Source organism: Pipistrellus kuhlii, unplaced genomic scaffold (assembly GCF_014108245.1).
Source record: "Pipistrellus kuhlii isolate mPipKuh1 unplaced genomic scaffold, mPipKuh1.p scaffold_m20_p_9, whole genome shotgun sequence".
NCBI lineage: Eukaryota > Metazoa > Chordata > Mammalia > Chiroptera > Vespertilionidae > Pipistrellus > Pipistrellus kuhlii.
This window is the reverse complement of record NW_023425595.1, coordinates 16,096,480-16,168,568: the sequence shown is the minus strand read 5'-3', so window position 1 is coordinate 16,168,568 and position 72,089 is coordinate 16,096,480.

Below are 72,089 nucleotides of genomic sequence, written 5' to 3'. Positions count from 1 at the left end.
GGAAGAGTGATATGAGATGTTTGGATCAAGTCAGAAAGGATTCTGTGACACTTTTGGGCTGTTTAGATACTTTCGTTTTGAAAGCAGTAAATATGATTAAATATAATAGGAAGGTGAATCCCTTTTAAATTAGTGCTTTTATTTCCAACACCAGAAAGGAAACTAGATACCTTAAAATTTGCAGACTCTTTCTTCTTTCATTACACAGATTAGGCATCATTTACAGTAGAGAGAAGGTTAAAGCAATAGACTATGAATCAGTAAATGAACAATGGTATTCCTGCCAATCTTTTCTCTGGGTCTCTCCTTTCCTCCATGGTGAGCATCATACTTCCTTTCTGGTCTCCAGGTCAATGGTGAGAATCCCCAGCAGGCACTGGGGTTTTGAAAATTGCAATGACAACAACCGGGAAAGGAGCTGAGGAACTTCCCGGAGATTCTGAATTTGAACTCCAAGTAAAAAATCTTTAACCACCTACTTTCATGCATTCATAGCGGAACCAATGGAAAGCACTTCTAGAGAGAGCTCTATTGGCAGTGAGCATGATTTTTACCTTAAAACTCAGAGGGAGTAAGCCACAAAGCACTTTTATTATGTCATTTTATCTTCTTCGAAACTGATGTCAGGATTATTTTTCCCATTTGACAGATGAGGAAACTGTGACTCAGTGTGCTTTGCCCAAAGTCACAGAACTCATTTGTGGTAGGGGCTAGGTTGGAAGCCAGGTGCCCTGATCCAGAGTTTTCTAGTAATTTCTCACAATGATGAAAAACAGGTGACATGAACAAGAGTTGCAGGAACGGGGTGAAATGGTCTTTGGCATGAGGAAAACACATTTGAAACATTCACTCATTCATTCAATAAAGTATTTGAGTATCTACTCTGTGCTAGATTCTCTGACTAGTAATGAACAAAGCAGAGATGTCTCCTGCTAATACAGCATTTATAGTTACAAGGAAAGATAGGTAATACATATAGTGCTTGCCAGGATCTCTTTCTTTGAGAAATGGTCCATTATCCTCTCATAACAGAGCATAACGTTTCCTCAAGCAATGACTTTGTTGATTTCTCTGTCTATTCATTGGGCCCAGAGTGGGCACCTGGTCATTCAGTCACCCCTGGCTTCAGTGATTAGTTTAACTCCAGCCACAATAATGCCCAGAGGTTCTGCAGGGGCCAATGGGTAAGATACCCGTGTTCCTTTCTCAGGGGTCTTAGTCTGTAAAAAGGTATAATTCCAGAAGAGAGAGTTACCATGCTTTGCCATCCCATGGGGGGGGGGGGGGATTGCTTGAAATGAAACAAAAGTAGCACAGATTGAGGCAGAAGTCAGGCAATGAAGGAAGAGTTCTGGAAGCTTCATGTGAACTCCTGGCTGAGAGCTGCCTCTCAGGTTAGTTAGGGCCATAAATCCCCTTTTGTGGGTTTAGTTAGTTAGTACTGGACTTCTGTCCGATGGATACATGAAGAATTATGTAACTATAAATGGCAAGAAATACAAAGAAGGAAACAAACATGAGACCGTGAGAAAGAGCCTAATTGTTGGGATGTGGTTCATATGAGGATGTTAGAAAAGTGAGGCAATGTGAAAGAGGAATAGGCTAAGGTGGTGACAAAACCTCCTTGGTAGAAAGAACAACATGTGGGGAGGTCCAGGGGAGGAAGGAGCTGTGAGTATCTGAAGAGCTCTTAACTGGAATGGAATGCAACTGATTTAGCCACATTGGATATAGGTGCCAATGGCTAGAAGGTGCTGTAGGTCTGACAGAGCTTAAACAAAAAAATAACTTTCTAGCAGTAAGAAAATCAAGATTTCCCTGTCACTGGAAGATCCCAGAAGAAGCTATGGTCACAAGTAAAAGTGTATTTCTTTATTTTATTTTATTTTTTTAAATGTATTTTTTATTGATTTAAGAGAGGAAGGGAGAGGGAGAGAGAGAGAAACATCAATCATGATTCCCAACTGGGGATCGAGCCCACAACCTTGGGCATTTGCCTTTGACTGGAATTGAACCTGGAATTGGGACCCTTCAGTCTGCAGGCTAACACTCTATCTACTGAGCCAAACCAGTTTGGACTATTCTTTATTTTTAACAGGAGAATTCAGTTACTAAATGAGGGGTGGCTGGTTTCATTTGTTTCTTTATTTACTCAGTCAACAAATTATTGTAAGTTCTTGCAATGTGCCAGACATCATACCCTTGCATTCCATTACACAACATGCAGTCTCAGAATTGAATCAAAGATCTGACAGGCTATTGAGGGATACTGACGACTCACATGTCAATCCCATCACAGTATGGTGAGGGCTTTGTGGACACAGAAGGGAACAGCTAACTCACCTGGGAATGACTTCAAAGGAGGGTGCCTATCCTGTGAAAGTGTAATTCTAAATATCGGGTGAAAGTTCGTGTTGAACCTATGACTGGGATCCAAGACCATGATCCTATCATTGCTGTGAGAATCTTTCCCTAGGATAATACCAAATGAAGGAATCCCAGTGCTTACTAGAAGACACGGGCAAACAACCTGTCTTACAGAATGGTGCCCTAACAAATATAATGAAGTGAACGTGTTGTTCTTTGAGTATTTAGTACAGAGTTCATTTTTGGGAGAGGAACATGTTCCTGGGAAAATATCCTGAAAAGCTGTGAGGGAGACTATAAGGTACTTGGGAGCATAAGGGGCAACAGGAGGCTTTGCAGTAAAAGGAGATGTTTAAGCTTTTATGCAGAAAGCAATAAGAGAAACTTGTGCTTGGTTTAGTTTTGGTTCTGTTTTCTCAAAGGTTGAGACAAGGCAAGGATTATGAAAATCCAGGAAGAGAGCTGGACTTGTCAGTGGGTCCTGGTTGTATAAACAGAGACACAATGCCCTAACACAGGAGCCCAGAGGTGACAGTGGCATATAAGCCTGCAGGTATCTGCAGAAATCCAGAAAAGGTCTTGGAATTCTGTGGGGGCATGGAATGGGGTTTTGAGCCAATCTTATTTGTATATTGAGGGACAAGGAGGACTCGGCACCATGAGCTCTGGGTTATAATCACCTTATTCTATTGATAGACTAGTGGTTCCCAACCTTTTCTTGGCCGTGCCCCAAATCCTAAAATCCTGATGCCCCCCAACAATCCCATAACAGATAATTTTTATTATTCAAAAAGTGAACTCCTAACCACATGGAGGAATCCTAAAAGGCCATTAACTTGGTCTAAACAAGCTCCCAAAGAACATGGCATCCATGAAAGAGAAAAATAAAAGAACGAAAGGACAGTTGAAGTATTGGGGAAGAAATCACTAAGAAATTGTTAAAAAATAATAAAACCAAATGATATGAAAATATAGCAAATAAAGTTTCTAAACATACAATAGAGAACTGAAATACATAAATATATCACAGTATATATTTACATACTGCATATGAGGCCCCTAGAACCATAAGAAATGCAAAAAAATTCACTGTTAAAAACTCATTCTTGAATTGTCCCCCTTAAAAATAAAATTGCCCCCAAACCCTCATGGGGTGTGTGCCCCATGTTGGGAACCACTGTTCTAGAGGAGTATACTATAATAAATGCTATACTTTCTTTTGGGGGTACATAGACATGTTTTCCTTCTAGCCACCCCTACCCCAAGTGTGAGAGCCTTGAAAACAAGTTCTTGGTGGCTTCTCCAGTGTCTGGCACCTGACAAGGATGGGGCTAAATCAATGCTTGTTTGGGGGCCAACCCTTTCCCCTATAGGCAGAGGAGAGATGAATCAGCCTCAAACTACTAACAAGTTACAAGTTCCTAGATAGAGGCCTGCATGGGTTCTGGGAATTGTGATAATGAGGCTGTGGAGGGCCCCTGGGCTGAGCCAGCTGCTAAGGACACTGCCTTGCTCCAACCTCCTTGAGCTCTGATTGGAAATAGGGATATGGAAGCTCATTAGGGTGGAATGTTGTTGTTGTTTTTTTAAATTTTTTAAAAATAGCATCATCGTCTCTAATAGGCAGTGGGTCAGGGTCAGATCTCCCCTAACAGGAATGTGGGCCAGCAGGGCAGGGCTGGGGCAGATGTGATAGGGCACGAAGGGGCAGCTGCAGTCAGCTGCCATGAGTGACACTTCAGGTCACCCTCTCCCACCTCCAAGGGCTCTGTGCTTGGATGTCTTCATTAGGCCCCCAATGGTGCAATCAGCTCCTTGGGAAACACTGCCAAGCATTGCCCCCAGCCTTACAGGAAAGAGCAGATGTGCTCAGGGCTGGGCTTCGGAGGGGAAATGCAAGGCCGGCCTGGCACGGAGTGAGTGGCAGAGAAGGCCATCTCACCCACACAAGCCTGGCCCTGCCAACAGCTCTGGGCTTGTGCTTCCGGGACTACTGATGGGAATGCCGAGAATGGATGAGGGGAAGGCCCAGACTTCCTCCCCACACAGACGCTGCTTATTGGAAGGATGTTGGCGCAAACCACATTGCTGGCTGTCCCTCACTTCCCCTCAGCTCAATTAAGGCAGTAATCGGTATTTCTTAATTGCTGCTCCTGCTCCATCTCCTGCCCCTCCTCCTCCCTCTGTCCACTGCAGCGTAGTACCAGGAGACTTGTCTGTCCTCCGGGGCTGGCCTGGGAAGAAAAGGGAAGTGGCTTAAGGAGGCTTATAAAGGCTTCGATGCCTGGTAGGGAAAAGCCTTGCAGAAATAGTTCCGTAGCTGGAACATGACCTGGCTGGGCTCAGCCCCAAATCTAAGGTGACCCTCCAGCACCTAGCATGACACTTAGTCCAACATTTGGGTTTATCTCTTCCTGGGCGTGCTTTCCTACTTCTAGTTCCTCTAAATTTGCTTCTCATTTGACTGGTATATTATTTCACTGTAAGTGTCATTGTCTGTGGCAAACCTTCTCAGATCTTTGTGGAGCGTGAGTAGGTATAAATATCAAAAACAAAATTGAAGTTATTTGTGTGGCAATAACAATAACAACTGATAATGTGATGACAAGGGACTGGTGTGTGTGTGTGTGTAAGGCAGAGGGTTTTTTGATGCCTGGGAAGTGGTCAGCAGCTCTGCACAGCAATTGGACATGGAGTTATGTGGTGAGAAGGAGGTTAGAGAATAGAATGATTCTAAGACTCACTCAACTATTTGAACCATGGTCTCCAATAGAAAAACAAAATGTGAACCATAAACATGAGCCACTGTTTGATGTAAAATTCTCCAGTAGTACTTACTTTAAAAAGGAAAAGAGACTTTTTAAAAGTAAAAGGAAACAGGTGAAATTAATTTTAATTATATACGGGGTGTCCCCAAAAATGTATACACACTTTTAACAGCTGATACCTCAAATTTGAAAATGAAATGTATTTTAATAAACACTGACTTTAGAATTATTCAAAATGTGTATATACATTTGGGGGGGACACTCTAAATTTTATTTAATAATATATACACACATCATTACTTAAATATGTAATCAACAGGAAAAATTAAATTATTTCACATTTTTGGTACTATGTCTCCAAATTTTGGCACCGGTTTGACATTTATAGATTAGACATATTTTAAGTACTTAATAATCACATGTAGCTAGCACAGGCATGGGCAGTTTGGAAAAATTAGTGACTTTTAGAACATGTTGGCAAAAAATTACAGCACTAATTTGAGTCTTCATTCTGTACATATCTATGTCACTTATCTTTCCAAAATATAGCTAATTCATGTAACAAATCAGGAAGCATATATTTTATCCCATTTTTTAGATGAGAGAACCGAAGCTTAGAGAGATGAAATAATTTTCTTGCAAATTACCATGATAGGAGTAAGTCATAGAGCTGGGATCTGACACTTTCAGGTCTGTTTGATGCTACATTCCAGCCACCTCACATTTCCCAAGGACCTATAAGCTGCACAAGAAAGATTTGGTGTGGAGCATATTTGAGGAATGCTCTGTACAATGGCCCAGTCTTGGGGACCCATAGTATGAGTTACATGTTGAAGGCTCCCTGAAGTCCTCTGGTTAAGGGAGCCTGCTTTCCTTTATTTAACATAAAATTTCCCAAACATGTCACATGGAACTGTTTTATCATGCAACATCTACTGACATTCTAAGGAGCCAGTGTTTCCTAGAACTTGATTTGGAATATGCACTGTGCCAGAAATCTACCTTTTCAAACCAGACTCCCAGACACATAAGAGGGCACATCACAAATAATGTCTCAGGCATTCTAAGAAGGTACTGTCTGATGACTTCGATTTAAAATATTATTCCCTTTTGGCCACTTCAGCTTAAGATTAAAATCATGGAGTATGACCCACAAGACAGCCAGAATCCACACAATACATGAGCTAGAATAAGCAACTCTGTCTCTGTCTCACACGGTGATGGTTTATGTTCATCTTGTTAATTGGGACTCTGTAAGACCTTAGAACCAAACAGGAAGACTCTGATTCACACAGTGTGGTTTTAGCATAAAGTAAGTGAGATTACATTTCCATTTTTTTGCAAGTCATTGATTTGTATATGAGCAAACTGATGCTTAAATGGACTGAGTACTTACATGTACGAAACATGGCTCAAATACTTCACCAAAATTCAGTGGAGATAAGGAGCTATCATCAACATCATCATCATCATCATCATCATCATCATCACCACTATTTTAAGCTGAGAAAAACCAAGGCACAGAGAAATTCAGTTACATTTGAGAGGTCACTGAGCTGGAAAGCAGCAGAACTACGCTTTCAGGAAGTCTAACATGTAGCCCACATGCTTAACCATCATCCTTTCATACCCAATCAAAGAACACTTCAGAAAACCCAATTTTAAAACCCATTTGAGCAAATGGGATGGGTGAGTGTGTGTATGTGAAAGGATAGAGAAAGAGACAGAACAGAAAGCAGGCAAATTAGGATATAGTAGAGACTGGGTGAGAAGTAGGGATGGTCCAATAGAACTTTATAGAGATTTGCTGTCAAATAGTACTTTATAAAGAGTGTTCATATACATTATCTCACTTGATCATAGTTACTTATTTGAATTAGATACTAGTGCTGCTAACAAAGTGGCCGAGGGGGAGAGGAACTGTGGGCATCTAATGTCAATCCACAACCTTTCCACCACTGAACTGCCACTCCAGGAAATCAGTCACACGTTCCCTGCAGTCTCCTCTCATTGCCTTAAACCTTCTAGACACAGTCTAGAATGACAACTACATGTCCATGCTTCTAGTGCATCCCACAGCCCCTCCTTTGAGTTCTGAGTCCAGACACCACCCAGGCTTCCCTCCACAATCCTAAGGCCTCATTGAGACTGATCAACATAGTGTGGCAAGGAGCCAGCATTCTTATTTCCTGAGGTTGAATGGCCTGGGAGGCCTTGGGTATCTCAGCCCATTTCCCAGCACACAGCTGCCATGGCAGAGCCTGCATAAATGTTTCAGTATTAGCCTGGGAAACCACATGAGGGACCGTGTGGAGAACAGATATGCTCTCCTGTGTCAGTGTCAGGAAAGAGAAAAGCAAACAGAGGCCTGGGGGTGGGGAGGTGTCCTGGATGGGAACCTGTCTGGTAGGTGCTCTGGAGAGGCCCTGACCCAGGTAACAGTGGAAAACTCCAACCCCTTCCTGCTTCCTAGCTACCCTCAGAGACCCCAAAGGACTGGCTGGGGATCAGTGTAAGAAATTCATGCTGGAGGTAGGGTGGCCTTGGGGATGATGGTAGAGTTCTTCAACTCAGCCTTATCCCTCTGCTGGACGGTCACAAGAGAGTTTGTTCCTTTGCTGGAATCTGGGTGCCTTCCCAGCAAACCCTGGTCCTCTTTGTTTTCTTTGCTGGTTCCTTCCAGATGCGAGTAGACAAGGCCTGTTTTATATTTCTGTTGAACAAATTATTTACACCTTTTGAGTTTTCTCACACAGGCCAACACATCAAAACATGCCTGAGAGCTCTGGAGAATGTTCCAGTGGTCCCAGACCCTCTGGAAAAACACTCATTTGGACAGCTGCAGGAGTTGAGACCAAGGCCTTGCCTTTGAAACCCCTCAGTTGCAGGAGGAAACTTTCCAAAATGGCCCCCCAAAAGGGGAGGGAGAGAATGGAGGGTGAACCTCGTTTTGTGATAAAAATAGATTATCTTATTAGAAGCTAATGATGATGATGACCATGATGTTAATAGCTACCATTTATTGAATATTATTTGCCAAACACTTAACACATTCATCGAATAAATATTGCTTCTCATTATCTTATTTAACTCACAATAACCCTTTACGAGCTAAGTATTATTTTCTCCAGATGATAAAACTAAATGGTAGAGCACTTATGAAATTTGTCCAGCTTCCCTCAGCTGGTTTTTATAGTAGAGGTGGGACTTGATACAGATTTTTTTTTTTAATTCCAAAGCCCATATTCTTAACTATTCATTGATTTCTTCAAAAAATATTAATTGCATTCAATATGTGATAGGCAGTCTTCCATGAACTGGGATGTAGGAGTGAACAAAGCAGGCAGAGCTTTCACTCTAACAGAGAAAGACAAAACCCAGTGAACTAGTGGTTAGATGTTGATGTGCAGGAAGAAAATGATGCAGATGTTAGATGCTAACTGCAGGGGGAAAAAAACTAAGAAAGGTAAAAAGTATAGGGAATATTGGACTGGGGAAAAGAGAATTTGTTATTTTATATTGGGTGATAAGAAATATCATCCTTCATAAGGAGACACCTAAACAAAGACCTAATTTATGGGCATGAATCATTTAGGGGAGGAGAATTCCAGTTAGGGAAAACAGTGCAAAGGCCCTTAGATGAGAATATGCTTGGAGGAATAGCAAAGAGACCAGTGTGGTTAGAGTGAGGCAAAAAATGAGGAAATCTAGTCAGTGAAGAAGAAGAGCCCCAGATCAAGTAGGGTTTTGTAAGCTATTATATGGGGAGAATGAAATGAGAAGAAGGCAAAGGAGGGTTTTGAGCCCAGGAATGACTTGAGCTGGTGTATTTTAAAGACTGCTGTGGGTGAGTTAGTGTACAATCATATATTTCTTTTTCTTTTTTTATCCTTACCTAAAGACATGTTTGTTTGTTTTTTATTGATTTAAGAAAGAAGGTGGAGTCGGGGAGAGAGAGAGAGAAAAGGGAGCATGATGTGAGAGATAAACATTGACATGTTTCCTGCACATGCTCTGACTGGAGATCCAACTTGCAAATCTAGGTACTTGCCCTGACCAGGAATCGAACCTGAAACCTTTTGGTATATAGGGTGACGTTCCAACCAGAGGAGCCACACTGGTCAGGGCCATTCATATATTTCTTAATTTTGTCTGCTGATGGGGCCCAAGAGCAATACAATTTCCATACTAACTAGTACATCTAGCACCCAGATCTTGGCTTCTAAACACTATTTTCCAATGGATGAAACCAGGGCTCTTTAGAGAAGTTGTTATTTCCAGGGCTAGGGTGTTATTTCCATGAACTATCTTGTAGTGCCAGACATAAAGAAAGCCCCTGAAAAAAATTGGGGGATAGGGGGGAAGGCATATTGAAAGAGGATGGGAGTCAATTTGAAGGTCAAACTTAGGACAAATTGAGCAGTAAAATAAATAAGAGTAGAAATTAGCGTAAATCCACAGAGTAAAATGAAAATAGTAATACAAATACATAGTTTAATAAATAAATAAATGGGTGAGAAGGAATAGAATAATTCAAATTCATAAATGAAGAATGAAAGAAATACAAAATCACCATTAGAATACGACAATAATAGTTGCTATGAGCAAGTTCCACCAGTGAGTGCTAAAATTGGGTGAAATTTTGAACAGAAAGGAATATGAGTACAGTTTCAAATGTTCTCTCCAAAATATTAACTAATTACATAGAAAACAACTTTATAGCAGATAAACCCAAAAAACACCACTTGAAAATAAGCGGTTAATGTTAATGTTACCAATAAGAGGTTAATATTAGGTAGGCTGAATATGATGCCATGGAAAGAACACATCATAACCTCTATGGTATGCTTGCTAAATCGATTAATTTCAATCTCATCATGAGAAAACAGCAGACAAAACCCAGGCCATAGACATTCTACTGGAATAACTGACCAAAAGTTCCTAAAAGTCAAGGAAAACTGAGAAATTGTCACAGATTGGAGGAGACTAAAGAGATAACAACTTTGTGCACTGTCAAAGGAAAAACAATGAGGAAAAATGCTGACATTTCAATATATACGATAGCTAATTGTGTTAATGTCTTGGTGTTGATCATTGTACTTTGCTGTGTAAGGTGTCAACTTTAGGAGAAGTTGGGTAAAGAATATATGTGAACTCTCTGTACTAGATGTAAAATTTTTCTGAGAGTCAGTATTTCAAATGAAAACATCTATAATAATAAAAGCGGTAATATGCTAATTAGACCAAATGACCTTCTGGACTAAGCGGGCTGCAGCTGTGGGATCCAGGCAGCCGCTGGGGCTGCCAGGGAGGGATCCAGGCAGCTGCTATGACTGCAAAAGCCTACTCTTGCACTAATTTCATGCACCGGGCCAACTGTCAGCAGCCTGCAGCTTAATACCTGAAATCCCGTCTCTAGTCACCCTCATAGGGTACCCCAGGGACATTTCAAGGTCCCCACCACCATTGCTGCTGACTCAGCTTTCAGCTGCCCTCATCTACCACCATGGAAATGATCTGTCTCTGGAGAAGCTATCGCCTTCGCCCTGGCCACTGCCTACCCCGCAGCCTGACCCTCAGCCCTCACCATGAGGCTCTGTTTTCCACCCCTGGAAAACCTGTTACCTATGCTTCCAGCCATGGCCCCTGCGCTTCCACCCATGCTTCCTGTTCCTCCAGTTGTGGTGGTGGTGGTGGGCAAAGGGAGGGCACCTTCCAAGTGCGCCAGAATTACCATGTCAGCTGGGAGGCCTCTATCAACTGCCAGATCCACTTGGCACTGCACGCCTCCTACATGTATCTGTCCATTGCCTTCTATTTCGACCGCCAGGACCAGGCCTTGAAGCACTTCGCTACCTTGTTGTGGCAATCGAGGGAGTGGGAGCAAGCCCAGACATGGATGAGGCTGCAGGACCAAAGAGGGGGTCATAAACGCCCGTGAGATATCAGAACGCCTGGCTACAACCAGTGGGAGAGCGGCCTGGAAAGCGCCTTACACTGGCAAGGATGGTGAAGCAGAGCCTGCTCCATCTGCACCAGCTGGCCACCAACAAGAACGATGCCCACCTGTGCGATTCTGGGCGCATCATGATCTATGCTAGGAGGTGAAGTTCAACTACAACTTGGGAATCAGTATCAGCAAACTGCACAAGCTGGGAGCCTCTCTTTGGCAAGCTCACCCTGGGTGCCAGCACCAGAACTGAGCCTGGATTGCCTTCCTGATAGCCATGGGGTGACTTCCCCTGGTCATCATGCTGAGCATGCATATTGCCCTATCGCCCTTGCAAAACGTTCACTTTTTATGTTTAAGTTTTATCATTTCTTTGAATAAAGTTCTTAAATTAAAACATACACACAAACAAAACTATGGAGCTAAATAGACTTATTGTGGTGATCATTTCACAATATATACATGTATTGTGAATACAATGTAAAATCATTGTATACCTGAAATTAACATAATGTTATATGTTAATTGTATATCAGTTTAAAAGAATAGGTAAAAGAATAATAATAATTTAAAAAAACCACCTTAAACTAAAGATTCTTGGACTGAGAATATACTGTATGGGTGCAAGGACAGAAGTCAGAAAACCAGTTAGAAGACTGTAATGGAAATCATTGTGGTGAGAGCAATAGTTTGGGTTAGGGTGTAGCAGGGGAGGAGGTGAAAAGTGGCTGAATTCTTAAATTTTTTTTGCCAGGCCAGCATAGCTCAGTGGTTGAGTATGGACCTATGAACCAGCAGGCCATGGTTAGATTCCAGTCAAGGGCACATGTTTGGGTTGTGGACTCCATCCCCAGTAGGAGGCGTGCAGGAGGCAGCCAATCAATGATTCTCTCTCATCATTGATGTTTTTCCCTCTCTCTCCCTCTCCCTTCCTCTTTGAAATCAATAATAAAAATATATATATACAAAAAATAAAAATAGAAATTTCTTGACAGGAGAGATGACAATATTTGCTGGTAGAATGATTTTAGGAGAATAAAAAGAAACTCAGGTTGACTAAAAGGTATTTGACCCAAGCCATTAAACTTCCAACAAAATACATTTTTTAAAGTGCTTTATTTTATATTATTTCAATTAACCTTCACAAAAGTAATACGAGGTAAATACTCTACTCCCCTCCCCCTCCCTTTAAATAGTAATAATAACACAAGTAATGTTTCCAAATATTAACACTGGACAGGTCCCACGTAAAATTTTATGTCATCCTCACCTGTGACATTATTCTTTTGCAATATATATGAAAAAACGGAGACCCAGAGAAGCTAAGGAGCCTTCCCACGGCCCCCTGGCTGGTGGGTCATTTTGCTAGGACTTGGCCCCACTGACCGGCTGCCCTGGAGCGCCTGCGTGTGCAGAGGAGCAAATGGAAACATCGCAGGCTGCAGCATAGCCAGGATCCACGCAGTTCCAATATGGCAAAACTATAACTCCACCCCGGCTCTGATTTTAAAGCGCAAGCTCTTCCCCAGCGTGCTCTGCGGCTGGATCCTGGATGTCGGTGTGTGGATGGAGTGAGATGCGGAGCTCCCTGGCCCAGTCTACAGGTACCATCTCCAGACGAGGGGTTCGGTGGCTTCCTTGCCCCTGGTTCTTCCTCCGCTGGCCCGGACTGTTCCACGCCCTGAGCCAGGAAGGGGAGATGCCCCTGCCAAGCTGTGGCAGCCCTGCAGTTCCATATGCTGGAACCACAAGTGCCCAGGAAACCTGCTATGCCCATCAGCCTCTTTGGTCCGCCGCCAGTTGGAAAGGCCAGATAAATCATGCACTCATTTTAATGGGCCAAAAGGTCCCTGCTTTCCCTTTCTACTCTGCGAAAGGCCCAACCTACCCACCCCTTTCCCTAAAGCACAGAGACACAGAGAAATGTTCTCAGACTGTGAAAAACAGAAATATAATCTCACAAGAAAAAAATATATCCAAATAATCAACCCTGGGTGTCCTGGGTAACAATTAATCCTGCATACTAAGAGAAGGCCATTTAAAAAGAAATTTCTTTATTGATTACGGTGTTACATATGTGTCCTTATTCCCCCATTTACACACACCCCATGCCCTTACCCCCCTGGTCTGTGTCCATTGGTTTGGCTTACATACAAGTCCTTTGGTTGATCTCTCTCCCTTACCCCCACTCTCCCCTACCTTCCCTCTGAGTTTTAATGGTCTGATCGACGTTTCTCTGTCATGGATGTGGAACTGGAGAGCATTATGCTAAGTGAAATAAACTAGGCAGAGAAAGATAAATATCACGTGATCTCATTCATTTATAGAATATAATGAACAACATAAACTATGAGAAGTCCATTTTTTTGTTTCTTTATATATTGTTTCTTTTTCCATTTTTTATAATGGTTATGTAAATTTGAATATTCAATTTATTGATCATCTGATAGTTATTTGAAAGAAAAAAAACCTAAGCATGGACTCCGACCTAAGCCTCCTTACATTTGAATATGAGTTTTACTGTGGTATGTGATCTTGAGCAAGTTGACTATTTAAGCCATAGTTTCCTCATCTGGCAAATGGGATTAACACCAGATTCTACTTCACAGAGTTTCTACAAGGATTAAATGAGATCATATATGCAAATAATTTTGCACTTACTTCTAGCTATATTAATATTAGCTTTTCCATTATAGTGGGTTTTCTTTCCTCAGTGCCATCCCTGTCCATTGCTAAGCTTGTCTTGTTGGCCACTGTGAAAATGGGGAGCCCCTCTAGTGGATGGTCTGAGTGAGTGTCAATGGCAGGGAATTTTCTCCAGAAAAAGGAGCCATTTCCTCACTATGGTTCTTAGCAAGGCAGGCCAACCGAGGGTGGTGTTTTCTCACTATTCTCAGTCTCCAGGGAGCACATCCTCCATGTCTCCAGTAAATTGGACTTTCAAAGGTAAATGTAAATTCTAGTGTTAATTTATTTAAAGTAAATTATTCAGAGAGTCATAGGTCAGCAAACCTCATTTTGTGGCACTATATTAATGTCTTCCTTAAATACAGCTCGCCCTTTCTAAAAGCTGTTTTATGGGTCCAGGAAATCTGTCGATTACAAAGAAGTGCTTATTGTAAAGGATGTTTTAGTCTTTGGGTTCAATTAGGGAGAGAGCCAAGGTCAATGGGAGCCCTATGTGTGAAACAGCCTTAATAGCTGAGATGTAATAGGGAAGTGGGAAGCCCACAAAAGCCTGTGGGTTTTTACCCGGCAGGAAGGGGTGTGAAGAAAGATAAATGAAGGGCTTGATTCAGATTTCACCTGCCTTCTGAGAGCCTAGTGACAACATCTGACCAATCCATTGTAGTGGAAGGAAGGCAGGTTCCAAGTGGAAGTTTCTGGGTCCTAGTGTCCCTCCTTGTCTGGATTTCCTTCTCCCGACATTGGTGGAAGGAATGTCTGTCTTCCCTGCAGAGCTGCTTGTTATTGATATTGAGTAAAATAGCAGTGAAATGCTTTGAAAAAAATCAAAGAGCCATATAAATATAAAGCAATAGTGTATTTATGACTTTTAATTACTATTTTTATTATAATCCGATTTCAGGTGCACAGGATTGAATTACTTTTGCTCTTTAATTTTTGACATATTATCAGTACCTGGCCCTTCTTTTTATTTCTTTATTCTATTTGATCCCCATTCTTCATCTCTAGTCCCTGTCACCCCACAAAAAAAAAAAAATAACTCACTCTACTATGTTTAATATGTTCTGTGAAAAATACACACACACATACATATGAGTGTTTTATAGGCATGACTTTGTAATTTACATGTGAATGGCATCATTTTACAGATCTTTGTTTCTTTTCAAACCGCCTCTATCCATGCTTTTAAGATGCATCCCTGCTGCTACCTGCACATCTAATTATCACTAAACCACAGAGTGCCTCAGGATATGCATTCCCCGCCTTGACCAATTTACTTCCAGTGAAGGGCCTCCCTGCCTCCAACTCCCCCACCACTGCAAATCACAGCCATGGCTATCCTTGTGCGCTGCTCTTTACTGTCATGTCTGAGCATCTATTTGGAATATGTGCTCAGGAGCAGAACTGGGCAAAGGACACCAACAGGCAATTTCCAGAAGAGAAAACCCAAAGGGCTAGCAAGCATTTAAAGTTTTTCTCAAATGTATTAGTAATCAGAAAAATGTGAATCAGAGTAAACGAGCCATCACTTTTCACATTCTAGCCTGACAATAGTTAAAAACCTGGAGAATGCCAAAGGTAGGTGGAGAAGCGAGATATACGGCCCTCATTCGCCCTCATTTGTAGCTGGTGGTGGTGGGGAATGGTTACTGCCAGTGGTTTGGGAGAGCCATCTGGCAATATTGAGCTAAATTTGAACACCCAGACTTTCTGATAGATATAATTTTTATTATTGCCATTTTGCATTAAAAATAATTATTGAACACCTACTTTTCTTTTTTTAAAATCATAAATCTTTACTTTCCTCATTAAAAAATACCTACTAACCTAGCTCCCTCTAGCTCTACTAGATTCTAGAGCTACATCAGTGAACAGCTCAGATATGATCCTTGTGCTAATGAAATTGAAGATACAGCCGGAAATGCTTGATCATCCAGGTACTGCCGGATCCTAGCAGGGTGCCTGGCTTCCTCTAGCTCAGTAAATTTCTGTTGAATGAATGACTGAGGAGCAGCAGATATCAGCCACAATACTGCTTCCCAATCATACTATAAACTGATCTATCTCAGCCCATAAGGCAGTCCCCTGGCAAGGTTGGTACATTTTGTTCTACAAACACTTCTTGGTCTCCAGGGCAAGCCTTAAATCTGCTTCCTTCCAACCCCCCAGAAGTTATTTGTAACAAACATTAATTATCTCCCAAGCACTTGGGTAAGATCCAAGCTCTTGGGCCTCTTTTATAAGGGCATTAATCTCAGTCATGAGTGCCCTGCCCTAATCACCGCCCCTAACCCCACCTCCTAATACTGATCCATTGGGTATTAGGATTTCCATAGCAGGGAGCATTTTCCTTTGTGGTAGTACCTAGTGACTTGGCATATGCACATTATCCTGACCAATGCCTGCTGAAAGAAAAGGGCATTTTAGTAACTGTCTGTTAAGACCTTGGTTTTCACCCCAGGGTCTGAATACAGAACCACCAACACCAGCTTTCGGCCCTCACGCTCCAATAGCACAGCTCTAAGCAACCAAAAGTGCTCATTAGAATGGAACCTCAGAGCTTTGCTTTGGCTCCTCCCAGCAGCCACAGCCAGTCCCCTCCCAAAAGGTTCCATTCAGGGTTGAAAAAAATTTATAGCATCCTCTAGCTGCTGACGATGTTTCCCTATTGATCTTGCTTCCGGAGCTCTGCTCCGGGGACAGGGAGTGACCGAAATGCTAAATTTTTACCAGGCTCACTGCAAAATCATCCAGACAGCCCAGGCCTCCTTTGGGACCTGGAGCTGAAGGCAGAGAGCCACTGAGTCACACAGACTTCCTCCTGATCCTCAGAGGGATGAATTCTCCCCCTCCCTTTAGTCACTGCCTCAAGAATCAGTTTTCAGATTTAATCCAAGGTCTTTGCCTTAAGGTTTCAGTCTTCTCTTTTTCCTAAAACGCTTATACCCCCATGATACTGCTACACCTTCATATTCCCACACTGTATCCCTTTCATATGGGTTACCTGGATTGGTCTAAAACATGTTTATCTTCTCTTATTAGTCTTTAAACTGAGGGCCAAAACTGTACAGCTCCAGCCCTGAGAACAGGGTCTGCTGTTGAAAACATTGAATGGAAAAAAAGCTGACATACACACACTGGTCAATTTTCACAGCAGGAACTGAAGAATAGGAGAGATCACACTACTGCAATGAGTTATAAATTTTAGTGCTAAGATTCTAGAGGCCAGAAGTGCGATTTGTTTCATGTTTAGATAAGAGAAATCTTATCCTTGGGACAAAAGCTGGGTTAGGGATGGCAAAGTATATATTCATATCTCTGTCCTCCCTATGATCACATCTATGACAGACACCATTAATTGACCAAGGTATCCTATTTCACAGAGTATCCAGCACTTACTAATCATGGCACATGCTAATTCGTAAATTAGCATTAACTATAATAATTACAGCAGGCATTGCACTGAGTGCTGAAATTTGCAATGGTGATGGAAACAAGACAGATAAGATCCCACCAGGATTGAGCATAGAAGCATAGAGCTCTTGGGAAAGAACATCCTCAAAGAATAGGAGGAAGTGTGAGAAGTCCTGTGGAAAGGGCAGTGCTCCTCCACGAGAGCTGGAGTAACTCACTCAAGTCTATAAGGAACTTCCCTGGATTTTCAGAGGAAGAGACACATAAGTTGAGATCTGAACAATAAGTAGGGAGAGTTGGTTTAATGAAAAGAAAATTCAGAGAGGTCAGGGACAGAATAATATTCCTACAGAGAGAAGGGCATGCATGAAGGCATGGAGAACAGAGAGAACATACTACATTTGCAAAACTGAAAGAAATTTAATAAGCTCAACTATAGAGCTGGGACTTTCACTGTAACAGCCCTTATTTTCCTAGACATGCTCACTGCTATATCACTCAATGCTTTTCTTGGCCTTTTTTTTTTTTTTTTCAATTCAACTCTCTTTTTTGATTGTTGTCTGTCCCATTATAATATCCACTTTTCCAGATGGCCACCACTCTTTGCCATATGTCCAATGTACCTTCAACTTTTTGATCTTCACCTGCTTTCTTGACTCTGCTTTCCTATGTTGGTATGAATGACACCTTCCTGTCTGGTGGCTGCCCCAAAGCTTTTCTCATCTGCCTTTCTTAGGACTCAGGTTTCATACCCACAGATAGCAATCTTCAAAGGGTGATTGACCCAGCATAATAAACTTTCAGTCTGGGCTTTGCAAAATGAAGTCAAGTCTTTGATCCACTTTGGTTGCCCCTTGGAATGAAATGAATTCTTTGAAGTGAAGTTGGACATATCTAGAAATGACAAAACAGAGTTATAAGGTTAAGACCAGCAGAGTGATAAGGTTAAGACCAAGATGGTGCTGCATGTGGGTTATTTTTTTTTAAAGGTTGGATTTGAGGAGATCATGCAAAAACCTAGTTGAGGTTTAGGCTGTCAAAATTAGCATCAGAAACTGGATGATAATTCAAGCTGAAGCATCTTCCCTCATTATCTTGGCTTTATGCACCAGTATGGCAATCCCAAACCATTACACATTCTATCCCCAAGAACTTTTCAGAATGTATTCCAGATGCCATACAAAACAATATTCAGATTCATTTTACATAGTCCACAAACACACGTGATCTGCCTTCTAAGGTGTACCTAGGAATGTAACAGCCTTACCACTGAAGGTTATGTAACACATGTGCAAACGGTAACACCATATGAATACCAACTCACCAACACTGAAGCCATATGAGTCATACCATGAGGGAAGAGAATCTCAAAATGTCAAATTTACTTTGTAATCAGGTCTACCAAGCAGCGATGGTTAAGGGTTGTTCTGGAGCCCAAATATCTTGATCCACCCTGTTTTCTCACTACATCAGCTACACATGCTAACAATCAGTTACAGTGTGTGCTAATTATCCTCTAGTCCAAGACCATAACCAACCTCAAACAAGAATTATTACTACCCTGTGCTCAATTCTAGCACTTGGAGTTGCCAGTAGGTGGCAGAAATTCAAAATTAAAAAAAAAAAATTCTGCTTTCTTTTTAAGTCCCAGGGTGTCCAACCCAACTTTTGATAGTCTTGGCACATCTGTATGAGATTACAAGTGGTGAGAGAAATGTTTGTGAAGGTAATGGATAACCAACTTGGGTTTGCCATGTTTTTAAGTAATTTTGGCAATTTCCCTGGAGAGTGTGAAAACACCCCGTGGTGCAAAGCACTTGATGCATGGTATTATTTTTATAGCTCACCATAAGGAATTGCTCTGTGGTGCATGGATTTTTCTCTCTTGCCAACTCTGGTCCTGGGTCTTTTATCCTCTGTCCACACTCACCACTCTTAAATCGTGAAATACTAAAGTTCAAACTTTTCCAAAGAGGATGAAGTTGGCAGCTTCTGATGAACAGTCTCTTTCTTCTTAGTCTACAATGAATAATATCATCAATGCTATGTTTCTTTTTAACCCCTAACAGTAGTTGTTGTTTCTTTAAACACACATTTTTAGTACACATTCAATGGGCAGTGTTATGTGGAAATAAGAAATGGAGCTGCGAATAACTAAAATTTAAGGCATGGAGAAGAAAAATCTGAAATAAATATTTGAAATTAAGATCAGCAAGATATGGCTGATGGGCTTTCTAAATGGACTGCTTGAAATCAATAGGAAACAGAAAACATGTGAAACATGATAAAAAGTTCTTATAAGCTTAAAGGAAAAACCAAACTTCCATATGGTTCCTTTTCTTTGAAAGACAAATCAAGCAATACCCAGAAGACTCCAAGGGGTTTTGGAAGATTAGCAGGTTCTGTCTGTAACTTTGAAATTCTTCGGGAAAGACTGCCATAGGAAATTTTTTAAAATTGTGGTTATTAAGGATGGCTTTCTGGTGATACCAAGGAATCAATTCAGTTGCAAGAAAACACACAACATATTTCCTCCATTTTATTAGCATTTTCACTTCCTTCTGATACACAGAGAGGCAAGACCCAGCTAAATTTCATTTCAGAAAGATATTGAATTTCCCACCATCTATAATGAGACTCTCCTCAGATCAGTTTCTCTGCTTGGTGGTTCTGTCCCTGGGTAATTTGCCCACAACCACACCAGTTTGTCACTGTGGCTGTTCATGAAGTTTAAAAGCAAAAACTGGGTGGGTGGGGACCTGTCCCAGATTGCCCTATGATGCTATTATTCATACCCTAGACCAGCGTTTTTCAACCGCTGTTCCGCTGCACACTAGTGTGCCGCGAGATGTTGCCTGGTGTGCCGTAGGTGCAGACAAGACAAGAATTTTATAATTTTTCACTATTTTGTTTACTTAATATTGCATAATAAAGTAATTATAAAATACTTTCTTTGTGTTTATTTGATTCCTATTCAAGAGAATTACTTTATATATAGTCAATATAGGCACAGAGTTAAATTTTTAACATTTTCTAATGGTGGTGTGCCTCGTGATTTTTTTCATGAAACAAGTGTGCCTTTGCCCAAAAAAGGTTGAAAAACACTGTTTGGTCTAGGGCCTAGACCAAACATGTCAAACTCAAAGGCTAACATGGGCCAAATAAACAAAGTTTAAGTTTATGTGAGCCGTAAAAAAACAAAAGCTTCAATTTTCATAAAAACATAGGTTTATTTTGATAGACACGTTGACTACAAAGGGCTGAAATAAATAATTGTTAACATTAAGTAATATAATGTTCTAATAAAAGTTAATATTTTTTCTTGAACAATTGCTTACCAGACACTGAATACCTGAACAAATTAATAAGAGTAACACAAATAAACCTATTTTTTATGTTCTCCGAAAGCGAAATATTTCCTGTTGTGCACAAGTCAGTCCAAGACTAATGATGTGGCAATCGGCTGCTAAAATATTCGCTGCTAGTATTAGTGGAGAGAAATGGTGTGCCTGTGCGTAAGGCACATAAGGGAAATGTATACAACACAATTATAGTAATCAGTCATTTTCAAACATTATAGTTGATTATTAATAATTATGTATAACAAGATATTATAAAAATTAAGTTATGAAATTTTTATTAAAAAGTTTCTTACATACCATTATATTGGGCTGCAAAAATACTTGTTATGGGCCACATGCGGCCCATAGGCTGACAGTTTGCGAGTTTGACATGTTTGCCCCAGGCCTAGACTATTAGTCTACAAAGTGTAGTCCCCTGACCACCAGTAGCAACATCTCTGAAGAACTTGTTAGAAATACAAAATTTTGGACCTCCCCTCACTAGATTTACCTGGGGATGGAGCTGGGCCATCAAGTGCCTCTAAGGCACACTCTTCATGCTTTATCCTTCAACAAAATAGAGGCTCACTATTTTCAAGATTTAGGGGCTTTTCCTGGGGCTTATGCAAGAAAAGGGTGGGAGCAAGAAAAGAGAATCTTGGAACCTCTTTGATCATTCTTGGTATAAGAATATGATTTCTTTCATTCTGTGCATGTTATTTTTACACAGACTGTTTTTATTCTTTGAAAATCAGGATAGCATAGCATAAGAGAATGGTCTCTGACTCTGCCACTTTTAGCTGTTCAACTTTGGGTGAATTATTTAATTTATCTGTGCCTCAATTTTCACACCTATAAAGTGGAGATAATACAAATTCATTGCAAGGATTAAATGAGGTATTGTGTGAAAAGCATGAAAAATAGTACCCGACACATGACAGATAACCACATAATAAATGGTAGGTATTATCATTTTTATGGTCCTTTAAAATCAAACTCACTTGTCACCAAGATTTGAGGTCTTTCTGCCATCCTGAGTTGGTCGATCCTTTATCTGTGCTGTGACAGCATTTTGTCCTTAGTATTTATAGATTGCTTTGTAATTGACCTATTCCTTGACAGATAGATTACTTACTTTTCCAGAGTAGGGACTTCGCCTCATTTATCTTTCTTCTATTTAGCACAAGACCTGATACAAGTCAGTATTCAATAAATACGATTGAAAAAATAAAGGAATATGATGATGACTTCTTGTAGCCAGTTGAGAATATTTTAAAGAAACATTTTAAAATAAATTGAAATTTTTACATTAGTTGAAAGCAAAGAGCATTTTTAGGGCCTCTTACTAATGCCCCATTTCTTCCATTTGTCTTTTTCTATTTCTTCTTCCTCTGTCACATATGCCTTGGTAATCCTGAACTCAAGGAGCTTCCTAGGTTATGGCTGGAGAATAAGTGATAGAAAATTTAATAATGGAGACATTACACAAAGCTAAATCTAGATTCTCGACCTATATCTTAAGAATTTTGTCTCTTTCTCTTAGCTCTGCTCTTTCCTTGGTAGACTTTTATTCTTGGGCACTTTTCTTTTATATTCTGATTTCCAGAACTCCTAGCTTGGTTCCAGCCACATTTTATGATAAATATTAAGACCAGAAAAAAAAAGAGCATAGTTTTAATAAAAGTCCCTGGTCAAGCTATCATTGGCTTGGCTTGAATTAAATGTTTATTTCTGGATCAATCCCTATGAACAGAAAGATAAAACATTCTGACTGGACAAGTCTAAGTCATGTGCCACCTACCTTAATGGAATAGTGGTTCTCCTACTGAAAATCAGGGAGTAAAAAAAGAGAGAGAGAGATTCCAGGTAAAGAAAAACAATGAATTTTTTTTATAGGCAATATAGTCAGTCTTTGTAAGTCCTTGCTTATTATTCAACACTAGGTTAAACCAAGAAATAGTTATTGAGCCCAACCATACACACATATAGTAGGATGAGATGAGGCTTTTTCCCTTAAGGGAGGGTCCTTTGAATAACAGAAAGCAACCTGGCTCTGTGATTTACAGGAAAAAAGAAAGGTGAGGATCACCCAGCTCTGACACTCCCAGACATGTGACTCAAATCAAGCTGCCTAAGTCTTTCAAGCTTCAGTTTTTCCTTCTATAGAATGGGATCTAAAAGCATCATTAGTGTCCACCTCAAAGCTTCTAATGGGAATGATATGAGAGAATCTTTGCCATCTAAAGTACTCAGCACAGTATCTGGCTTAAGGCACATTAACTATTATTATTGCTCATATTAGTAGGGATTCACTTTTCTGAGCCTCAGATTCTTCATCTGTAAAATAGTGACAATATTTCCCATTTAATGGTATTAGATGAGATATTATTGTAAAATGTGTGACATATAGATTACAGCATTAGATGAGATATTATTGTAAAATGTCTGACATATAGATTACAATAATGTGAATTCCTACCTCCTTTTTTTCTTGTCTCTTCCCCAAATCATGCCCTGGAGTGGGACATTGAAAATGCAAAGGGAATAAGATACTGAATCTTGTCTGAAATGACAACTATAATGGGTATGTGCTGGACCGACACATTACTATCCATGGTTTGGGACTTACCAGCCATGATGATAAATGTCTCTCCAAACTTGTGCAATAGAACCTCAGAAACTGAGGTGAAATATAAGGTAGGTAAATTATTGTTCTCACTCTCTCCTCTTCTGGACATCCAGGTTTTCCATCCATGTTATGTACATGTGACATAGAGCAGCATCCCAGAGGCAAGTCTTTCAGCTATTTCTTTTGTATTTAACTCCCTATTTGTAAATAATTTGCTCCAATTTCTCCCTAATTTTATTTTTCCAGTTTAGACGTTACTTGGTGAGTTGCTACTCTAAAGGTGAGGATTTTGACTTCTCTTCTATCCTTGCCCCATTATCCTGACACATGCCATCCCCTGTCCTTATGCTTATATTTTGCATTCGGTCACATCACACGTTTTGTTTATGTGAGTATTCAATTGTTACCCTAATATTGAACAAAATTGAGCCATGTGGTATGTTATAATTATATTTCTTTTCCTGAATAACAGGTGTCAGAAAAAAATGATGACAAACTAAATTTGAAATAAATTTACAAATACAAAGAAGAAAATTGGTCTGAGGGACAAAAGATCAGTGAGACTAACTCACCTTTACAGGTTGTCTGTGTCTTTCATAATCTTAGACCTATTTGATAATTCTATAGTTATAGAAAATGAATAATAATGAGAATTATTATTACTCACAGAAATACAAATGATTATGTATGGTGGAATGCTGTGGTTGGCAGGTTCTAACAGCAAGGACTTCCCAATGACAGGTTCAAGGATAATCTCTACCCTTTGGGTGCGTACAGAATGTGTGAATGAGATAAGAATGTTGTGATTATATGGCAAAAGGGAGATTATGTGAGTGGGCCTAATCTAATCACATGAACCCTAGTCTCGTGAGCTTTTTACTAGTAAAGTGGAGGGTTTTTTTTCCAGCTGATGGCAGAAGGAGAAGCCAGAGAGATGCAGAACATGAGAAAGCTTTGACTTGCAGTTGCTGACTTTGAAGATGAAGAGGACCATGTGTAAGAACCAGAGAAGGATTTCTAGCTGTTGACAGCAATTACAGTTGACAGCCCACAAGGAAACACATGGAACTGAATTCAGCCAGCAACTTGAATGCGCCTAGAAGCAGTTTCTTCCTTAGGGCTCCAGATAAGAGCCTACCCTAGCAGACACCTTGACCTTGGCCATGGGAGACTCTAAACAAAGAACTCAGCTGCCCCACCCAGACTTCTGACCTACAGAAGTGTGAGATAAGAAATGTATGTTGCCAAAACCTGTTTGGCTCCATGGATAGAGAGTCAGCCTGTGGACTGAAAGGTGACAGGTTGATTCCGGTCAAGGGCATATACCTTGGTTGCGGGCACATCCCCAGTAGGGGGTGTGCAGGAGGCTGCTGATTGATGTTTCTCATCAATGTTTTGGACTCTCTCTCCCTCTCCCTTCCTCTCTAAAAAAAAAAAAAAAAAAAATCAATAAAATATATTAAAAAAAGAAATGTATGTTGTTTGAAACTGAAATGTGTGGTGATTTGTTACACAGTAATAGAAAGCTAATGCTGTGTAATGTGAATGCAATTGATTATTGTCCTGTGAACAGACCATTTTTCTTCTATGTATTTGTAAAGTTATTTCAGAGTTCTTTGTTCCCTATAAGTGATTTTGCTCTTTTAATTCACTCTTTGTTTAAGTTGTACCATTTTACTGGTTTGACTTACTGAATTAAATAAAATTTTTGACATATGTTCACTTCATATTTGTCTTACAGTCACAATTTTATCCTTTCTTAATGGAAAATTATCCTTTAATGTTGTAATGAACAATTGTATTATTTTAAAATTTATTTTCTCTGTACTTGTTGCTCATTCAGTAGAATTTTCTTTCTTTCTAAAAGTTCACTCAATATGGTAACACATACTAGGTGTTTATTAGTTGCACCTAGAATAAAATTTAATATTCTTAAGTACCTTTAAGACCCTCAAGAAAGGCTTTTTGTAATCACCACAGTATATATGTATCGTCTTTTATTCCTTTATTCCTTTTCTTTTCTAATAACTATCAAAATCTTGTAGAACTTGTGTAATTATTTGTTTCTAGTTTTATTTTCCACTAGCTTATAGATCCCATAAAAGCAAGAACTAGATCTGTTTGCTTTACCACAATTTCTAGAACCTATCATGGAGACTCAACTGATGAATGAATGTTTATTCATTTGGAATTTTAGTAACACGAGTCTCATTGTGGTCTCTCTACTAATTGTACAGATTTGGGCAATTTATTTACCTTTCCTGGCCTTAGTTTGCTTAACTGTAAAATGAGGGCTGTTGTAAAAAATTAAAGGAGTAAATCAATGATAAACAATTTACACAGTACCCAACATGTATTGAGTATTCAGTAAATTTAGCTGAAAATAACAATGATTATGAGAAGCTATAATTTTAGATCAAAGAGTGAGATAAATGGAATACAAAGTCAAATAAAGGGCTTAAAATTTTCTTCCTACATGTCCTAGTCCATTTGTGCAGCTATAACAAAATATACCATATCCTAGCAAGTGTGGCTCAATGGTTGAGCGCAGACCCATGCACCAAGAGGTCACTAGTTTGATTCCAGTCAGGGCACATGCCTGAGTTGTGGGCTTGATACCCAGTAGGGGGCGTGCAAGAGGCAGCAGATCCATGATTCTCTTCCATTGATGTTTTTCTCCTCCTCCTCCTCCTCCTCCTCCTCCTCCTCCTCCTCCTCCTCCTCCTCCTCCTCCTTCTTCTTCTTCTTCTTCTTCTTCTTCTTCTTCTTCTTCTTCTTCTTCTTCTCTTTCTCTCTACCCCCCCCTCTCTCTCTATCTCCCTCTCTTTCTAAAATAAAACATATTTAAAAATACCATAGACCAGGTAACTTAAACAATGAACATTTATTTCTCACAGTTCTGGAGACTGGGAAGTCCAATGTCAAGGTACTGGATTTCTGGCTCACAGATGGCTGTTTTTTTTTACTGCATCCTCACATGGGGGCTTGGATTTCAACATGAATTTGGGGCATGAGGACACAAACATTCAATCCATAACCATCCATAAAGTACATAAACTATTCACCTCTATTGTCTCTGAGAACAATGTTACATACCTATCTGTATTCCACAAATGGGTGAATACAGAAGACACTATTGTTGTTTACCTCAAATGAATTTCTCCTTTCCTTTCTTACTAATACAACATCTTTTTTGTTCCCTCTAGAGGTTCGTCCTCTCCAGACAACCATGTATCTCCCTCAAGCCAATCATGGAATCCCATTCTCCTTGGCAGTGATTAATTTTGAAGAGGGTGTATACCTTGTTTCCTCTAAAATAAGACATTGTCTTATATTAATTTTTGCTCCCAAAGATGCACTAGGTCTTATTTTCAGGGGATATCTTATTTTTCCATGAAGAAGAATACGGTACACATTTATTGTTAAATGAAAATAAAGGAAATTTATTATCTGTATATGGTACGGTAGTATGGTAGTTGTCAACACAAACTAGACAAACTGAATCCTACAGTATCAAGAATTTACTCATTTATTCAATGACAATCATGTCATCATCTTCTGGAACATCATCATAACAATCCAATTCCTGAATTTCCCGGTGAATTTCTTGTGACTTAATTTCTTTCAGAATCAGTGGACCAAATCTCTCATGTTTAGCCTAGGGGGGTGCCTTATTTTCAGGGGATGCCTTATATTTCACTCAGAAGGAAACCTGTAAGTAGGTCTTATTTTCGGGGAAACATGGTAACTTATTTCTTGTCAATGAGATGAGGAAGGTGCTCCAATTGGGGTTGGATAGGAGCCTAGGGAAATGTTTTCCCTTTTAAAAAGGAGCATAAAATGAAATAGTCCCTCTGCTGCCTCTCGACCCTGCTGTGGTATCTGTAACTGCTGCCACCATTATGTGACCACACAGGGACTCAGCTTTAGAAAGCAGCTGCCACAGAGCCCAGAGGTAGATGGAAGGTAAATCTTTGATGACATCATTGAATTCCTACTGTACCATGCCAAAGACCCGCCCTCATTCTGATTTGGGTTTCTGACTATAGGGAACAATTTCCCTAACATCTAGGTCCCTAATGTTAGTCAGGGAATCGTGTTACATGTAGCCTAAAGCATCCCAATCAGGACGCAGCGGCTAGCTTTTCATCACAGACTGCGTCACCCAAGGGCCATAGGACCTCTGACCACCCTTCCAACTTTGAGATAATATAATGACATTTAGTCATTTATTAGACAGAAATCACTCAAGGGGGTGAGGAGGAGGGAGTTTAAAAACACTTTAGCCAGTAAACAGAGCTCTGCATTGGAGCGTGAGTGGGTGGAGTGATGTCAGTGTGCAGCTCCTGGTGTGGGACTGTGCCACGATGGCTCCAGTGAATAGACTCTTGTTTCCACAACATTATTCTTCCACAGCCTTGCCAGCTGGGAAACATCATGTGTTTTTCCTCTAGAGATAGGGGATCAATTCATTTCCCAAGCGTGTGAAAAGAACATTCATTGTTTTGGCTCTCTTTGGCCCTGTTTTGGATGATTTTTATTATTCATCCCAGAATTCAGAGGTCTTAGGAGATCCTGAAATGGAAGCAGGCTTTTCTGACCCACAGGAAAGGCACAGAAACCAGGTCTGACCAGTGAGCACCAGCATCAGAGGGGGGTCTGAAGATTCTATCCTACACTAGGCCTGCAGCATGCAGTCACTTAATATGTGCCTAAGCCAGTTGTAGGCCTGGGGAATATTGAAGAGAAGCTTACTGGCACTGCATTTCAAGTCAAGCTGGGCTCTAAAGTTAACACCTAAGACAACATTGCATGTGGTCAAAGTGCTCTTGGAAGTTTGTTAAATAATTGATGTATATAGAATAAGACACATGGTTTGCTGTATGCAACCCTGCATATAGAGATGCCTGTGTATATCTGTATAAATGTATAATGTATTTGCTGATCCAAAGTGGTTCATAATAAAGAAGTCAGCAGTGTATGGAAAATATATATCTTAGTTATAATAATACCCAGCAAGGCAAGATCCTTGAAAGGCTAGAAGGAACCGAGAATGTGGAGGGAAAAGCCATTTCATATCCTCCATCTCCTGCTTACTATGTTATTCCTTTCTTAAATAAAGCTCATAAAGTTAAAAGGTTGTACATATACTGTTTATACTGCAAGAGGAAAAAAAAAATCTCTTTGTTGTTTTTTTAAAGTATAAAAACCTAGAAGAAAGTCCAGAGAGCTTGCTCAAAGTTACATTAATGGTTAATGGTGGTAGGGAAACTTCACAGCTCCACACAGTCACTGGGTAGATTTGCATATTCAACACTAGGAGGCTGAGTGTGTTTGTGCGAGAGATTTGCATATCTGTCCAGGTGTCCCAGTGCTAGGATGTCATGATGCTTTTGCAGAACACCAGGGACAAGTCGATATGTGAATCTTAAAATGAATAAATCAATAATCTGCTGCCAAATCACATCTGAAATGCACAGGCAAGTGCCAAAGGCTTAAGAAAAACGTCTTTCTTTAAATGTCTTCTTTCTTTTCTCTGCTATTTCACAGGGTCGTTGCAAAAAGAATTATTTGCAAATGACCTCTGTGAATTTCAAAAAGTTGTATCTTTGTATTGTTTTAAGAGGCAGGGAGTCTGGCTGGTGTTGCTCAATGGTTGAATGTTGACCTATGAACCAGTAGGTCATGATTCAAGTCACCGTTCTATTCTCTATCAAGGCACATGCCTAGGTTGCCAGCTCAGTCCCCAGTAGGGGGTGTGCAGGAGGCAGCCAATCAATGATTCTCTCTCATCATTGATTTTTCTATCTCTGTCTCCCCCTCTCTTCCTCTCTAAAATAAATAAAAGTATATTTTTAAAAAAAGAGGTATGGAGATCCCAGTTCATAGTGTAGAAAGTTATGAATGTATGTGTTGCACATCCTGGAGATTGTCTGGGTTCGGGGAGATGGTGGCTAAGATTCTGCAACAGGGAGAAGCCCTGGACATGTGAGGATCAGGGCCATGAAGCCTGGGGCTTTTGAAGGGGGCATTATCCATAGAGGAGGGAAGACTGACTTTGATGGAGAGCCCAGTCCTGCTAAAGAACTGAGTGTGGATGATCCCAATCACAGTGAAGAATGGGGCCCTACCTGTTAATGTCTTTAATTTATGGGCACTAACTAATGATCAATGAATGCACTGAGAAATTCTAGTAAAGGGGCTTAGAGTCTCCCCTCTCCCTATTCCAAGGAGATTATGATTATCTTTCATACAGCTCTGGCATTCAAAACAAAATCATAAATTGTATGCAAATTAGTATTTTTTTAAAATTTTTGCACATGTGTTGCTTTTCTGTCTCCATTTCATTCAAAAAGCATTATTAAATGGGCTTCTTTGGGGCCGTCCAACCTTTTCCCTCATCATCCCTGATAGAGTATCCCAGCAGTCTCTCCACACACTTTCTCATGCCTTTTAAGTCCATTCACCAGCAGCCATGGTATCTTTTCCAAACATATATCACACCCTCTCTCTTAGAAACATAATATGAGCCACATATGTAAATTTGAATATTCTAGAAGTCACATTAATAAAAAGTAAAAAGAAATACATGAAATAAAATTTAATACTGTACTTTATGTAATTCATTAAATATGCAAAATATTGTAACACATAATGCAAGGAACTATTCATGAGATATTTTACATTCTGTTTTTTTAAAATATATTTTTATTGATTTCAGAAAGGAAAGGAGAGGGTGAGAGAGATAGAAACATCTATGCTGAGAGAGAATCATGGATCGGCTGCCTCCTACACACTCCCTACTGAGGATATAGCCTGCAACCCAGGCTATGGCCTGACTGGGAATTGAACCATTACTTCCTGATTCATAGGTCAATGCTCAACCACTGAGCCATGCCAGCCAGGCATCTGGTATTTTGGAGTTTTTTTTTTTTTTTTTTTTTTTTTTTTTTTGTACTAAGCTTTTGAAATCCAATATATATATGTATATTAAAACATATTTCAGTTAGGACTAACCTCACTTCAAGTGCTCAATAGTCCATTTGTCTAGTGGCTACCATTATGGACAGCACAGACCTGGTAGATTATATCACCTCCTTGACTCCCATTGTGGGACCTGCCCAATCTAGTGCATATTTTTTATTTTTTTATTGCGGTACAATTGATGTGACATTAATTAGTTTCAGATGTACAGTGTAATCATTTAATATTTGTATAGTTACTGTTGCATAATTAGACAAAATTTTTTGTGTGTGATGAGAACTTTTAAGACCCACTCTTCTGGCTACTTTCAAATATGTAATACCATATAATTAACTATAGTCACCGTGCTGTACATCATATTTCCATGACTTATTTATTTTATCACTGGAAATTTGTACTTTTTGCCCCCCTTTACCCATTTCACCCACCACCACCCCCACCTTCCATCTAAGGCAATAACCAATTTGTCCTCCATATCCATGAGCTCAGATTTGTTTGTTTGTTTTAGATTACACACCTAAAAGAGACCATATAGTATTTATCTTCTTCTGTCTGACTTATTTTACTTAGCATAATGCCCTCAAGATCCATACATGTTGTCACAAATGGCAAGATTTCATTATTTTTTATGGCTGAATAATATTCCATTGTAGGCCCAGTGTTTATAAAAGTACATGGAACTTAATAGACAGCCAACAAATAATTGTTGGATGAATGATATTTTAAAAAGAGCACTGGTATAAATTTGAGGAGCCCTAGCTTCTCCTTTGACTATGCCAAGACTAACATGCATGGGTTTAGGTGAGTATAAAATATTAAGCAAAAGCATACTAATTAGGTACTATCTTTGGCTGAGCACTAATTTCATGTAAGGTACTATGCTAAGTGGTTTACAATCATAATCTTATTTAATATCCACAGCAGCTACTATTATTAGCTTTCTTTTATAGATGAAGTTTATTGAAGCTGAATTTCATCATCTGTGAAATAAAAAGCTTGAAGCCAAGTAATCCCTAAGTCTCTTTCCCCCTCAAAAATGTTTCTTAATTTGAAAAGATATCTATGTCTTTCTATTTGAAAAGATTCATTTATTTATGCATGACTCAAAGGAAGAAATTAAAGTCTCAAAGCTCCATAATAAGTTTGGCCCTCAATGCTTCTTTCAGATAAACAACTTTTGTCTCTTTTTATTCTGAAATTCTCATCACAATTTGCTAGATCTTGGGCAAGGTATATGGAAATCCATTATCCCTCTAGTATAGTCCTTCCACTTACAAATAACTCTCAACAAGAATACCCAAAGTGTGAGGTTAAAAATCCCTGCATTAAAAAAAAAAAAATCCATGACCAATTATTTTTTAGGGCACCTGAAAAATGTTCAATGTTCATTATTGGTTTTCTATTAGCAATGGAATTCAGAGCTGTTGTCACTGAATGTTCTTTGCCTCCAGCCTAATAGTCTTTCTTTAGCAACTTGTCCCAAGAAAATTGGATTAAGGAAAAGCTTTATGAGACTGTGTACCCACACTCGACTTACACACTTGAGGGCTGGAAAGGACAAGAGTGATAACCTGAGGCAACCTTCTCAATTTACAGAACATGGGAAGGAATGCTCAGAGAAGGTAAGCAGTGTACCCAAACACACACAGCTAATAAATGACAGAGTTGGAAATTTGAACACCAGTTTATCTATTGTCAATGCCGATGACTTTTCTACTTTATCATACTTTCTTATTGTGACCTTGAAAATTAGGTTCCTCTTTGGAATTTTGTTTGGAGCAGCAGTTTTTGCCTCACTCTTCTACAAAAACAAATGTGGAAGAAGATACTCATGAATGCAATATGTTCTTATGGTGCAGTCAGAATTTGATGAAAATCAAACCATTTTTTTCTCATGAAAGTAAACAAATAGTAAGTACCACGGAGCATTTGCAAAGCACTAGCATAATTTATAATTGGCACAATTATGCGAAAATATAAGCAATAGGTTAAATGAATTATAAGCACTCCTCTGAGTTTGAAATGTAATAATGAAAACAAGACTGAGGATAATAGCTTTGACTATTATTGTACCAGATGTTGTGCTAAGAAGCAACAAAGTACAGTGATTGCCTAGATTCAAATCCTGGCTCTGACATTTGCTACGTGTTGAACTTTATAAATATTTGTTCAATGAATGAGTACACATGTCATGTACCCTTTACCCTTTTATACCTTTATTTTGCAGTTGAGGAGAACTGAGTCTTAGCTCTTTTTCTAGGAACACATTGCTAGGCTGTGTGATAACATTAAAATGTGTGATAAGGAATCATATCAAAGTGTGATTACATGAGCATGAGACAATAGGGATGACCCTAAATCTGTCTTAATTGATTTAAATAATTTTATATTTTCCAAATATGGCTACTCTTACCATTTCAAGGCATAAGTTACTAGAGCCATTAGATGATTTGATTGGGATACATCAGTGCATGGGATAAACCTGTAGGCAAGGCAGAGCCACCAGACCTTAGATGTGGGGTGATGTGAGTAGAGGCATTTAAGGAAGATGAGTATGGCATCATGTACACAAAAACCTGGAGGGTGGGGGGCTGGGTGCAGGAGGGCTATACAATAATAAGATGGGTTGCAAAAATACAGAAACCACCCAGAGTTAGCCCAAACCATTAGTTCTGAGAGCCCCACCTCCTTCCCATCTTCACCCCCCACCCCCCCAACTCATTCACCAGGACACAATGTTAGGGGGAAACCTAATCTGGGTTGACAAATTCTAAGTGGCCTCTAAGTACCCCCCAGGCCAGGTGAGAAAGGCTAGATGGTGAATCTGCCTGACCCCAGGGATATTGATAGGGTCCCTTTCAAGGGAAGAGAAAAATTCGATCTGGGATTTACCTGCGACTGTCAGAGGGGATGGTGTGCACTCATGAATAATCCAGAGGGAATTCAGCTGTCCCAGAGTGTCCGCTGCCCCACTGTCAGCTGGCTTGGCTGATAGCAGAGCCAGGCTGGCAGGACTGACCCTTGGAGTCAGTTAACCCCAAGGCATCCTTTTCAGTTCCTTCTCCCCAGCTCAGCTCCACCACAACAACACACTGGGGATAATACAGGCAGGGGGAGTTTGGGGAGAGAGGAAGAGCTAAAGTGGATGGACATGCTGGACATGGGTCTTGCTTGGCCCGAGGGTCCAATCATGTCAGCAGCAGTCCTCATGGGAGCGGTGAAAACAGTGGCCTCAATGAGCATGCGCTTCCAATGAGAACCAAATGCAAGCCAGGAAGGCAGGGAGTGAAGAAAGATAGAGGTAGCAGAAAATAGGGGAAGGTTGTCCTGTAACAAGGATGGCAGCGAGGCAGGAGTCCTTGAGCATTATTGCCTGCTGTATTTGCAATCGTACACAAGAGGCTATGGTTGCATTTGGGGATGTACACAGGGAATGAAAGAAAAAGGGGAAAGATTCCTGAGCCAGTGGGAGATCTGCCTGTAGGAGGCAATGTTGTGCAGCAAAAAGAGCAGGCTGAAGGGTCAGAGAGACCTGGATTCAAATCCCATCTCAGGTAGTTTCTGGTTGTGTGATTTTGAACAGGTTATGTTGCCTATCTTGCCCTCATTGGCATCATCTTTAAAATAAGAAAAACAAGGATGCTGATAACAGCTAATGTTTTAGAGCACTATGATATGCCAGAATCATAATGTATTATGTAGTATAAAGGATAAAAATTACATGGGTTTGTGTCCCTAATTAAGTGAACCTGGAAAAATGAACTTCTCTGAGTTCTAGTTTCCTCATTTGTTAGATGGAGATAGTAGCAGTACCTTTCTTTCACAATAAAGACCAAATAAATATTAGTTGAATGAATGAGAGTGGTTGAGAGGATTCCAAAGGATAATATGCATAAAAAGCTAAGCTTAATGCTTGGAACATGCTAATCATGAAAAAATACCAGCCATTACTGGTTCACAAAAGTGAGTAAATGGAATACATGTAATGAATGATCCCATAGTTGTGGCTTCTTAAGTTTTAGTGTTTCCCCCTTTTCATCTCTGTGCATGACATTTCAAAGCCGTCTCTCACCCAGCCTTGACCTCCTTTTAAATATCTCTATAGCTCCAGTTGGTCAAGGATTTGTACGTTAAAGTAAAATCAATCTGCCCAATAGACCTGAGGAAAAGGGCACTGAGGTTGGCATGCTGCCCTGGTGGTGGTGGAGTCTTTCCAGAACCTGCAGGCTTCCTTCCTGCAGTGCCTTGCTACTCAGAGCACCTGGACAGCTTGCTGCACTAGTTTTGATGGGAAATCCACCCCATCCATGGGGATCCTGATCTCTTGGGTGATGAGGACCAGGCCCCTAAGTAAACTGCTGATGTGATTCCACAAAGAGGTGGCTCATCCCATTCGAAGCCAGTATTTTACCCCCAGACAACCACTTATTCCCACCTTTTCATCCATTTAACCAATCTACTAGAAATCCTTTTCCCCATTGTCTATCTGATCAGATCCTATGCATCCTTCAAAGTTTCATGGCAGTGAAACCTTACTTAACTGCTTTCCTCTCAGCTCAGATGCAACAAGTTAATCAATAGAACATAGGTGTCCTCTTATGCTTGGAGAGAAGGCATAGCAGCTCATGTTAAATTAGGAATCTGCAGTATACAAAACACTTTCACCTGCTATGAATTCCCTGCCTGAAGGAGAAGAGTTTTGCTTATTTTGTTTGCTTTCTGTCTCTGGATCCTAGAAGAGCGCCTGGCACAAAGTAGGTACTCAACACCTTGCTGAGCGAATGACTCTATCTTGTGACTCTCATTGCACCTCTGCAACTTTGGTGTTATTCTGATTATCCATATCCTAATGAGGGAAAAGGAGACTCAGAGGCATACCCCAAGGTAGTGGTCGGCAAACTGCAGCTTGCAAGCCACGTGCGGCTCTTTGTCCTCTTGAGTGAAACTCTCCCACAAAATACCACGTGCGGGCACACACGTACAGTGCAATTGAAACTTCATGGCCCATGCACAGAAGTAGGTTTTAGGCTCTCAAAAGAAATTTCAATCGTTGTACTGTTGATATTTGGCTCTGTTACCTAATGAGTTTGCAGACCACTGCCCCAAGGTATAGAACTGATGGGCAGCAGAGCCGAGACAAAGACCTTGAGGTCTTATTCTGGAAGTCCATCCTCTTTAGAATAAGCTATCTTTTAGTCCATGTTTATATCTCCAACTATGCTTGCAGTTGCTTTGAAGCTGTCCATCTGAGAAATCTCGTGGAGATAGATACTTGCTCCATGACTTTTCACTGTGATCTTCTCCATAGTGGCTTCCTCACCTGACTTGTTGGTCCAGCTCATTTTTAGGCTCCAGGCCTGCCTTGACTTTTGGTATCTATTTGGCCTTTACTTTACTTTATGGAAACCTACCGAGCTCTACTCCTAGCTTATAGTTTCAGCACATTCTCTTACTAATGCCTGGCTGTGCTAGATGAGCAATTCCCTGTACAACCACAGACCAGTGTGACAATCTCATTTCTTCATAAAGCCTTTGACATTCAGCTCATTTGACAATACTTATTTATATACTAGTGCCCTGGTGCATGGATTTGTGCACATTGAAAGGAAATTAATTAGAAGGTGGCTGGCAGAGCGAGACTGGGTGGGATGGGCCAGACACACCCTAGAGCCAACCTCCTGCAGTCCCTCCCTGGCTGCCCGCACCTAGGGCAGCGCCGCAGCTCAAAAGTCATCTGTGGAGAGAGCAGGGCCCCTCTGGCAGGTAGGGTTCCTTGGCCCAACCTGTGAGATCAGGCTGAAAAAACCAACTTTCCAACATCCCCTGAGGGGTCCCAGATTGCGAGACGATGGTTCTCAGGTGATGCACCCTGGAATCAGGCTCCCTCCTCTCTGGTTCCAGGTATGTCACCTGAGAACTGCAGCTGCCAAGTCATCACAGGTTGGCAGTTCCTGCATTGAGCATCTGCCCTTGGTGGTCAGTGCATGTCATAGCTACTGGTCAGATGGTTGGACAGTCCCTTAGGCTTTTATATAAATAGATGGTTTAAGTGCATATGCTTTGATGGTCATTTTTCCAAAATTGGGATAGAAGAGGATTTTACTTTCTTCTTTATGTATTCATGAGTTATAGAAAAAGCAACCTTTTGAAAAAAATTGGCAAAAACAAAGATATTTTCATTAAAATTGAAAAAATAATTTTTGTCATTCGCAAGACACATTAGCTCAGCAGAAATCTAAGATTCACAACCTTAGTCTTAAATGGTCCAACCTCATCCACCTGTACCTTTGTCTGCTTTTTTTGTTCACTCTGTGGTCCCTTCAAGTTACCATACTCTAGTTCTCTAATCCGAGCTTGTTTATGTGCATTGCCCTTTATTTATTTTTAACCACCAAGAGACCCTCCAGTTCTCTTTCTGTTAGAAGAGGCAGTGATCTGGGGAGTTGAACATCACTAAGGGGGGAAGCTCCCAAAGAAAGGTGGTTGAAATATAACTCATCCTTCTCCAACTCCACAATGATTTATGTTCTTGTTACACAATCAGGCACTAGGTGATATGCCCAATTGTTTTCTTATTGGTTCTTGTGTTTGCCTCATTTTTTCTAGTTGTATTTGAAACTCCTCAAAAGCAATATCTTAAATAGTAGTTCTCTTCATCCCACCCAGAAGAAGCTAACTATGTTGTCTGTGCTCTGGATCCAGATCCCCCTGCCCCCTCCAACAAGGGGTGTTTTTCTACCATACTCTGTAAAAGAGGTTTCCCAGGACTCTCACCTGTGATAATAATATCTCTCACCGGCTTATTTAATAAGTGATTAAGCGCAAACTATTTTGGCTTACAAAGTCCTTCATAATTGAGTACCAAACTATATCACTAGGGCTGATTTTGCATCCTTCTTCCCTCTCCCACACACTCAGCCCAGTTTCCAGTAATAATCAATTTCCTCACCATTCCACAAACACATCATCACCATCATTAATCATCATTAATGCTTTTATATTCCAATGCCTTTGCCCAGGGTGTATAGAATGCCCTTCTTCCCTTTATCTAAATTGATAAGCCCTTCTGTTTCTTCTAAAACACATTTCAGATGAAATCTCTCCCCTCCCTCAAAAAAAAAAGAAAATCACCCTTCCACAGTCTCTGAGATGAACTAGTCTCTCTCTCTCTCTCTCTCTCTCTCTCTCTCTCTCTCTCTCTCTCTCTCTCTCTCTCTCTCTCTCTCCCCAACCCTTAGCTGTTCCCACAATACTTTGACACTTGTCACCTTACTTGTAGGATTCTCTTTCTCATTTTCTCAAGGTAAGACTGGAGTCTTTGTTTCCTTCTGTAGGTCCCTAGCAGCACCTTGCATAATATCTGACAGAGTTGGCATTCGACAAATACGTGCTGAATGAATGCGTGAACCAAAGGCAGAAATGTTCTGCAGGTATTTCCATGATGGATGTGAATGCAGAGTGATAGTGAACAATGAAAGAAAGGATGGGGGGAGGGGTCATTTTACTGGAAGTCAAAAGGATTAGCTCTTGCAACACGCAGTGCAGCTGACCGCTCCCAGAAGGGAGACATCCAAATGTAAGATGCAGAACATTAAATATTGAAAGCAAAAGTTAAATATTAAATTTTAATATGAAACATTAATGCCAATAAACAAAGCCAGCCAGAGGGGGACAAAATTAGGACCAGGAAGTAGCCAAAAAGGAAAGAGTCATGGCTGAGGTTGAAAGCTGACCGTGGCATGGACGTTCCCAGCAGGGCTCATTGGTAACAGTCACACCCATTCAATTTCCCGGGAGAAGCAGTGGCGGGGCGGGTGGGGGAAGAAAAACCTTTTATAACCCACAGCCATAAAACCCAACTCTTTCCTACCAAACAATGCACAGTAAAGTGTTTCAGGCTTCAGAACGAATGATACACTGGAACAAAAATAGAGGCAGCATAGAGGAAAATATGAGGTTGCTGAACCCTTGGGGCAGGAGTCCTATCTTTGCTTGCACTGTGTGTGACTGGGTTTGTGTGCAGCCAACTTGGGCAGGAAGAAATAACAAGAGTAGTAAGAGAAGCAAAAATAATGGGCTTCCTTCTGTTGGTGCCAATGGGTGTTTTGTTTGAATGACAAACAACTCAAGAGCAGAAAATTGAAACTAGCGCTCAAAATATTAACGGAATAGGGCCCAAAGTATATTCCACCAGGAGCACAGGACCCCTTACATCTATTGGGACTCTTCATGGTCAAGTGCCTACCAGTCTAAATCTGAAATTCTCATAAATTGTGGGGTTTTCATCAGAAAGCTAATGGAGTCGGTTGGTCAAACTCAGTAAATTAGGTTAGGGGTTGAGTGAGATGTCAAAAGGATCCAGTTAATGTGTTCCTATCCTCATATTCAAATCTTGCTTGGTACCCTTAGTTTATGAAAAGGTCTTTTTCTAAACATGAAGGCTGGGCCCACAGGGCCAGATCAGATTCTTTGGGGGCCAATGGCAGCAAGTTTTTAGGAGTCAAAATCCGTGACCATCGAAAGGAAATAACTTCATGGCGTTGGCTTCAGGGTTAGGACAACACAGAAGACTGTTTGTCTTGCTTTAAGCCTCAGAGTCAAGGGAAGAAGTGGAGGATTCTTAGAGAAAGACCCCCCAGCACAGCAAGGTCTCACATAACCAGTCCCTAGGTTACAGGAAATTTAAGAGGTCACTGAATGTATATCCCCTGTTCCCAGCCATGCTCTCGCCTAATCTGGGAAACACGAAGTGCACAGAATGTCAAGACAGAGGAAGTGCTCCAACAAGCCTCCTATTCCCCAGAACTCTCACAGTTGCCAGGGGAGATGTGGGTGCGATGATAAAGGAATGAAGGTAATTTAGCTGGAAGGATAATCTTCACAAGAAATTAGTGAGCATAAGGGGGGAAATGAGCATAGATTGGTGGTTTAATGTTAACCATATGGAAGGATTAACTGATAGGTGCTATCAAGTAACCATATCAAGTGAAAGTCAATCAGGAGACAGCTTGGGGGGAAAATTAGGTTTTCTTAAAGGAAACAAGGTATAGAAATGGAAGCTGGGGCCAAGAAACACAGAATCTATATTATGTGATGTTTTCTTTCCTCAAGGTCTCTTTCTTTCTTATGATATATTTTGGTTACTTTCCCTTCTTTCAAGTCTATTTGAGATTCTTTATCTGGCCTGCTGTCTCTTTCTTCCCACTTTTGTTTACCCCACATAATCACACGAAGCTGAAAGAAGTTAGCCCTAGAAGTTTGGTCAGCCTGCTGAGTTTCAGAAGAGAATGGGGAGTTTTCATGTGAGTCATGCTGTTCTTGGTGTTTACAATCTCACCTACATCTACACCTGGGGTGGATATAATCAGCTCCTCTGGTAAAATATTGCCTCATGCAAATAAGTATTGAGCATGTTTTATAAGAAAAAAATAGAAGTTATAGTTTATATGCTATCAGCAATGCCAAAGTATTCTTAATGCCTCACAAAATGCAGAGAAAAGATTAATGAGTTAGACAGCCAGGAATAGAGCCCAGGTTTCATACTGACTCACTGGGTGACTCTGAGGTGACTTACTCAACAGCACTGGGCTTCAGTTTTCATGGCTGAAATATGACAGGATTAGACCAATAAGTGGTGCTCAGACTATCAGCCAAGGATTCCTAATGGCTCACAGAGAGGTGATGTAGGGTCTGCCATAAAGTAAAAGGAATGAAACAACATTAGCTACTTCAACCAGAGCTGCTTCATTTCAATCAACTTACTTATATATTGGGCTTTCATAATGGTTTATGTTTAAAAATGAATTCCTGCTTAAAAAATTGAAAACTCCTTAGTCTGTAATATATGGTCACTCAACAACACTGCCCTCTTCTCTCTCCCCCCCCCCCCCCCTCTCTCTCTCTCTCTCTCTCTCTCTCTCTCTGTCTCTCTCTTTAACATATACACTTCTTCTGAGTATAAAGAAATTGTAGGGCTCATGCAGGTGAACTCCTTTCCTGATATGTGAGGAAACTGAGGCCCAGAAGCAGATGGACCTGCCTCAAACAGGACAAGTTAGTCATGAGCAGATTTAGTCTTTCCACTGACCCAGATCTATTGCTTCCTCCACTGGATCAGTGATGGTGAAACTTGCTGTATTGATTTGCTAGGGTTGCCATGATACCACAGACTGGGTGGTCTATACAACAGAACTTTATTTCCTCACCGTTCTGGAGGCTAGAAGTTCAAGACCAAAGTGCCAGCAGGGTTGGTTTCATTCTGAGGCTCAGCTCTTTGGCATGTAGATGGCCATCTTCTCCCTATGTCTTCACATGATCTCCTCTGCTCTTATATGTTTCCTAACTCTTCTTCTAATAAGGACATTAGCCCAGTGGCTCTTTGGCCCTTTGAGTGTTCTAATGCCACTTCTTCAAAATAGACTCGCCCAGGCCAAAAACCAACTTCTGTGCATGGTCCGTGAAGTTTCAATCACACTGTATGTGCATGCATGCATGTGGTATTTTGTGGAAGAGCCACATTCAAGGGGCCAAAGAGCCACATGTGGCTCGGGAGCCAAGGTTTGCCAACCACTGCACTAGCCAATTGAATGTGGCCCACTCATAAGACCTCACTTAACCTTAATTGCTCTTTAAAGACTCTATCTCTAAATACAATCATGTTTGGGGGTACCGAGGACTTCAATATATATACTTTGAAGGCAAATAATTTAGCTCATAACACTTGGTAATTATAGGAATTACCCAGTGAGTTTTTTTGTTTTTGTTTTTCAATTGTTTTCATGCTTTTAAAAGGTATTCATTCAAAGAATGCAAGGAATTCAAAATGGTACAAGGCGAATCACTTCAGTCCTCCGGTTCTCCTTCCCAGGAACAACTACTGTTACCTTTTCTTGTGCATCTTTCCAGGCATTTTTTATATGTATTCAAACCTGTAGTATATAAAGCATCCCCAAAAATGTACAAACAGTGTTTATTAAAATACATTTTATTTTCAAAATTGAGTTATCAGCTGTTAAAGTATGTATACATTTTGTTTTGGACACCCTGTATATATATGTCTCCCCAGAAAATTGGGGAGATTTAAATAAATAAAACTCTGCTCTGGCTCAATCCTAGACTAATGAAATTAGCATCCTGGGAGCCTGGAGGCCTCTCCCCACTCAGGTGTCCAGTGCTCAGGTAGATTTGGGAACTATTCTAGGCCCTTGTTACTCAGAGAGTGGTCTGAGTTCCAACAACATTAGTATCACCTAGGAAGTTGTTAGACATGCAGAACCTCAGGCCCCATTCCAGACCTCCTGATCTGAATCTATGTTTTAATAAGTTCCTCACTTAGGTAATTTGCATATGGGCCAAGTCTGAGAAACTAGATGACTTTAATTTTATCCTGGAATTTCTGCTGGACTCAGGGGACAGTCACACTTAGCAGGCCCAGCTAGAACATAGAAGACTGAGCTGCTGCCTCCAGGGGTGGGAGGCAGACTCCCATGGTGGCCTATCATGTGGGCCAACAAGTCCCCTGCCATCATGTCCTGCAAGAAGAGGAAGGGACAACCTCAAGAACTGCCTGGTTATGCCTTTCCCCAGTAAACACTCAGTGCCCACTTTGGTACCAGTTACTGAAAAGCCTACTCGATTCCACTTCTGCAATCAGACAATGTCCTGTTTGAGAGCTAATGTGCCCACCAAGAGCAGGAAAGTGGCTCCGGTAAACCACTGTGAGCATGCTGCAAACTCGGTAGCCAGGCATTCCTCTGCACTGGTACAATCAATTGCTGAGGCCATCATCCATGGCAAATAACCTAGCTAGGCAGCCTATTGGGCCCTGGAGGGAAGGAGCAAGTGGGGGGGGGGGGGGGTGTCAGCCAGTCAATTAGCCACAGAAACAGCATTTCTTCCTCCAGGGTGGATTTTCCTCTTTTCAGCACCACTAACTCAAATGTCAAACAAGTTGTAACTGCCATGGAGAGCAGGCTCTTGTTACAGTATTTGCTTTCTGTGAGAGAGAGAAAACAACCTGCCCAGTTCGGCTTTACCTTTGGAGTTCCGGGACTTGGGATGGGGCCAAGTGAGCTGCTTGTTAGTAGCTTTTCCAGCTCCCACACCTAGTGCTGCTAAAAAGAACCACTGCTGAGGCCCCTTAATCCTGGTTGCAAACCCAGTGCTGGGGGACGTGGGAGAGTTATTGCATGGAGAGCCGCCCTTGTGGGCTAGATGTCAGCCCCAGTCAAATTAGAGCATATTTTCAACATCTTGAAACCCACCTAGAAAAGACTTAATGAGGCCTTGGAGTCTACCCAATTCTGGAATGAACTGAGATGCCCTTCGCAATTCTATAATGCCAGGTGTTTGCCTCAAAGAAGCATTTATGGGAGCACCGGTTTGGGCAATTCCCTTTGGCAACAGCAATTGAGCCATGAGAATTGACCATGTGGGGGAAAGTGACATGCCAAGAGCTTCTGTGACTTGCCTGAGACCACTTGGCATGGAGACCACTAGCATCACAAACTTCTTGAAACTGAGCTCCCAGAAGGCAGCCTCAGAGTTTGTGAACAGACTTAGAGTGATGTCTGGGTTTCTTTGGAGTGGGAGGCACGTAGAAACGCTCAATGCTTGACATGGTGACGGTGTCTGGGAATGGATTACATCCAACCCTGGAGTCATGAGAGCACAGCTGGCCCTACCTAAGATCTCAAGGCAGGTGGACATCTCAGTCAGGAAGCAGGCAACTCTCCAAAGTGGTTTTCAGTTTCCTTCCCCACTTGGAATGGGGATAGGGAAGTGGACATTCAACCTCCATTTAGGGGGACAGTGTAGACCGTGACAAATTTCAATGCTCAGGGACTAAAAGGGCATGTTCACAAGGCAGCCAGGAGTTGGAGGAAATATCCAATGAGCAAAAGTTGATTCCTTTGAGTAGTCTGAATGGTGGAAGCTGAATTCTAAGAGAGGAAAGCAGGGCTGGAGGCAGAATGGAAAGGTAAACAGTCAAAAGTTGGATAGAACATGAACAGAATGTGGAGTGAGACAGAGTAGAACCAGAGCCTAAAGGCTCCTAACTAATTTTTCCTGGCTGCCAACTGATGAGGGTATGAGTATATTACTTAAAGAAATGAAGTGGGGATAAATACAGTCTTGGGCACAAAATGTGGCAGCCTTCCACTGTGGACATGCCATTAGCTTTATGAGCTGTGCACATAAAGATGGGGTTATGCAGGGCCCTCTTCATGGCTCTAGCCAGTATGTACCAATAATATTTGAATTACATCTTCAGACAATGGTTTGCCAAGTCCTGGTCTAAATGACTGACTCCCTTTACGCCTAGGAGATCAGCAGGGTATTCATAAACTGTGACCTCCATGGAGAGGTTATCTCATAGTTTCCTCTCCTTGATAATCAATTAAACTAACTGCCAACACTAATGCAATGCTTACTGTGTTTTAGGTACTGTTGTAAGTACTATAGAAATATTTACTCATTTAACCATCACAGCAACACTACAGGTTGATACTAATATTATTTGAGTTTTATAGAGAGGGCAGTTCAGGTACAGCAAGACTAAGGAACTTTTCCATGGTCGTTTGGTTAATAATGAATGGCAGAGAAGGGATAGAAATCCCAACAATCTACCTCCAGAATTGTGCTTTTAACCTTTACACTGAATTGCAAATTGAGCTCATTCTTCTCCTGTTATAACTAAATCCATGTTATTTTCCTCTGGATCAGCCTGGGGGATTGGCTAAAAACGCCTACACAGTAGATGCTTTATGAAAATCCTTCATATATTTGGAGGAAGTATTTGAACTAAGCCTAAGCCTTCTCTGCCAGGGCCTCTGTGCAGCTCACCCATAGGCTTTGGGAAGTGCTTTATCCAAGAAGCTTGAAAGTAGAGATCTCTGAGAGTAGATCTAGAGCCAAATGAGGGATATGTGGCAAATGCTTCCAGAAAGTAATACAGAACTTTAATATAGCTGGGGACCTTATGGTCCAGTCTACACCTACAGTCATAGACAAAGAATTACAGTCCAAAGCCAAAAATAATTATAAATACATTTGATTGTTTTAGTTGTTTCTTTAAAAAACAAAAACAAAAGCAGAATCCATTTCCTAACTCACACAGATTTTTAAAAATATATATATTTTATTGATTTTTTACAGAGAGGAAGGGAGAGAGATAGAGAGCTAGAAACATCGATGAGAGAGAAACATCGACCAGCTGCCTCTTGCACACCCCCTACTGGGGATGTGCCCACAACCAATGTACATGCCCTTGACCAGAATCGAACCTGGGACCTTTCAGTCCACAGACCGACGCTCTACCACTGAGCCAAACCGGCTTTGGCTCACATAGATTTTTTAAAAATGTTTTTCTCTCTTCCCTGATTTATTCATACCCCCAAATTGTGCCAGCACCTCTCTATTTCTCAGTTTACACTTTTCATTCTAGCCTCCAAAACTCTCCCTGACACCCATGCCATCCTCCTTGCACAAATGGCACCTGCTGTGACTCCTTTGTGACTATCAGGGCACTTGGCAGCTCTGGGTTCTCAAGTCTTTGCTCACAGCTCAAGGAAAACACAGTCTTTCAGGAAGTTGACATTTTTTTGGACTAATTCTTAATGAGGAATTCTCCCAGAGAATCATTAGAAACCCAAAGTCTCACATATTGTATTAATAAATACCATTTTTGAGGGTCTCCAGCATATCAGTCCCTGTGCAAGTTCCTTCAGATCTGTTATTTTCTTTTGTCTTCACAACAACCCTCCTAGGAATGTGCTACTGCTAGGTCAGTTTTATACATGAGGAGTTTTAGGCTCACGGAAATTAAGTAACTTGCCTATGGTTATACAGCTAATAAGCAGCAAAGTCAGAACCAGTCAAATTCTTGTGTTTCTGAAGGAGGGTCTACAGAACATGGGGATCAGAATGAACTGGGGTGTGAGATGAAAAGGCAGGTTCCTTCCTGGTCCCACCCTAGACCAAGGAACTATGGGAAATAGTGCTGAGAAAACGTAATAAACATTAACATATAGACCTATCACTTACTTTCCTGCCTTATTGGCTACAGTGTCCTCCTCCTCTACAGCTCCCCTCCCCTGTCATGTTTCTGTCTGAGTCAGGAAACCTGCTGGGCAATGAACCAGCCTTATCCTCCAGATACAGCCTCAGGCCTTTCACTGGCCTCCCCCTTACTTGCCCTATAGGACAAGGACTGGCAGCAGGCACTTGCTTCCTGCTTGGCCTGGATTAGTATTTTCTATTTGCAAAACATGTTCTCTCCTCTCCCAAGCCCTCTGAGGTCTGTGGCCATGGTGTCCAGTCTATTCAAAGTCAGAAAACAAACAAGGTGGGGACTACAGCTGCCTCTTTCTCTGTAAGGGCCACTGCCTGTTTGCCAGCTTTATGGGACCCACCCATCTCCATCCAGTGCTCACTACCTGATTCATATGCCACCGGCGCCATGACAACCAGAGCAGATCAGGACCAGCCCACCATCACCTATGTGGCTCCCAGAGCTCATGTTACATCAAGTGCAAACTTGACATTCCAGACCCAGCACACCCTGAGTACCCATCTTCCTCACTCTTAACACACTCCTTTTTAAAGAGAGAGACTCTATGGAGCTTGGCATGCCTAATACAATCTGAGTCTCACAAGAACCCTGCCAGATAGTTCTTGTTTTATAGATGTGGCAATAGAGAGTTGGCTTTCCCAAGATCAGGCAGCTGGAAAACAGTTGGAATTGGAACACAAGACCTGTGGCTCAGATCCCATATCCTGCACCGGCATTTTCCTAATTTAGTTGTTTGCTAGCTAGTTTTGTGAATTTTTCCATAACCTCATACATTCACCTTATAATTTAGTATTATTTTAAATGCCCCCCTTTATTTTTAAATTATATATATTTTATTGATTTTTTTACAGAGAGGAATGGAGAGGAATAGAGAGCCAGAAACATCAATCAGCTGCCTCTTGCACACCCCCTACGGAAGATGTGCTTGCAACCAAGGTACATGCCCTTGACCAGAATAGAACCCGGGACCTTTTAGTCCACAGGCAGATGCTCTATCCACTGAACCAAACCGGTTTTGGCCCCCCTTTACTTTATACATCTTAACCCCCAAATCCAAAGTATTCATAGCTTTTATGTGCTGGTCTGTTTTAAAAATACACGTTGAAAAAAATGTTTTACACATTCATGTGCATATGGCTGCCCTTACCTTGCCTCACTGTTCTCTGTAGGTATGATTCTCATGACAGGGATGATGACAGACAGCCTGGGGGATTGGAGAGACCCTGGACCAGGCAAAGGAGAAGCTGGCTTCTCAGCCTGACTGGGCAGCTAAAGAGCTGTTTGACTCTGGGAAGAAGACTTCTAGCCACCACTAAAAATGAGGTCACTGGACAAAAGTGATGTCTGGGATCTCCTTGAAGCCTGATCTTGGGAAAGCCTACCTTCTATTGCCACATCTATAAAACCCTGAGCCTTCCTTCAATTCAGAGGATGCAGTGAGCAGACAGGCAGCTGGAAAAGTGTCCCCCATTTACCAGGGCTGCCACAAGGACGTGTCATGTCATATAGACCAAGAAACCAGCACAAAGCCTGTCACAGTGTAGGCATGGGGTAAATACTAGGCATTTATAAACCAGGTTGCTGAGTCTGAGAGGGGACCCGGGCTGGGGAGGTCAGGAGATGGTAGAAAAGAGAGAGAAACTTTTCCCTTCTTTCCTACCCCTCTGTCCTACCCCCCTCCACCTGCTGGGAACAAGGAAGGGAAAAGAAACCAGAGAGGAGAGGCGGGGGCAGCTGGAGCCAGGGAGGCCTGTAAAATAATCGGAGGGCAGCAGGCAGGTATCGCTTTGCAATGATTGCTCTGGGAGGTTATGTCAAAGTGAGAGACTGAGTCGCAATCATGAAACATTAGCACGTTGACACACGTGGCCCCAGCAGAGCAGGACTCTCTGGTTACAAGAGGGCATGACCTCTGCCCCGGCCCCTCAAAGCTGGGCGACTGAGGACTCTCCAGCTGCCAGGTCTGGGGGCCAACCTTGGTGGGGAAGCCACATTGCTCTGGAGGAACTCTAAACCTCTTGCTTACTTATGACCTAGGGCCCTGGGGGACTTCTGGGGGACCTCCCTGCTGGCGAGACACCCGTGCTTCTGTCAGATGCTGGGAGGGTGGTCTGTCGAGGTAGTGCAGTCTTGGTCGCCTCTTCCTGGGGCTTACAACCAAGCTGCCTGGAGTCCCACCTCCCAAAGGCTGTATGATTTTGTCAAGTTGTTTGGTCTCTCTGAGTCTCAGTTTCTTTGTCTCCTAGTGAGGATAAAGATACCAAGCTGTCAAGGTTAATATGAAAGTTAAATCAATAATGTACGTAAGCCCCATGGCAAAATCTCTAGACAAGGCCAGGGAGGAGCAAAAGGCAGTCAGAAGAGGAGGAGCAATAGAGGGAGTGCTTTGTTTCCTCTCAGTGAAAATAGCTGGGCCAGTGTCTCCAGTTCAGTGTGGATGCGTACAGCTTTTGGGGAGTGCATGCAAGGGCTCCTCAGAGTGAGCCACTTAATAAGGGATGTGCTTGCAGATGGGAGACCTTTGCCCTCTTGGATGTATACATAAAGTCAAAAGGATGAGAGACACAGGTTAGGGACTTGTGTGTGACCTTGGGGAAAATGGGATTTTTTAGAGCCTGGGTAGGTTGCCCCAATATCCTACCAATTTTTGTGCCATTAGGGCATCAATGCCCACATGTCTCCTACCAAAGGCCTGGTCTTCACAAACTTTTTCTCCATGAAGCTCCAGTAATGACCCTCAGTGATCCTCATGGTATCACCATCTTGTGTAGTCTCCTCTCACAGTGAAACTGAGATGAGCTGTGTGACCAATAAATTGTTACAGCGGTACAGGGTGTGACTTCCAAGGTTAGGTCATAAAAGGTATTGTGGTTTCCACCCTCACCCTGGTCAGGTCATAAAAGGTATTGTGGTTTCCACCCTCACCCTGGTCTCTCTGATTATTTCTTCTGGGGAAGCCAGCCACCATATTGTAAGAACACTCAAGCAGCCTGTGGAAAGGCCTATCTGAGGAGGAGCTAAGGCTTCTGCCAATAGCCAGCACTGAGATGCCAGCTGTGTGAGTGAGCTGTCTTGAAAGAGAATCCTCCAGTCCTCGTCAAGCCTTCAGATGACAACAGCCTACATCTTGGCTGCAACTTTATAATAGCTATTGAGCCAGAACTGTCCATCTAAGCCACTCATGAGTTCCTAACCCACAGAAACTGAGATAATAAATATTTATTGTAGTTTTAAACCACTGAGTTTTGAAATAGTTTGTTACACAGCAATAGGTAACCAATGAAAGCTTCTTTAGAAAACTCTGCACATAAGCTTCCATCTTAGTGGGAAGCACTTGACATTGAGGTGGCTGCAGTTAGAAAACCAGAGAGGCTTTGGAAACATTGAATCCTGTGTTCCCAAACTCTGGCTCCCATATCTAAGTCAGAATCTCTCTGGGAACTTGTGAAAATAGATATACTTGGGTCCTACTCAGGGAGATTTGGATTTATGAAGTCTGAAGCCCATGAATCTATATTTTACCTACTCTGGTAAGTTCCCTCAGAGTTTTTAATGCACATGGTCCTCATATAGATCAGGCAGTGCTAAGCTGGAAGTGGTCCATCAAAGCTACAAAACAAGATAGGGCCAGAGGACAGAATAGAACTCAGGGTCCTAGAATATTAAGGCTCGTGCCCCAAATTCAAAGATTTATCAGTGGTGTTCAGATGTGAAAACAGGAGGGCAGCTAGGGAGCAATTCATCTCAGGTGTGGAGACATAGTGCTGCCTGTTTCCTCTAAGGATGTGTTGGGTGGGCTGCTGCAGGCAGGCAGACAGGCTCCACTGCTGGGCCCATCACACCCATCTCCGCACAAATGCCAGGTAATAGCATTGTAATGAGCCTGCTGGGCTTTTAAAGTTGCACTGAACACGGCATTTGAGTGAACATGGCCGCCAGGTTGAGGATGGTCTTTCATCGGCCAGTACCAGCAAAAGACCACAATTATAATGAGGAATGCTGTGACAGTGTTTACGTGTGTGTGCTCATGTGCTTGTGTGTGTCTGAAATAAGGAGCATGTGAGTGCAAAGGTCTGTCTGTGAGCCCAAACACATGGTTGTGTGCCTGTGATAGAGGGGAGCACACACACCTGATTGTGTATGTTTTTCCTGCTTCCATCACGTCCTGTACTCCAGAAAACACGCACGGTTTGCAGAGGCAGGAAATGTCTTTGATGTCACGCATGCTTCTTGTCCATTCTCAGCACTACGCACGGCACGGTGATTCACAAAGCCAGCAGCCTATATTTGATCTGAGTGAGACCTGACACGAAGCCATCAATCTGGTAGCTTTGTAAATATTTTCAGGGCTTCAGTCACAATGGGCACTGAGAACTCTATGAACATCAAAGGCCTTACCTCTGCCTTGGCATTTGTAAGGGGAAGGGATGCAGCCAAGTAGGTGTGAGGGCGCTTGTAGAAACAATATGAGAGAAGGGTGTGGGGAACAGAGGAACACCTACCAAGACTGGCCCCTCCCATCGCTCTTATTTCCCCTCCCCCCTCCCTCCCAGCTGAGGGCTTTGGCTTCTTTCCTGTGGGCCTATTTCCAGCTGAAGCAGGGTGGGGTGATTTTAAGGAGCTTGATGTAGCCTTTGGCAACTTGGCTACCCATCAGTCTCTGCCTTGAGTGTGCTAGTTCAAACAACTAATTGCTGGTGATTCCAGCAACTGCTTCTCTCGCCTTCTTCCTGAGGTTTTTGATATATGTGCCACTATGAGAGTTATTTATCATGTTGTATTACAGAAATTGGTTAATGTGCCTGACTCTCCCGCCTTGTTGTCCTGGAGCTCTTTGAGGGCAGTAACTCTATCTTGTTTATTGCTGTATCCTCAGCCCCAAGCCTACTGCCTGGAACCCAGGGGATGACCCGTCAGCCTTTTCTGAATTAGGGCTTTGCTCCTGTAATTGAATCTTTTCTCAAACCCTGGAGCTCTAATACCCAGATCCCTGTCCTGTGGTCATACTCAACGCCCTTGCTGGAGGTCCTGCTTAGAGACTTGTCTGAGATCCCAGGTTTTCCTTCTGCTTACCAGACACTGTCCTCCTTTACTCCACCCCTACCCTGAACTCCTGCGCCTGCCTCCCAGCCTATGCCCATAAGAAAAAAAGAAAAAGAAAAAAAAAGAGCCTCAACTGAGTGCCATCTGCAAGTGCCAGGAGCCTGGGGTGCTCAACTCAGACTGCTGCCTGGTCTGAGGCCACCACCCTCTAGGTGGTAGCCCTGTGTGTCAATTATCATATCCGATTGCTACTTCCCAGTGCTCCCAGTGCCTATAAAGTGGCAAGATCCTGTTTTGATAAAAGATAATAATAATGATTATTATCGATTGAATTATAAAGCTACTGTATATCTAGTGCCAAGTGTTTTACAAATTTTAATTCTCCACTTTAAAGATAAAGAAACTGAGGCTCAAGGGGTTTAAATAGCTTGCTTGAGCTCACAGAGCTTCTGAAGTCAAGGCCAATGGAGGTGGCACAATGGAGGCAGCACTGTAAATCTTGGGACTTTGTTTCTTCAACTTGAGCGCTCAGGAAAACCTGCATGAGAGCTTGGTTACTAATTTGCTGAGTCACCCTGGACAATGTACGCTTGGACCCTTCCCTGTAGAATAAGGAAATCAGTAGCTACTTCTCTGGGTGATTATGACAACCCAAGGAGTTGTGGCTGCAAAATGTCTACCACAAAATTTAACACTTAGTAGGTACTCAAGAAATGTTTGCTTCTTTCTCTCCTCTTCTTTACCTCTTCTGTTTCTATCTTAAGTTCAGGGACCCTGACAAAGAGGAAACACACTGATGTGATTTCTGAACAGAACTGTTAGATATACTTTCCTCTAGTCACTTCTTTATTTCATTGTCACTAATGGGACATAATGAGAAAGCTGGTATTCACTAGTCTTTAAAAATTTTCCTCATGACAGTAAATGTATGTCCCCCCTCCCTTTACTATTAGATCATTGTGAATGTGACAAGAGAGAGCCTTATAGAGAAGCAATTATCCAAGCAAATGAATTCCACACAAATTCAAAGGCAAAGATTACAATGAGAACAGAGGCGTACATTACTAGGAAATTAAAGTGGAAATCAAATAGGGATTAAGAACCCTGAGCTCAAATATTTAATTGTCATAATTGCCTAATTAAAGTGGTTTTTTAAGCACGCCCCCCCACCCCCTCACTCACTAGTGCTGAAAGAGCTCTATTGCCAGGAAGACAATTGCAGCACTTAGACTCATCACAACAGGAAGGCTGACCCCTGGCAAACCTTTTCACTGAAAGAAAAGTTACGCTGCCTCTTCATTCATGCCTTCATTTAGCAACTACAAAGGAGTATCTACTACTACACACTGTTTCATAGGCCACTGGGGACCCACACCCTTGAGGTAAATGGGTAGGGGCGGTCCTTGGAGACACATTGAGCTGACTTGTATTACCTAAAAGACTGCTCAGAGTTTGCCAAACCAACAGGGAGCCATGCTCAGAACATAGTAAATCTGGGTTATGCCCAGGCAGCAGATCAGACTGGAGGGACTAGAAGGGGCATAAACTGAGACGAGTCACCCAGCAGAGCAAGTTAGAAGAATGGCCCAGGTAAAGAGCAGTTGGGTTTGAGTGTGTAAAGGCAGATGGTTATGCCCCTTCTAGTCCCTCCAGTCTGATCTGCTGCCAGGGCATAACCCAGATTTATGTTCTGAGCATGATGTTTCCTGGAGTACCTATTGTTCATTCATTGTTTGTCTTCTCATGCTAGAGTGAAAGCTTTCACTGAGGGTGAAAATTATGTCTATCAGATTTGCTGTATTCTTATAGCCTAATACATAGTAGGGGCTTTTAAAAAATGTGTTGTTCAATTGAATTAAAATGGCATTTGTTTGATGTAGACCTTGATGTACTTTAGAAGGACAGAAGACATGAGGGAGTTGAGCCAAGATGGATATCTACTAAGCTTGATGCATAGTAGATGCTCATTAAATATGAGTAAATGAATCCATGAATGAATGAATGTCAAGCATTGTTCTACACACAGAAATAGAAAGATGATTAATGCAGGGCTCTTGCCCTTGAAGAGCTCCTGGATGAATGAGGGACACAGATTTGTGACCAGTTAATGAGAACCCCACCTGATCTGAGATGAGTCATACCATTTATCAAACACAAGAGCTGGCATCTCATTTTCATTAATCCAGGGACTGCTGCCAGGATCATTTTTGTGAATCTTGAGACTTCATCTCTTCAACTTGAGTGCAAACTTTTTGAAAGAAGAGACATGTACAGTAGCAGACTATCACATTGTATCTGCAGATGAAGGCATGGATGAAAAGGCAATGTAACTATCCTTCAGTGGAAAACTTTGCCTGAGATTGTTTTCATATTTTACCAAGAGCCATGATTGTCTTCCTGAATAAATCCTATGCATTTGCCTCCTTGCTTAACACATAAATTTTCTCTGGCAATCCAGATATCTCTAAAAATTTGGGTTGGAAGGCTTTGGTAGATCTACTACAAATAGTATACCAGATCCTAAGGAGAGAAATAAGGAAACATTTGACTTGATCTCTGCTCTCAAAAGACTTATACTCTAGTTGAGGGGATAAAGCCTAGATCTATGGAAAAGATTCCATTAGCAACACCCAGGCAGAGAAAATGAGATGCCAGGTCTTGTGTTTGACAAATGGCAACCTGCCTCCCTGGCACGAACTTTGGCCTGCTTCACCATTTCAGTTCTTAAGCTCCGTTGCCCTGCTCAATGAGCTGGTTATGCTAGGAACATTGATTTATTGGAGTGGAGCTATGTTTCCATCACTCTGGGTTAGCAATAAAAAGTCTTGGTGTCTAAGACTGTCACAAAGAACCTGGGGCAGAATAGGAGACAAGCCAGTTGAGATGTATAGGAAACTGATGATATAAGATGTCAGAGGTGGGTCAGGGAACAATTTACTTGGGAGGTGGTATTTGGACTGTGTCCTGAGGATGGATAGAATTCTATACAGGGAGGGTGTGAGCACCAACAGTGATTTGAAATGTGTGCCTCAGCTCAGTTCAGTTCATCCTCACAGTAGTCCAATGGGCTAAGTACAGCTTTCCCCCCCCCCCCACTTTTTTTTTTTTTTTTTTTTTTTTTTTTTTTTTGCATTTGAGGATACTGAGCATCAGCAGGGTGGAGTCCCTTGCCCTCAGACATCCTGCACCAACTGGCCAAGCCAGATGCAGAAGCAGGCTGCATGGCTTTGAAGCCCACTGCCCTTCTCCACAGAGTTTTCTTCAGGGGACCTGGGGATGATAGAATCAAGACATCGACTTGAATTTCCTAAAAATCAATGAGCTAGAGCACTGATAAAAATAGAATTGGAACCCTTTTCTAATTTTCTAGCCCTTTCATTTGCTTTAATTTGACTGAGTTGTGGGGTTATTTTTGCCTTCACTTTGAAAGTGAAATCTCTGTAGGTTGGGGACGCAGTCATATGATAGACAACCCCATTTGCATTCACACTCCAGGTTAGCTCTTTCCAATGTCCAGCTTCTGAAAGAAAACAATCTTTGTTCAGGAGAAGTTAATAGAAGGCTGTAGAGACACAGGGGAACTGGGAGAAAGGAGCCATGGGAAAGTAAATATGATCAACAGTACAGTACTTTGATTTTCAACAGTCACGTCGACCAGACAAGAGAATTTCCATGCAAAGGAGTTGTTGCACAGATTGGGGGTGAGAGATCTCTGGCATTGTGTTAAGAGGAGCTCAACTGATAAATATAAACAATTGTCCAGTGCCCCAAAAGAAGGACTCGGAGTTGAAATAGAAGCAAAGCGCCAAAGAGAGAGCCACGTTAGTTTGTGGAGTAGATACACAGATGCTTAATAATTTACTTCATTGCAGGATCCGATGTAACACTTGAAAGCTTCAATAAATGAGTGTAATGGTCTCCCTTTAAAAATGTATTGGTTGGCAATTTATTTACTCATGTATATGCACCTTATGGTATGTGACATGTTGCCCTTCCTCTCTTTGAGGAAAAGTACTCCAGAGGAGGCTTTAATTAGAGCTGGCAGTTAAGTCCAGAAACCCTTTCCTTTCCTTGCTTCATTCTGCAGTCTTCTAGAGTCTTCTTCCCTTCTCTTCTTCTTTTTTAAAATCTCCTCTCATTTGGCTTCATCAGAGTCTGTCGCCAAAGAGAAATGACTATAGTGATCCATCTCCTGGCAGTTTCCAAAGCATGGCTACATACATTTGGGTTCTCAGAATAATTATATAAAGTAGACCAAGCAGGCTTTAGTACTCTCACTTGACAGAGGAGGAAATTGATGTCTGGATAAGGCATACTCTATGGCAGTGCTGTAAATTGGTACATTCATTTTGGAAAGTAATTTGAGTGCACATATACAGCAACTTAAATATACACATACGCTTTCACCTAGTAATTCCACTTTGGAGAAACTGTCCTAAGGAGAGAATCCAACAATATATATATATATAAAAGCTATGTGCCCAAGACATTTACAGAAATATTATTTAAGATTTCAATAACCAGAAACCACCAACATGCCCAGGCCTGGGGCAAAGACTAAGGAAATTATGGTAAACTCACTCCATGGATAGCTACAGATAAAATGGTCTTATAGCAAAAGGTTTTTAATGCAATGGAAACATCAAATGAAGGAGATAAATTATGTACACAATAATAGTATGGTCACAACTCTATGAAATTATTTGAAGGAAATATTCTAATGTGTTAGAAATGACAATCTCGGGTATAAGACAGTTATTTCTTAATAATATACTAACAATTTAAGAAAGCAGCAGCTGGAATAATTATAATAGATCAGCACTATTCTAAATGTTTTGAGTGTATTCATTCACTTAATTCTCATAGCAGTGTATGAACTGAATGTATGTATGCCCCCAAAATGCATATGTTGGATGGCCAATGTAATGGTATTAGGAGATGGAGACTTGGGGGGGGGGGGGGAGGGCGTAATTCAGGTCCAAGAGGGGAACCCTCATCAATGGTGTTAGAACCCTTATGAAAACGACTCCAGAGAACTCTCTTGCCCTCTTATTGTCATGTGAGGCTACAACAAGAAGTCAGCAGCCTGCAATTGGATACTAGTTCTCACCAGAGCCCACTTATCCTGATGTTGGACTTTTAGCCTCCAGAATGGTGAGAAGTAAACTTCTGTTAAGCCACCCACTCTATGGTATGTCTGTTATAGCAGCCTGACCTAAGACAGTGTTCATATAAGGCAGGGACTACTACAGTTGAAGCTGAGGCACAATAACTGCTCTTGGTCTCATTTGCCAGTGACAGAGCTGGGCCCCTGAGTCCACACTCACCCATAATGCTCTGCTAGCCCCCCTCTGACAGCTAACAAGCTCAGAGTATTTACTAGGTTTCCAGTTCTTACCTAGATCATCCCATTAGATTCTCCCATTAGCATGATGAGGAATATACTGCAATGATTCCTATCTTACAAATTAAGTATCGGGTCTAGTAATAATTAATGTCGTTTTTAAACATTCGTTTAAAATCTTGCTTGGCGTTGACTTGTATTGACATAACCTTCAAACACGTGGTATCTACAGAACATGTGAAGTGCAATTAACAAGTTTTGCTTGAAAAAGTTTGTGTTTGGTTTGGTTTTTGTTGCAAAACTAGGGCTAAGAAGATGGCGGATGAAGAGCATATTCGGCACTGCATGCTTTACGAGTTCCAATTAGGAAGAAAAGCAAGTGAGGCTGCAAAAAACATCTGTAGTGCTCTTGGTCAAGAGGCAGTTAGCGCCAGAAAATGCCAGCGTTGGTTTGAGAAATTTCGCGAGGGAAATTTTTCATTAGATGACAAGAGTGGTCGAGGCCGTGTGTCCAATTTTGATCAAGAAGCTCTTCAAGCTCTTTTGGTGCAAAATCCTCAAATTACCCAACAAGAGCTTGCGACAACTTTAAATTGTTCACAAAAAAACAATTTCCAATCAATTGCGTGCACTTGGCAAAGTCCAAAAGTTTGGAAAATGGGTTCCTCATGAGTTGACCGACAACAACCGTAATCAAAGAGTCACAATTTGCAGTTCGCTCCTCTCTCGTCAAAACCGTTTGCCGTTTTTAGAGCAAATTGTTACCGGAGATGAACAATGGGTGCTGTATGTTAATTTTAAAATATTTGAGCAGAAGAGTAAGAATTGAAAGTGTTTTTAGAGAGCATTCCAGTTATTTCAGAAGTTTCCCCATCTAAACAGAAATGCAATAAATGGAAAGGCACACCCTTTAGAACTAGGAAAACTGTTTTGCCAACATGGGTTTTGGGGCATGCCATCTTGGTAGAAGATTGGAATAACATTTAATTCCCCCTGAAATGGAAGCATAGTGACCAGGGGGCTAACATAAAGTCCATACATCCTCTGACTAGGGAAATTAAGCCACAAGTGACTAAAAAGCTACTATTAAGTCAAGTTTTATTCTACATCAGTCTCTGCCTCCTTGTAGATCTAAATAACTGAGAAGAGAGAGTTATAATGTCTTTTTAATACTCTTCTATACTATGTTATATTGTCCTTAAGCATTATCTTACAACATCTATTGGTACTATCTCCAATTTTCAGAGAATTTCAGAGAGACCAGTGAACTTGCTCAAGGTTACACATCTAATAGAAACATTAAGGAAGACTTAACATAGTATATTAGTTTAGAGCACATGTGTCAAACACAAGGCCTGCGGGCCAAATCTGTCCCGCCAGGCCTTGCAATGTGGCCTGCACCGCGCTGTCATCACTGCACTCCGCTGCATTTCCATCACAATGACAGTTTATGACTGTTCAGTAAACCATTCTGCCCGAGATTTAGGCTGGATTTTAGATTTTGGCCCCTTCTCTGATTGATTTCGACACCCCTAGTTTAGAGGATGGCCTCTGGAGCCCAAAACCTCCAGGGTGTGTATCTCAACTCTGCCACTTGAGAAAGTCACTTAACTTTTCTGCTGCTCATTTTCTTTACCTGTAAAGTAGGGATTACAATTAGTCATCCTGAGTAGACATGAGAAGTGAGTTAATTTGTATAGTGCTTAGAACACTGTATAATACATAGTGAATATAAACATTTAAGTTAAAACTATGTGCTAGGCAGTGTCCTAGGTATTTCATATATATCATTCTTGTAATCCTAACAATGACCTTATAAAGACAAGTGTCCCCCTCCCCACATTTTATAAAAGAAAAACCTGAGGCTGTAACTAACAAGCAATTTTCTCAAATGGTAGAACCCAAGGTCACATGCAAATAGCCTAATTCCAGAGCTGATACACTGGGGGAGTCTATTTTGAAGAAGTGGAGATAGAAGAAGTTTAAGTTTTAAAAATTTGGCTCTCAAAATAAATTTCAGTCCTTGTACTGTTGATATTTGGCTCTGTTGACAAATGAGTTTGCCAACCACTGGACTAGGTAACTTAAATAACAGAAATATATTCCTCATGGTTCTAGACTGCTAGGGGTGTCGAACTCAATCAGAGAAGGGGCCAAAATCTAAAATCCAGCCTAAATCGCGGGCAGAATGGTTTACTGAACAGTCATAAACTGTCATTGTGATGGAAACGCAGTGGAGTGTAGTGATGACAGCGCGGTGCGGGCCACATTGCAAGGCCTGGCGGGATGGATTTGGCCCGCGGGCCTTGTGTTTGACACATGTGTAAGAGGCTTGGAGTCAAGGTTGTCAGGGTTGGTCTTTCCTGAGAATTCTCTACTTGCAGAGATTCTTCTTCTCCCTATGTCTTCTTGTGGTCTCCCCTCTGTGTGTATCTGTGTCCTTATCTTCACTTCATATTAGAACACCAGTCATTTTGGATCTGGGCCCATTTACATGACCACATTTTACCTTAATTATCTCTTCAAATAAGACCTATCTCAGAATACAGCCACATTATGAAGTACTGGCGGGTTAGGACTTCCACATTTGGACTTTGGGGAGACACAATTCAACTCATAACAACCAGGCTACCCTACTTTTCAGTTGTATGCCTTTAGGAAAGACATATAGCTGCTCCAGTCTTTAGTTTCCCTCTATCTGTAAAAGGGAACAAGAAAAAGACCTACTTTACAAGATTGTTGTGAAAGGCAAAGGACTGGACTAACATTTGGACATGCTTCCCAAGATGATTAAACACTTAGAGATGATGGTAGCATGCTTGGAACCCCTGCCTAATTTTGGATGTTGTACTTTAAGAGGAACATTTGCAAATTAAAGTAACCAATTTAAGATAGATCAGAATAATGTAGGTTCTGGAGTAGAGGACTTGAAATGAATAGTTGAGTTAAAGCAAGACATTTATTTAGCTCAAGGAGAAGAAATGGAAAGGAGGATGTAGAGAGCCCTCTTGAAATACTTGTTTGCTGTTACAGAGAAAGGGGGAAATTAGTTGGTTTGGTTTCCAATGATAAACATTTATAGGGAGAAAGATTTGGGCCCAATATCCAGAGGAGTTTCTAATAGAGCATTCAAAGTTGAGGTACTGAATTTCCTCTCTCAGAAGGTGCAGTTAGGCCCAGGTGCTTCTCTGAGCATTTACTCTGCCAAACATGGGGCTAGGCAATTTCACACAGAGTGGGGTAGAGAGGATTAATCCTGCCTTGGGATTAATTTATGATTAGGTTGGAATAGCTGGCCTCTGAAGTCTCCCCAGTTTTGAGGTTCTGTGCCGTAAACTATATTGCCAAGGACAAAGAGAAACTTAACACAAGCAAATTTTAGTGGATAATTTATCAAATTACACTTACTCCAATTTTGTCTTATATCCCCAGCTTAGTTGTGTAGTCCTGGAGGGCACAGACTATTTCTTCTTCATCTTGCCAACTCCTACAGCATTTACAACAGTGCCCGGCACAGCAGTGATTTCCCATAGAATCAATATGGCTCTGAGAACCTACAGAAAGCTACATTAATGGGATGTTTTCTACCTTCCCAGCCCAGGCAGGGAAGCCCACTCAGAAAATGCCTAATTGTTCTGTGATTTGATATAGCTGGGTAGTCAGGCTGGGATGAGGGTGATTAATTACAAAAGGCACGCTGTGCTGCCCCAGAGGCTGGTAGCCTATGTTACACAGTCAATTAGCTACCCGACATAATCATCTAGGTTGTTATTTATTACTGACTATGTCTGAGCAGTGGATCTGTGAGGCAGAGAACAAACGGGAGGATCTGTCACTGTGGGCCTCCAAGGCAGAAAAACCAGAGAATATAAGGGGGCACTAAGGACCCCAAACAGGAGCCATTCTCTCCAAGGCAGGCAGCTGGAGAGGTTCCAGATCCTCCCATCCTCAGCTCTCAAAACACAAAATGAGGAGGAGCTGAAAAAAAAAGTTCAGTTTGAGAAAAGGGTGTACAAAACATCAGGGATAAAGAACACAGATAATATTCAGGTTCATGCATGAGAAGTTTATAAGTTTGAGGTTGAGGAAGAGGCTTGCACTGGACTCTAGTGGTCGGCAAACTCATTAGTCAATAGAGCCAAATATCAACAGTACAACGAATGAAATTTCTTTTGAGGGCCACATTTTTAAAACTTAAACTTCTTCTAATGCCACTTCTTTAGAATAGACTCTCCCTGGCCATGGTATTTTGTGGAAGAGCTACACTCAAGGGGCCAAAGAGCCGCATGTGGCTCTTGAGCCACAGTTTGCCGACCACGGCACTAGAGAAAAGAGAAATCACAATAAAGGCTTTAAGTATCTTTACCTGTTCTCAATAGACAGGTTGTAGATGAGAAATCAAAAGGCCACTCTTGAGTGGTATGGGTCATCATTGTTGAAAGGCAAGAGAACATCACTTTTGACAAGGGTGATATGCAAGGTAGTGGAATGCCATCCTGACCTGGAGGGCAAAGGGAAGAGAATTGCAGGAGAGAGGAAGGAAGAAACTTTAAGCTTTGTAAACTCCTCCTCTCAGACGTTGTACTTGACAATGTGAAAGACAGTGCTACATAATGGAAAACCCATGGATACTGAGGCCAGATTCAACCTGACTTTGAAAATCTTGGTTCTGCATCTCACCTTGGGCTGGTTTCTTAACCCACCTGAGCCCGTTTCCTTATCTGTAAAATGGGAAAAAAATAATTACCTTCACGTGTGGTTACAAAGATGGATTGAGATAATCATGTATGTGGAACACCTGGAAGGTGCCCAAGATGAGAGAACTCATTATTACTGCTGCTTAAAACAGACCCACAGAGCGGGCTTATCAATTCCACAGTGAGAAAACTGAGGCTTAGAAAAATGATCTAATTTGTCCAACATTACAAGATGGTAAGTGGCAGAGTCAGAATTTAAACTCATACATGTTTGACTCCAAAATACACATCTTCTCCAGTACACCTTGGAGAGAATGGAGTTGCACAGGATATATTTAAGAGAAAATGAGCACAACATTTTGTGTGGAAGTAAAAGTTGATAGAAAGAGGTGTACTTACTCATGCTAACAAATTAGTCTATGATGAAACTCATCATTGGCTTCATAAAGCTTTCTGCCCACCTTTACCTCCCATTCCTGCACCTCTGCACCATCACTTCCTCTGGCTTCTGTCACTCTACATGCCTTTGTTTTTATCGGCTTCCATTGTACCCTATGATCCTTATGGCCGTTGTTGATATTCCTCAGGGTATGACAGCTTGACAATATTTGGAGGGACTTTTTTTTCATCTTAATAAACTGAGCAGGGACCCCAAGTGGAATTTCTTAGGCCCCAGAGACTAGAGACACAGCTCTGTAATGTCACTCTCAGCCATTTTTCTCCACAAGGCACATGTTTGAACTGCACTGGTCCATTTTTACACTAAATATGCAGTTAGTTTTTTTTCAATAAATATAGTTAGTTTTCATAGCCTTGGGTTTCTCATCCAGGGATTCAACCAAACTGAGGTTGAAAACAGAATTTTTTATCTGTAGTTGGGAATCTGTGGATGCACGGCACTGACTATGCATTGTTCTACACATCTTATATAGAAGACTTGAGTATGCTAGGATGTGCTATCTGTGGAGTGGGGGTGGATGGGATGTGTCCTGGAACAAATCCCCCACAACAAAAGTTACATGAATTTTGACCTAAGATGGGATGGAGATAGTACCTCAACCCCATGTTGTTCGAGTCAACTATGTATACAAAACAGAGTATATGAGAGCACCATATCAATTTTTTGAATATTTGTTAAAATGATAAGTGAAGAATGTTTTGTTCAGTGTAGCAATAATTAGCATTTTTCTTATTATGAATGATGTTGAACATTCATTCCTATGGGTAAGAGCCTTTTTTTCTGAACTCTTTTGAATTTAGCCCTTCTCCCATTGGGTTGTTGGTCTTGTTTTTATTGATTTGTAAGAGCTCTTTGTATGACAGATATTAGTCCTTTATTACATGAGTTAGAGATTTTTTTTCTAATTTGTTCTTAGCCTTTACCCTTGATTATGGTGATTTTTGCCATCCAATTTTTTTAAATGTAAACAAATTATTCATCTTTTTTAGAAGATTTTTATTTTTAAAAAATCAGTTAGCTCTTCCTCTTTTGAAATTATAAAAGTATTTTTCCATAGCTTCTTTTATTACTTTTAAGTTTTTATTTTTGCATTTAAACAGTTGATTCTTTTGAAATTTATATCGGGATAAAATGTGCTTTATACATCCTTCCCGCGCCCCCCCTCCCCAGACAGTTAACCAGTTGTACTAACAATTATTGAATAATTTAAATCTTGTCTCCAATGATAATACCACTTTTATTATTTATTAAGTTCTTACGAATATTTAGGTCTGTTTCCAAACTTTTATATTGTTATATGTATCATTTTCCACTCATGAATCAATAGCACACTGTTTTGTTTTGTTTTGTTTTAATCCTCACCTTCGGATATTTTTCCATTGATTTTTAGGGAGAGTGGAAGAGAGAGGAAAAGACCAAGAGAAATATCTGTGAGAGAAAGACGTCGATTGGTTGCCTCCTGCACGAGCCTTGACCTTAAGGGGTTCAGAAGATTAAAGTTGCCACACTTGTCAAACAGGAGCAGTGTCTAGCTGAACACTCACCTAATCTGCTTCCTCTTTGATCCTCCAGCCCTTTCCATCTGAGATAATAGGAGTTTGACAACGGAATTTTGTTAAGCCTGATTTAGAGTTGTTGATGATTCATCAATCTTTATTTGAGCATGTCTTCCCTCTCCTCTTCCCAACTCCCAATTAGGAGTTGACAGCAGTTAACCGTAAGGTCTTTTAGGGATGATAGCCAGGCCAACAAGTCTTTTCCATACAATCTTGTGGAAGGAGCACTGACCTGGGGCGGCAAAAGACTTAGGCTAATATTTTGCTCTGATAGTTACTAATAGCATGACCTGATGATGCTCACCTAAGCTCTCAGGCCTGCTTCCTCCTCTTATCAATGGGAGACTGTGAACAAATGAACTGTAGTGAAATATTATTCATTAGTCAAAATATTATATATGCATTACAGTGGCATGCAAAAATCTAGGTGAATCTTACTAATATACTTTTGTGTTTGTTTATTTTTATTTTGTTTGTTAGTTTTAAAGTTAACTCAAACTTACAGAAAAGTTGCAAGTATAGTCCAAATGCTCCCCCCCCCCATCCACTTGAGAATTAGTTACTGATACTCCATTACCCTTAAATTAGGGTATATATTCTACATATAAGGGCATTCTCTTTTGTAACCACAATACAATAATCAAAATCAGGAAATTACATTAATATTTGACCACCATGTAAATCTCAATCCTCATTTAAGTTTTGTCACTTTTTGCCAAATGCCTTTTAGAGCAAAAGCGTCTGGTTCAGAATCACATAGTGCATTTTCATTGTCATGTCCTTTCAGTCTCCTTCATCTGGAATAGTTCTTCGATGTTTCTATGACCTTTACACATTTGAAGATTATAGCAGTTATTTCATAGAATGTCTTTCAATGTGAGTTTGTCTGATGTTTTCTCATGATTAGATTCAGGTTATGTATCGTTGGCAAGAATCTCCCAGAAGCAAAGCCGTGTTCTTTTCATGGCATTCTATCAAGCACATGATTTTGATTTGTCCCATTTCAGATGAAGTTCACTTTGATCCCTTGATTAAGATGGTGTCTGCCAGGGTTCTCTCCTGGGAAGTTACCCTTTTTCTCTTTAGTAATATAATTTTAGGTGAAAAATAATAATAATAATAATAAGTTTAGAAATTATAAAGTATAATGCCTTTTTATAAAGTTAAAAATAAGATTTCATATTTGGAAAATAAATCAATAAGATAGAACCACATAGAAAGACAAGCAAAGAATGAGGAACACTGAAATAAGATTGGCTACTACATTGGGTGGAAGGAGGTTGGGGTCCGGGGAGATGGGAGGAGAAGGGAAGCATGTGTATACTTAAGTTATTGCCAAGTTCCTGGTGTTTGTGTTGGGTAGTGGGTTCAGAGAAGCTTATTATATTAAAAAAAGGCCATGCTTGGACCAATGGGTGAGATTAAGTCAAGAACCATTGATTAAAAGTTAAAGATTGTTTGATAGGCAGTTAGTAGAGAGATCCTGGGCAGAGAAAGAAAACTTCTAAGTTTATTTCAATAACAACTGCCTCCATCCCCAACCAGGTGCTTCTATGAAGGGAGCCGAACACTCCACATCATTCTACTCTCTTGGCCACCAATGATTGGTTTGAGCCCAGAGAACAGACTATGCAGACCTAGGAAAGACATTGAAGCTTAGAGCATTTTGATAATAAAATTTAGGAAAATCCTCCTCCTTCCTAGAGCAATTTTGCATCCCCAGAACATTTGCATTTTTCCAGCTTCATTTCCCTTTAGCAAGAATACATATGAACTTCTTAGTCCCAGACTGTGGCCTCACCCATACCCTGACCCTTGCATGTATGGGACTGCCCAGTTGACACCACCAGGGCTTTATTAGAAAGAGCCCTGGGTTCTGCCGAAACCGGTTTGGCTCAGTGGATAGAGCGTTGGCCTGAGGACTGAAAGGTCCCAGTTTTGATTCCCATCAAGGGCATGTACCTTGGTTGTGGGCACATCCCCAATAGGGGGTGTGCAAGAGGCAGCTGATCGATGATTCTCTCATTGATGTTTCTAACTCTCTATCCCTCTCTCTTCCTCTCTGTAAAAAATCAATTATATAGAGCCCTGGGTTCTAATTCTAGTTGCATCTTTAATTGCTAAGTCACCCGAAACAAATCAGTTCTCTTTCATAGACCTCAATTTACCTTTTTCTTTACCCCTGAAATTCTGATTTATCAGGTGTGGGTAGAGCCCAGTTAGTTGTATTTTTAAAAAGCTACTCAGATAAGAATGTATTTGTTGTTCTCTACCTCTCATTCACATTCTAATGTTCTAATTTTAATGTTTTAGTTTTTCTAGGTGTACAACTTTGTGGTGAGTGTACATTGAATTGGGTTTTTCTCTCAGAACATGACCACACCCCACATTTGTCTACCCTATGATCCCACTCTTAGCTATAGCCAATTTATCTAGGTGTTGTCACCTGACTCAGAATAGGTCAATCATACAGTTGACCCTTGAACAACACAGTTTGAACTGTGTGGGTACACTTATACAAGTGTTTCCAATTTACCAGAGCAATTTAAACTCATGCTGTTCAAAGGTCAATTCTGCAATCGGGAATCCCTGTATGTGAGGGCTAACTGCAGTTATATGTGGAGCAGATTTTCCACTGCACAGAAGGTCAGTACCCCAACCCCTGGTTTTGTTCAAGGGTCAATTGTATTCTCTTTCCTGGAAATTTCGAATTTGGACAAAAGATATTTCAGTCTCAATTTTGGCTATTCTCTTGAGTCACAAATGAGATTTCTGCCTTATAAATCTGGGTAACAGATATTTATTAATTATTGTACTATTTCCCATATAAATAACCACAAACCTACTTTTGACCAACCCTATGTGCATATATTTTAAATAAGAAGAGTAAAACAAAATGGACAGAGGGAATTTCATAGTTTTCAATACTATGGATCTCCCCATTATAAAAACAAAACCAGAAACAGTAAGTCTCCTTCAAAGAAAAGATCAACAATATTAGATCAAAGATGAGAATGTCATTTTTGTCCTGCCAAACTGACAAACAAAAATGATCATATCTAGTTTTGTCAGGATCTGGAGGAATGAACTCCATGTGAATATATATTGCTATAATTTTTTTTTCAGAAGGAAATCTGCCAACTTATGCCATAGCCATGATTTATGTATCTTGAGTTTTGACCCAGAAATTGCACATCTAAAAATGTATCCTAAGGAAATAATTAAGACTATAAGTAAAAGTATCCATTCTTACATGGTTTATGATAGTAAAATGTTAAAATAACCTAAATGTTCAAAATTATGTTATGATAAATCATGCTAGTTCCATCCTTCAAAATGATATACAGCCATTATTAAAGATAATATAGGATAGTATTGACTAGTGTGAAACAGAAAGACAGTCACAAAAGTTTGTTAAGTAAGAATTAGCAGGACACAAAGCAATGTGAATGGACCGAGTTTTTAGAAAATTAATATGTATAGAAAAATGTTGGGCAGGACTCACCCCATGCTATTAATTGATAGAATTCTTCAAGTAATAAGCATGACTGTTCATTTCCTTTTGTTTTCCTGTATTCTACAATGGCACCTTTTAGCTAATAATACCCCTTTCAATGGTGACTTAGAGTTTACGCAGAGCTTTCATACTCATGATTCCATCTGAGCCACGTAACAGCCTAGGGAGTTGAGCAAGGAAAATATTTTCATCATCCATTTTGACTCACAAGAAAACAGAGCCAGTAAGTAAAATAACTGGCATTAATATTCAGGACTTCCTTCCCCTGCACCATGAGAGAAAATGGCATAGTCGAAGTGCCCGGAGGCTCAACAATAGGTTAAGCAAATTAAAATACCAGTAAGATGTAGTTTGACACATTAAATGTGTGTGGATCTATGAACAGAGAGAGAAGGAATGCTAAGTAAACACAGAAGTAAACCACAATGTATATGCATAGGAATTGTAGATATATATATATATATATATATATATATATATATAAAGTATGGACACATAAATACACATATGTGTTGAGGAGTGGGTACTATCCTGGGAGTATGTTTATAGGGATATTAAAAGAGTTTGTGTTTTCTGTGTAAGATTCTGAAAGTGCATTACTAGGTGGTACAAGTAGAACCAATGTTTGCTAAACAAATGCTCAAACTAGAAACATGAATCAAATAAAATTAAATCGAAGTAAGGGCAATGAATTGAAATAAAGGGGAAGGGCTAGGGAGAGCAATTGTTCTGGTTTATCCTGGACAGAGGTGTTTCCTGGGACCGAGGATTTTCAGTGCTAAAACTGGGTAAATCCTACGCAAAATGAGAAAAGACCCCCTCACTCCTCCCACCCCTCCCCTCCCCCCAGTTGGCTCCTTCCCTCCACACACACTGAGGAGAAGTGGGAAAGGATTAAGCTGAAAAGGTCAGAAAACCAGCAAAGAACAAACAAACAAACAAACAAACAAAAAACCAGAGTGAGCAAGGCAGAAAGCTGAAAAGGGCCTGTACTCCTCTTTTCACCTCTTTCATCTGAAGAGGCAAGTGGTTGCAGTTGAGGATTGCTTGCTAGAGGAAGGTTACAGCTAGCCTCTAACTGTAGTGGGGGCAGAGGAGGGATTTAGCTTTCTGGGAGTCCTTTTATTTCACCACTGGGCTCCAGTTTCAGTCAACAGTAGCGCTCAGCACCTGAGAGCTGTGGAGTTGGCCTCGGAGGCCCTGGGTTTACGACGTGGCTCTGCTGCTGTCCAGCTGTGTGACCTGGGGCTAGTATCCTAACCTCTCTTTGCTTCAATCTCCTCATCTTTAAAATGGAAATAATCATAATCCTACGGTATGAAGTTGTAGTGAGCATCGAATGAGATAATACTTGCAAACATAATGTCTGAAAGGAGCCATGCCCCCCAAATGTTAGCTGTTGTTAATACAATCACCACTAAATTGGAAATGGCAGCAGCCCCAGTGGAGTTTGTGGGCCTTTGCATTTGCTGTCTGGGCACCAAAATCATTCTACGTTGAAAATGGTCTTCTAATTTCTGGTTCTCAGTTCAACCACTTCTGATCCTGTTCACATCTTATCTCCTTCCCCAAACCACCCCCACCATCTTCAAATCCTCCCCCTGCAGGGATCTTTCTCTGCACCTTAGCCTTTAAAAGAGTCCTCAAACTCCATTCTGGTTTTGTGGACACCACACCCCCTCTTCCCCTCCCTCACACCACCTCCAGGGAATAGATGTGCATTATTAGCTGGGATTCTCTAGAGACAGAAAATTTCAACTTAGAAGGAGCAGGAGGTTTGCAAATTATGCTTTAGATCTTCCATTCATGCCCCAGGACCCTCACACTTGCACCTGGGAGGATGTGAAAGGAGGCCAGTCCTCACTTACTTGGTCTTTAGGAGGCAGAGAGATAGAGAGCAATCATAACTCAGTCAATGGTGAATTGGGCAAGTGCTTGAAGTAGAAAAAAGGAGGTACTTTTTGAACTGATTGCTGGAAACCTCAAACCCACAATTGGTTTTTAATTTTTGGAAATGCCCTAACCTCAGTTGTCAATGCTATTACCAGTGGAAAATGAGCAAAAACTAAATAACCACGTGGATTTTGTCAAAATTGTCTTTGTGGCTATGCAGGGGCATTTCCAGAGACTCTGCATGAACATTAGTGAGATAAGTACTGACAGCTGGGAGATGCTAATTGCTGGGAATACTAACAGCTGGCTAATGCAGGTAGGAAATAGGACAAGATCTTTCTGATCTTACATGGTGCTGAAACAAATTCTACTCAGCATTATTATGAAGGGATCTTTCCCTGCCATGCCTTCGTTCTCAATATGAGTGTTGGACAGCAATACCCAAAGGCACCCCACAGTTTATCTGAATTTTCAAGGGGCTTCTATTCAATCATTCATTCATCAGCCAAACATTTATTGAGGCACTGCATTAAAACCGGGGACATAAGGTCCAATGAAATACCGTCCTTTCCCTTGAGTTCAAAATTTAATGTGGTTGGATCCTTATTATGAAAACTATATATAGGAGTGCACTTTCCCTTTCCACCGAACTGAAGACGGCATCTCCCTGGCTGAGCTGAAACACCGAAGACTCACCAGAGCAGAGAGGAGCAGACCAGTGCATCTCAGAGCAGAGGTGCACAGAGCCTCTGGCTGCAGAGGGGCCTGACCCAGGCTGCTTCACAGCTATGCTGTATCACCATTGAGCTGTTGAGCATTGAATAGTTTCCTTCTTCATTGCACCCCAAATTGGGGATTTCTATTGGCTTTGGATTGATGCCACGGACCATTAGTTGACAGCAGACCTTTGAGGAGAGCCACCAACATGAAACAGAGAAACTGAAATAAACCAACAGAAAACTAGAACCCAGCATAAACAGAGAAAGTGCAGAATGGAAAAAAACTCAGTGATGAACTTCTAGTCATATAACTAAAATGGAATGCTATTTTAAAAGGAACATCAGAGAATAAGAAAAATACTCTGGGAATTAAAGAGGATAGTTGAACATGAAAACAAATCAATAGAATAAAAAAATCTATATGCCAAAGTTCTGGGAACAAGGAAGGAGTGGCAGTGATAGGCCTCAGGCAGATGGGCTGAAATTTAAAGGAAAGTTTTTCAGAGGGGAGAGCATTAAACCAAACTAGGTGAAGAATAATGATGACCTAAACTAAGTCGATATTAGTGGACATGAAGAGTAGTATAATTTGAAAATATAACAAGAATAATGGAGATGTTGCTATATTTATTATGATGGAAAATAATATCATAGCATTTGCTATAAGCTAGGCACTATCCTAACATTCACAACAAACTGTGAAGTAGGAATTATTATTATCTCAATTTTACAAATACTGAAACTAAAACAAGCCTGTTTAAGAAACTTACCCACAGCTATTAATTATTGTGGTGGAACATGCCAGGTGGTCTAGGGCCAAGAGGTGGGAATGTGATTGTACCTATAGCCAAAGCTTCATATCTTGGGTGGATTAACCACATTAAGGTCCAAAAGGGAGCTGGAAGGAGCTCACCTCCCTAGTAGAGCTCAGAAAATTAGGCTAAGCTGATCCAGTTACACGTATTTTGTCAGTAGTAGAATAAGAGAGATTGAAGCTTGAGAAGAAAGTCTGAGCTAGAGGCATAGGTAAGTTTGGGAATTATCAGATGGTAATAGAAGTTTCATGCAAGATATTTAGAAGCTTTGTAGAAAGAGATTATGTAAGGACAAGAAACAGAAAACAGATGAGGCAATACTAAACTAGGAAAAAGTTTGAGGACAGTAGAATGCCAATATTTAAGGGTCTAGTAGAGGAAGAAGAATCAGCAAAGGAGATGGGAGAGAAGCATTCTGAGACTGGCCAATGTGGCTCAATGGTTGAGCATCGATCCAGGAACCAAGAGGCCACTGGTTCAATTCCTGGTCAGGGCACATATATGGGTTGTGGGCTTGATCCCCGGTTGGGACAGGGGGAGGGCAGGTGTGCAGGAGGCAGCCAATTGATGTTTCTCTCCCATTGATGTTTCTATATCTCTATGATTCTCCCTTCTTCTCTCTCTAAAAATCAATAATAAAAAGAAGAAATATTCTGAGAAGAAGGAAGCCTGCTCTTAGAGAATAAGTGCATGGAGGTAAAAAAATAAGAGTCCCTTTAGAAGAAGAGCGAGAACATCAGAGTCAGAGGCTGCCAAGATACAAGGTAAGAGTAAAAGAGAAAAGCGTCCATTAGTCTTAGCAGGCAGAAGGCTGATGGTGACTTTGGTAAGAGCAGCTGGAGGAGAAGACCAGGTGTTTAGAGTGATTATGAGGCGAAATCTTAGAGTCAGAGAGTGCAGACCACTCTTTGAAGATGGTCAGTATAGATTTACTAGACAGGGCTCACTCTGAAACACATAGCCACTATGAATTCTATGGAAATGATTGTAGAAATTAGTCCCTATGAAAATGTGGGAGGAGTTGAGGAAGGAGGGAATTGGAGGTCAGAGAAACAGTCACTACACAAATTGCAGATGGACAAGTGATATTATCCCAGAAGCAGGTCTGTTTGCTTTTGTGGGGCCACAAAGGGCAGCTTGTGGGGAGTTCTGTGGAAACCTCTATCCCTGTGGCTCTGTGGGTCTGCTAGTGGGCCTGGATAGTTGGTGGCCAGTAGGGCTAGCAGTCAAGATGAGCTAACACAAGTTGGTGACCATTGAGTACTGTTTGTCCAACAGTGGAGAACTTCTGACAGTAATTCCTTCTTCCTCACCTCTGCCTTCCAAATTTCATGCCAGTTCTGAGACTAGCAAATAATGACTAAAGACATATAAGGAAAAGTGTCCTGGGAAACATGGTTTCCAGCTTTAGCCAAGTTTATGAACCCAGTCCGGCATTGAAGGGGAGAAAAAAATTAAAGCTTTTCTCTACTGCAGGGCCACTGAGAATGCTGCAATAGCATAAAAGCAGTGAGTCAAAAGAGGCATAAAGGAGTCCAATTCACAATCCATGTAGAAGGATTAGCCAGTGATAGGAGAATACACTCTAAATTCTTAGAGGAAGGGGGGAAGGTAGCAAAAATGTATGTGACCATTGATTCCTTCATAGGAAGAAGGGAGGGTAAAAATTATAGAACCCTTATTTTGGAGGGAGGGAAGTAGTCAATGAAGCCCAACATGAAGTAAAACCAAAACCTTGAGAATTTTCTGGAGTCCAGAATAGAGAATGGTGTGGCTCTAAAATAAATCATGTAGCTCAAAAGCACATGACTACAGACTGAGTAATTGAATAAAGACTGAGAGTTTGGTTGCCAAGAGCAACACGGACAAGGAAGAGCAAAGTTTCCACTGATCTGGAAAAGGAGCTTTTGCAGTGCAAGGTGTGATTCAGTGCACGGAAGGAGCTGCATCTTTGTCACTTTTGTGTACAGGGCAATGTCCTATTTGTACTCACGGATTGAAAGGGAAAGGTGACAATAGGAACTATGAACAGGGAACTGGCATGGAGACTCTCAGATGTACAGCTCACTTGAGTTTATAACAATGGTTTGACCAATATTGAGAGCAGTCTCTTAACCTCAGTACAACTGACATTTTAGACTGGATGATTCTTAATTGTAGGGAATTGTTCTATACATTGTAGGATGTTCTTCAGAATCTCTGGTCCCTACTTACCAACTGCCAGAAGCAGTCCCCTAGTTTTGACAACCAAAAATGTCTCTAGACATTGCCAATTGTTCCCTGGAGAACAAAATCACCTCTAGTTGACAACTACTGATTTAGAGGAAAGTAGGCAACAACTTTCTATTGTATTAATGTGACCTTCCATTGTACTAAGAGGAATTTGGGGTGAAGATCAATGGGGTCTCCTGAAAATAGGAAACAACGGTGAAAATCTTAAGAATTATAGGTTTTTCTTTCTTCTTTTGTTTCTATAGTTTCTACAAGAAGATATAATTTTTTAAAAAAAGGTAGATATACCATTACTAGGCAAAGGGGTGGGAGTTTGCTTATGTTTGTTTGTTTATTTAGTTTTTGCTCCTGGAATTATGTGTCAAAGAGACATCATAATTTTACATTTGACACAGCTCCTTTACAGACCTAAAATGTGGATTACTCTGGTAAAATTGAACAGTTTATCCCAATGCTGGAAGATATGTAAACTAGGCTTTTCCTGCAATCCCTCCTTCCAGCAAGGAGAAGTCCAGATAAATGAATCACTCAGAAAGAGAGTCTGGAAGAAAGTGTACCCAATTCATTGGCCTGGAAGACCCTTCTTCTACTGATGACTC